We start from the raw sequence: 72,089 nt of genomic DNA, 5'->3' as shown, positions 1-72,089 counted from the left end.
GACAGTCATCTGCTGAAGTAAATAAACTGCAGCTGAGTAAACTGAAGGCCCCAGCACAGCAGTTAGTACAAGCAGAGATATGACCAATCCTGTTACCAGTGCATGGGCCACCATTTGGCACAGAATTGTCCATTTGTGACGGTAGAGCGTTATAACTGCAAGAAGAAGGGTCATCTTGGCAAGGTATGTTGAAATAATGTAACTGGGGAAAACGCTGGCTGGAAAAAAATAGCCATTAATCTATTTGGTTGTCAAACCGCAGCAAATTGATGAGGGGTTGGCTGAGAACCAGACAATCTAAAGCACTAAGGTGTTCAGGGGAAATATGCAGGGATTGTAGTCCAAGTAGTGTTGGATGGAGTTCAAGTAAACATGAAGGTCGGCACAAATGCATAAGTTAGCGTGATTCCTGAATCACTAATCGTGAGAAGTTGAGTAAATGTAAATCACGCATAGAATTATGAAGTTATGGGGGAAAGAAAATTCCCATAATTGGAACTGTATTGGTTCTGGTCACACACAAAGAGCAATGTGCAAAATTGCCCATCATTTTGGTGAAGGGTTTAAAACCAGCCCTGTTAGGAAGGAACTGGTTAGCGGCAGTTAAGTTAAACTGGAATTAGCTTTTCGTGCAGAAGCAAAATCAGCAAACCAATTCAAGGACAGAAGGAAAGTTTTATGTAGGCCTTGTCTAGTGCCCAATTCTCTAAGGGAGAAAGTGGAGCAAGTAAATTAGGTACTAGAATGCTGTTCGGTAATTTGGACATTCTGAATTCTCCCTTTGTTTACCCAAACAGGCGCCGGAATGTGGCAACTGGGGGCTTATCACGGTAACCTCATTGCAGTGTTATGTAAGCCGACTTGTGACAATAAAGATTATTATTATTAATCCACCCAATGCGAAATCTACGTCAAATGGGGAGGATCTGTTCACAATGTTGTCAGGCGATCAGATTTTTTTCAAAGTTAGATCTGAAAAATGACTACCGGCAAATTGATTTAGATGATATGTCTAAGTTATATCTGACTATTAATGCACTCAAGAATCCATATACCAGTTTCATAGGCTGCCATTTGGTGTTTATTAACACCAAATTGTTTACAGGGGTAACGAACCTTCTTTTGCAAGCAATTCAAGGATTAAATGTGTCATCTGAGTGACATAATTACTTCATCTACAAATGCAAGGCTGATAAAGATACTCCAAAAGATGCCATAAAAGCATGGGTTTCAGCAAAGGCATACAAATTAGGAATGTCAATACGCTGTAGATTATTTGGGTCATAAGGTAGACAAAGATGGGTTACATCTTTAAATAGTGCCTCAAACCATAAAAAATGCACCACACCCTTCGAATGTCTTGGAGCTCAAATCTTTTTTGGGCAAAGCGAATGACTACAGCAGATTCACACCACATCCTTATTTTATCCATTGAATGAACTCTTGAAGAATGGAATTCCATTGCAAGGGATTATGACAAAGCATTCCAGTTGTGTGAATGTCAATTAGTAGATGGCACAATGCTTATATGTTATGATGTCTCCAAAAAGATTCAGCAAACATGTCATGCCTCTCCATACAAAGTAGGTGCTGTGATCTCTCATGTTGGATAGTAGCGAGGGAAAACTGAATGGATTTTCCCTCACGCACTCTCAGTGTCAATGAGCGGAAATATGCACAAACAACGTGAAGCAATGGGCAGGATTTACCGCACAACCCACCGCGGGAGGCGCCCAGCCATTGGTCGGATCTTCTGGCCCTGTTGTTGTCAATGGGGTTTCCCGTTGATTGCACCCCTCGCTGACCTGAAACCTACAATGAAGGTGCTCCATTGGCGTAACAGGAAGATCCCACCGGCGTGGACGGCCGGAAGGTTCTGGTCATTGTCTTTGCTTTTTTGAAGCAAGATAATTTCATAACTCCTTGTATGGTTGTAGTTTGATGACCAAAACTGATCATGAGCTACTGACAGCTATTTTGAATCCAAAAGGTAGACTTTTGCACGAGCAGGATTTTACTGTCTCACCAAAGCCAGTGGACATTTTATAATCTTTATTGTCACAGGTCTTTATTAACACTACAATGAAGTTGTAAGTCCAAAGACGTGCAGGTTAGGTGGATTGGCCATGCTAAATTACCCGTAGTGTCCATAAGGGTTGGGAGGGGTTATTGGGTGGAAGTGAGGGATTAATGTGGGTCGGTGCAGACTCGATGGGCCGAATGGCCTCCTTCTGCACTGTATGTTCTATGTAATCTATGTAAAAGTTACTGTGAAAAGCCCCTAGTTGCCACATTCCGGCGCCTGTTCGGGTACACAGAAGGAGAATTCAGAATGACCAAACTATCGAACAGCACGTTTAGCGGAACTTGTGGGAGGCAACCGGAGCACCTGGAGGAAACCCACTCAGAGACAAGGAGAACGTGCAGACTCTTCACAGTCAGTGACCCAAGCTGGGAATCGAACCCGGGACACTGAAGCTGTGAAGCAACAGTGCTAACCACTGTGTTACCGTGCTGCCCATATTTGAATGGCTTGTTGAATTTTCTGGCCCTGTCCCCATTGCAATGAGCAGTAGAATTCAACCAAGATTCTCCAAGATCCAATGTAGCTGCAACCTGGATGCAGAGATGGGCTTTGATTTTGTCTGCCTATCAGTGCGATATTATGTACAGTCAATTGGAAAATTACTGTGATGTTGATGTGATTACCACCCCTATCTGAGGTAAATTCCAACAGGGAGGATGGGTTTATTATTTTCACATTTAGATGAATTGCCAGTCACAAAAGATGACATTAGTAGAAAATTGCTAGGGACGCTGTATTGGCAAAGGTACATAATTATATCACAAATTGGTGGCCAACACAGATACTGGATTTAGGAATCCAGCCATTTTTTATGTGTAAGAACGAGTTGTTCGTTGATAAAGGTTTTATTATGTGAGAACCAGGGTTGTAATTCCTGAAAGTTGCAGATCGTAGTTGCTATGTGATTTACATAATCAACACTAAGGGATGAGCTTGGTAACCTTGAGAAGTTATCTTTGATGGTCAGGATTAGATAAAAACATAGAAGACACAGTGAAAGTAGCTCATGTTAAGCTGTAGAAAAGAAGCCAGCATCCATTGTGATGGATGGTTGTTCGAAGTAGCTTGAAGGCTTTTTGAACAACAACTGGCAAAGTTCTCAATATTTTGTGTAGTTCGTTTGTTGCTTATGCATTTCCAGAATAAATTTTGTCCGACAACGGACCTCTGTTTTATTCAGAAGAATTTGTAAAATTCATAAGAAAGAATGAGGTTAAACACATGAGAGTTCCTTCATATCATAGAAATGAACAGGGTCAAACAGGTCCAATACTATCATCCTGCTTCAAATGGAGCAGCAGAGAGCACAATACAGTTTATTAAGCATGCTCTTATGAAGAAAATGCCAAATACAAATTGGAAGAAATATCATTTGTCACAGAATCATGTTCTGGCAATTTTTTGTTTAGTTCTCGTATCGCACATCACACAATACCAGCAGAATTTGAGTTGAATTGCCTCTTAGAAGACAGCCTAGAACAGGGGTCAGCAACCTTTTAGAAACGACGTACTACATCTTCATTTATTCACTTTAATTTAAGATTTTGTTTGCTAGTAAAGCATTTTAAAGTTTATAAGGTTATTTATACCCACCCCCTAATCCTGCCCCACCCTTCCTTCCATTCCCTCCCCCAAATCCCTCCCAGCCAACATCCCCCCTACCCCTCAAGCTTCCCATCCTTTCACCACCCTTCCCCAATTTACCCTCCAACCTTAAATGACGGTCAGGGGAAAAATCAATACTTTTTTGTGAGAACATTTCCTTCGACTCAGGCCAAAATGGATCAAGGTCCCTCTCCAAATTCTAGACAGTTTTTCAAGAAAGACAGAATCCTATTAGGGAGAGGAAAACAATGGTTAAATTGGGTTTGTAAATAAATTAAAAACAAGAAATGTATAGAAGTTGCCTGAAATTTGAACTTTATTTTTAACAAGCATTTTATTGAGGTATTTTTGGTATTGGAACAACAACAAAATAAGCAATGTACATGAAACTGTAAACATAGTGCAAAAACCGTCTCCCTTCCTTACAGGTCCCACCTTTATTAACCCCCTATTCTAAGCTAAACTAACCCCCCCCCCTTCTGCTGGCGATTAATTTTCCGCGAAGAAGTCGACGATCGGTTGCCACCTCCGGGCGAACCCTAACAGTGACCCTATCAAGGCGAACTTGATTTTCTCCAAACAGAGAAAGCTAGCCATGTCCGATAGCCAGGTCTCTGACTTCGGGGGCTTTGATTCCCTCCAAGCTAATAGTATCCGTTTCCGGGCTACCAGGGAAGCAAAGGCCAGAACTTCTGCCTCTTTCTCCTACTGGATTCCCGGGTCTTCATACACCCCGAAAATCGCCAACTCTGGACTCAGTGCCACCCTTGTTTTGAACACCGTGGACATCTGCAAACCCCTGCCAAAATCCCCCAAGGTTCGGACATGTCCAGAACATTTGGACATGGTTCGCTGGTCCTCCCACACATTTTGCACACCTGTCTTCCACCCCAAAGAATCTGCTCATCTGGGCCACTGTCATGTGAGCCCAATGAACCACCTTGAATTGTATCAGACTGAGCCTGGCACATGTTGCGGACGCGTTGCCTCTACTCAACACGTCCACCCATAGACCATCCTTTATCTCGCCTCCCAGCTCCTCCTCCCACTTGCGTTTCAGCTCCTCGGTCTGCGCCTCCTCTGACCCCATAAGTTCCTTGTAAATGTCAGAGACGCTCCCTTCTCCTACCCACCCTCAGGAAACTACCCTGTCCTGAATCCCCCTTAGCGGTAGGAGCGGGAAGGTTGACACCTGTTTACGTAGGAAGTCCCGCACTTGCAGATACCTGAATTTGTTTCCCCTCGCCAACCCAAACTTCTCCCCCAGCGTCCACATACTCGGAAAGCTTCCCTCTATAAACATATCCCCGATCCTCACAATCTTTGCTCTCCGCCATATCCGGATCCCCCCATCCATACTTCCTGGGGCAAAGCGGTGATTATTACAGATTGGGGACCAGACCGATGCTCCCTCTGCACCCACATGTCTCCTCCATAGTCCCCAGACTCTCAGGGCCACCACCACCATGGGGCTGGTGGAGTACCATGCCGGCAGGAACGGCAGAGGCGCAGTTACCAACGCCCCCAGACTGGTGCTCTTGCATGAAGCCGCCTCCATACGCTCCCATGCCAACCCCTCCCCCACCACCCGCTTCCTGATCATGGCTATATTCGCCGCCCAGTAATAGTTACTAAAATTTGGCAGCGCCAGCCCGCCCTCTACCCGACTCCACTCAAGCATTACCTTCCTTACTCGCGGGGTCTTGCCCGCCCAAACGAAGCCAGTGATCACTTTGTTGACCCGTTTAAAAAAGGACCGCGGAATAAAGATGGGGAGACACTGAAATACAAACAGGAATCTCGGGAGGACCGTCATCTTCACCGTCTGCACCCTCCCAGCCAGTGACAACGGAAGCGCGTCCCATCTCCGAAAATCGTCCTTCTTTTGGCCAGATTTAATTTATGCAGCTGTTCCCATTCCCGCGCCACTTGAATGCCTAGGTACCTAAAGCTTCCCCCTACTAATCGAAATGGCAGCTCCTCCAATCGCCTCTCCTGTCCCCTTGCCTGGATCGCAAACATCTCACTTTTCCCTATATTTAACTAATACCCCGAAAACCGGCCAAATTCCCTAGAATCCTCATCATTTCTTCCATCCCCTCTATTGGGTCCGATACATACAGAAGCAGGTCGTCGGCATAGAGCAAGACTCTGTGCTCCATCCCCCCCTCCCCCCCCCCCCCCTTCCAGCCCCTTGAGGCTCGCAAAGCAATTGCCAATGGCTCTATAGCTAGCACAAACAACAGTGGGGAGAGGGGGCATCCCTGTCTCGTCCCCCGGTGCAGTCTAAAATAGTCCGATGTTGTCCTATTCGTCTGTACGCTTGCCACAGGAGCCTGATACAGCAACCTGACCCAGTCAATAAAGCCCCGCTCAAATCTGAACCATCCCAGTACCTCCCACAGATGATCCCATTCTACTCGATCAAAAGCCTTTTCTGCATCCATTGCGATCACTACCTCCACCTCCCTAACTTCTGGGGGCATAATGATCACATTTAACATTTAACAACCTTCTTACATTGGCCACCAACTGCATACCCTTAACAAATGCCGTCTGGTCCTCCCCAATAACGCCCGGAACACAATCCTCAATCCCGGAGGACAACATTTTGGCCAGTAATTTAGCATCCACATTCAACAGGGATATCGGCCTGTAGGACCCACACAGCTCTGGGTTCTTGTCCCGCTTCAGAATCAGCGAAATCATGGCCTGTGACATCGTCGGGGGTAGCACCCCTCTTTCCCTTGCCTCATTGAACATCCTCATCAACAGCGGTCCCAATATCCCAGAGAACTTTTTATAAAACTCCACTGGGTACCCGTCTGGCCCCGGAGCTTTACTCGACTGCATGGCCTTCAGACCCTCCACCATCTCTTCCAACTCGATCGGGGCCCCGAGCCCTTCTACCAGCTCCCCGTCCACCTTTGGGAAATTTAGCCCCTCCAAGAAGTGCCTCAATCCCTCCGGCCCCGTAGGTGGTTCCGACCTGTACAGACTACTGTAGAAATCTCTAAACGCCGTCTTCACCCCTGCTTGATAGATCTACCATGCAGATCTAGAGGCACTTGCGAACACTAAAACTCAGTAGAAATTTGAGTTAAAACTTCTCAGGTGCAAATAAGAATCTGTTTTATTTGTCTCTATTGATTACAATTGAGAATCATTTAAGTCATATTCTCTACTCTGTCCAGCTAGCAAAGGACTCAACAGAAGCAATCTTACAGAAATGATTTTCTTGCTAACGGCAAACAGCTTGCAATAACGTCAAAAAGTCAAAGTCAGAAAATGAAATATGAAAGACAGAAAGACAGCGAGTAAGTTAAATCAAAGTATAGATGATTCATGAAGTAAGAAATGACCGTACGATCCGACACGGTTATACTAAATCATATCAGACTTTAGCCATCTAGCTATACCCCGATGTAATCCTTATTGGTTTGGGTTAGAATCAAATAAGTTTGATTTGAAACTCAGCCGTCTGTCATTAATAGGCAACATGAACCTAAAATGTATTCTTGTATGAGCTATGGAATGCAATTCGGCTTCCTTATATACAGCTTGAACTCGTTTTTTGCTGACTTGCTTGTTAGGACAATGGTCTCTATGCTGTTGCCATGGAGCTTGCCTTGTCCTTGGGTTACTTTATTTTGTTAGCTGCATAGGAATGTTGTTTTTAATCTATAATGCTGTGTTCTGTTGAAGCTATGTTTTGAAATGCTGAATGTGTGTTTTGAAATAACTTGAGGTTATGAGTGAGTTTTAAAATGATAGACTAGGGGCTTAATGCTAAATAGCTATCTTTTACCTATAGAAAATAGCTGGCTTCTACAGTCGGCCCTTTTGATAAATCGAAAGAATAAGTGAGATATTATCACAATAAGATAAAAGACATTATTAATGCGATAGGATAGATAAAAGCGCAAAGAATAACCTATTCATATTGTCATTGCAGTTTTAAACAATAGGATAAGCATTGAATTACAAGCATTTCAGCAATAATTATTCTCATTTGTAAAGAATCATTATTATAAAATAACAATTAATAAATTAATCAAATTTGATACTACTGATTTAGTATTAATAAATCATACAATATGTTAATAATACAGTCAAATAATTGATTGATCAGTAACATTTCAACAATAATATCTCATTTCGAGTTCATCTAATGGTGATGCAGTTGGGTTAGTATGAATTATTCTGACAGTTGGTACCCTGCGTTTAGCGAATAGTTCTTTGATGCACTTAACACATTGGTATGTTATGTAAATGATAAATCCAGCTACACAGGAGAATAAGATTATTCTTATTGTGGACATTCCAGTGTGTCCCAGCCACCCGCAAATTTTATCCCAGAGAGAGATAACTTGGGGTGGATCAAGTTTCTTGATTTCTTTTTAGATATGTAATGCCAAATCTTTAACTTGTTTTGAGTTAACTGGAATGAAAGTGCAACACTCCACACCAATCAGGGTGCAGGTGAACCCTTTTTCGGCTAGCACATAGTCAAGTGCCATTCGATTTTGCAATGCCACGGTTCGAATTGCTCGCATTTCGTTAGAGATTTTATCTACGTTTTGTATGATGGTTGTTATTTTATTCAATTCATTGTCCATCCTTATTTCCCAATAGAAAGGAATGATTCTAGCATAAATTGCATCTCTTAAGTAATGGAACGTTTATTTCTTCGAGCAGCTGGTCCTGAAACATAAGTGAGATGAGGAAGATGACGGGTAGCAGATGCTAAGTATCCTAAATAGCAAGATCCTGACCAGTATTCTGGGAGCCAGGGATATGCTCTATTAGCACAAATAAAATAAGTTCCATTATAAGCAGAATATAAGTAAATATCTTCTAAGAACCACTGGTCTGAGAATGTTTTATTATTTTTGAGGTTAGGTATGCCTGTCATTCTTGAGGACCGTTTAACTTTTTGTAAATAACCTTCTGTACATTTATAAGCTGTATTAACATCTACATAAATAGTACAAACATTATTATCCATTTGTATCCCTTTAGGGTTCTTACTGATGACACAAATTGATCCTTTTTGTTTAATATTAGTTGGGAGGTTAAGATGTTGAGGTTTATGGTTAGGCTTATATTTATACATCCTGAAAAGGTGTTTAGTGGATAGCCTGCAGATTTCCATAAGTTAATAAATTTTTGTTAATAAATCTTGTACCTTCCTTTTTCACATGAATATGCTCCAGAATGGACCACTACAGAGCGAGGGACACTTTGATAGATGTACCATTCTGCTGTTTCTGAGGCATTAAAGGGAATAGTTAGAAAGGGAATACCCTCTCCTGAATTAGTAGGGGTTGCAATGCATACCCAACAATTGGAAATGTTGAAATTTTTCGCATATACTTTAGATGTGTAAAGGAATGAGTTCTTATTCAGTCCTGGGACAACATTTACAAGGCCAATCAAATAACTGAAAATTAAAATGGCGATAAACATTTTACAGATCTTAATATTTGTATGCGCGCTTCATGTGCGATGCGTGAATCCAACTTTTCTTTCCTTTTAACTTTACAACGGATTGGGTGGTGAGAAGGATTATGAAAGGACCTTCCCACTTCGATCCTAAGGGTTCCTTTTGCAGCTTTTTGACGTACACTTCTTCACTGGGCAACAAGTCGTGCCCACCTTCTCGAGGATCTCCCCACGCAGCTAACACCTGTTGAGAAGCAGAACTAACAGGTTTTGACAATAAGTCAGCAAAGTATCACTCATTAAATGACAGTCTGCTTTCCGCAAATCAATAGTTCCTGGCAGAGACATTGGTCTGCCTGTGATGATTTCAAATGGACTCAGGCCTGTTGTTCTGTTTGGTGTAGCTCTAATACTGCATAATACTATTGGCAAAGCTTGGACCCAGTTCATGCCTTCATGATTGTATTTAGACAGTCTTTCTTTCAAACTTCGATTCATACGTTCCACTTGTCCTGACGATTGTGGATGATAAGGACAGTGTAAATTACAGTCAATGGGAATTTCTCTCCAAATTTCATCATCATACGGTTGAATACCTGGGGCGGGATTCTCCGCAATCGGCACGATATCCGCCGACCGGCGCCAAAAACGGCACGAATCAGTCCGGAATCCTGCCGCCCCAAAGGTGCGGAATTCTCCGCAACTTGAGGGGCCGAGCCCTCACCTTGAGGGGCTAGGCCTGTGCTGGACTGATTTCACCCCGCCAGCTGGCGGGAAAGGCCTTTGGTGCCCCGCCAGCTGGCGCGGAAATGACTTTGCCATGCGGCGCATGCGCGGGGGCGTCAGCGGCCGCTCACGGCATCCCCGCGCATGCGCAGTGGAGGGGGTCTTTTCCGCCTCCACCATAGTGGAGACAATGGCAAAGGCGGAAGGAAAAGAGTGCCCCCACGGCACAGGCCCGCCCGCAGATCGGTGGGCCATGATCGCGGGCCAGGCCACCGTGGGGGCACCCCCCGGGACCAGATCGCCCTGCGCCCCCCCCAGGACCCCAGAGCCCGCCCACACTGCCTTGTCCCGCCGGTAAGAGAGGAGGTTTGATTCTTGCCGGTGGGACAGGCATTCCAGCAGCGGGACTTCGGCCCATAGCGGGCCGGAGAATCGCCAGGGTTGGGGCCCGCCATACGGCGCGGCGCGATTCCCAGCCCCGCCGAATATCCAGTGCCGGAGAATTCGGCAACCGGCTGGGGTGGGATTCACGCCAGCCCCCGGCGATTCTCCGACCCGATGGGGGGTCGGAGAATCCCGCCCCTGATTCTAACCATGTCCAGTTTTCTTCCATTGTGCAATCATTCTGCATTTCACTTAAATCATGTAATAAGGTGGTTACTCGCAATTTGTAAATGTGACTGGATTCCTGGATTCCTGATTGGGAGGCACAATGGGAGGCAGCTTCCCTTGCTGCTTGGTCCGCAAGAGCATTTCCTCTTGCTTCCATAGTGTCCTCATGAGTATGGGCTTTACATTTTAGATCTGATACTTCTTTTGGTAAGACCATAGCTTCTAGAAGGTCTCATACTTTCTTTCCATTTCGGATAGGTGTACCTGCTGTTGTGAAAAATCCTCTTTTTCTCCACAGATGGCCAAAATCATGTGCTACTCCAAAACCATATCTGGAGTCAGTATAGATGTTAGCAGTTTTATCTCTTGCCACATGACATGCTTCTGTTAGTGCCTTTAATTCGGCCTGCTGAGCTGATGTACCTGGGGGCAAACTTCCTTCAGCTAATACTTCGTATGAGCTTGTGACTGCCCACCCAGCGTTTCTGATACCCTTGTCAATAAAAGAGGAACCATCAGTGAAAAGGATTAAATCTGGATTCTGTAGTGGCTCTTCTTCTACTAACCGTACTTCTTTCATTTCCTCTATTATTTTCACACAGTCATGCCCTTCTCCCTCCCCTCCCTTTTGTTCCTCGGGAAGCAGGAGCAAAGATGATGGGTTTACAGGACTGGTTTTGTGAAAATATAGGTTGGGAGCTTCCAAAGCTGCTGTCCATCTAGGCCATCTAGCTGATGTAACTTGTGACACTCTGTTCATGGATAGGAGAGAATGGACTGAGTGTGGACATTTAACAGTTAACTTTTGGTCTAGGACAAGCCCTGATAGTGCCACATTGTCAAGTTTAAGGGAATAATATCCAACCGGTCTTAACAGATCGCCATTTTCCTGAGCTAATACTGCAGTCACGTAACCATCCTTTTTATGAACAAACATGGTGAAAGGTTTCCGTTGTTTGGAATACCTAAGGCTGGTGCTGAACACAGGGCCTTTTTCAAATTTAGAAATGATTGCTTCTGTTCTAAATTTAGATTAACTGGATCCTTTGATTTTCTGTTTCCTTTTCTAAGATCATTCAATGGCTGGGATAACTGAGTGTAAGAATCAAACCAATTTCTGTTAAAATTACAAAGTCACAAAAAGGATCTTACTTCCTGTACAGTTGTGGGTTCTTTCGCTGTTTTGATGGCAGCCGTTTTGTCCTGAGTAAGTTCCTTTTTTCCTTTGGATATTTTCTGACCTAAGTAGACAACTTGTTCTTGGGAAATCTGGGCTTTGGCAAAGCCAGCTATGTGACCATTAGTACTGGGGTGGTTCAGGACCACTCGTAAATCTTTCTCATGATCATCTTTATTGATGGAGGCTATCAGAACATCATCTACATACTGGATAATGGTGGAAGGCAGAACAGGCAGTTGCCTGAGATGATTCTGTACAGCCATGTGGTAAACAGATGGGCTACTGTGAAAACCTTGTGGTAGTCTAGTCCATGTGCACTGTTGTTGATTAACTAAAAGCAAACCATGGTTGTACTTGCTTAGCTAGTGGTACTGACCAGAAACCATTTGAAATGAAATGAAAATTGCTTATTATCACAAGTAGGCTTCAATGAAGTGACTGTGAAAAGCCCCTAGTCGCCACATTCTGGCACCTGTTCGGGGAGGCTGTTACGGGAATTGAACCGTGCTGCTGGCCTGATCTGCTTTCAAAGCCAGCGATTTAGCCCTGTGCTAAACAGCCCCTTCCATTTCAATGACTGAAAACCATTGAAGGTCAGGAGTTAAAGAGTTAAAGATTGTAGATGGATCTGCCACTAAAGGAGCTTTTCTGACAATAAATTGATTTGCTTTTCTATAGTCAATAGTAAGGCGCCATGTGCCATTAGCCTTTTTTACAGGCCATACAGGGCTGTTTGATGAATTGTGAATGCACACTAAAATACCCCTTTCTTCAAGTTGTCCTAATATAGGTAGAATGCCTAGGGGCAGCACGGTAGCATTGTGGATAGCACAATTGCTTCATAGCTCTAGGGTCCCAAGTTCGATTCCCGGCTTGGGTCACTGTCTGTGCGGAGTCTGCACATCCTCCCTGTGTGTGCGTGGGTTTCCTCCGGGTGCTCCGGTTTCCTCCCACAGTCCAAAGATGTGCAGGTTTGGTGGATTGGCCATGATAAATTGCCCTTAGTGTCCAAAATTGCCCTTAGTGTTGGGTGGGGTTGCTGGGTTATGGGGATCGGGTGGAGGTGTTAACCTTGGGTAGGGTGCTCTTTCCAAGAGCCGGTGCAGTCTTGATGGGCCGAATGGCTTCCTTCTGCACTGTAAATTCTACGTCTATGTTAATTGAAGTTCTATTAATAGGGTATTGTTTGGTATAAGGTAGAGCGGTGCCAGGAAATTGTCTGGTTCCATTTTCAAAAGGCCACAATCATTTTTGTCAATTGCCCAAATTAGATGATTTTGTATTTCATTTTTTTGATGCGTCTAATGGACCAGGTGATTTTTCCATTATTGAAATTCAGTGAAGAATTTAGTTGTGATAAGACGTCCATACCTAGAAGTGCTTGTGTTACCGGACCTACCCATATTGATGCCATCAGTTGATGTGGTCCAAATTCTAAAAGTGATTTAGTCTTCCAAAGAGTAATAGAATCTCCTCCTGCAGCAAAAGCTTTAATTTTTCCTGCAGTTCGGGGAAAGAAAGCAGCATTCTGTTCAGTAACACAGGTAAGTTCAGCTCCAGTGTCAAATAAGAAATCGATATGAGTACCTCCCACTCTCAGTGAAATATATAGTCCATCATTTTTTTGTTCCACGAGCGCATGTAGAGAAAAATGGAGAGAATCATCAAGAGTGGGGTCCAGTAATTTTTTGAATTATCGTACAGGCTTTGAATTTGAGGACAGCTGTTTAACATTTCATTCATAGCATTGCCGTCATCGTGTACGTCCCTAGGTGGATATGGCTCGTCCCTACGTGGGTAAGGCTCCACCCTACGTGGAAACGTCTGGGAGGGGCTAGAATCCTTGTGCGCAAGTCTGGGTTTTGTCTTGTTGGAACGTAACCCTAGGTGCGTCTTGTTTGTGTGCGTTACATGATTGACCACGAGGTGGAAACATATTGTAGTGAACATTGTCTACTTCATTATCATCTCTCGAATCCATCCGTTGTTTATGATAGCATGCTGTCATCCAGTGTCCTACTCTACTGCAGAAAAGGCATTGTGGTATTTTCTTACGTGATTTTAATGGAGCAAGGGTACATGTTTGCCCTGATGCTTGTGGTGAAATTGTAGTTACTGCTGATATTCCTGCAGGCACTGCAACAGCCACCGTTGAGCAGCGGGTAACATAGGCTGAAATTGAGCAACGGGTAACATCGGCTGAATTGGAGCAAAAGGTACCATGGGCTGGATTTGACAATAGGCTGGATTTGAGCAGGTACCATAGGCTGCATTTGAGCAGGTACCATAGGCTGCATTTGAGCAACAGCACTGTTAAAGATTGCCTGATTGTGCAGCCCACGAACTATCTGAATGCATTGGTCAACTATGTCACGATATGTACCAGCTGTGGCCCAAGCCGGTAAAACCAAATTCAAGGCAGCAGAAACTTCAGGTTTAACACTGGCTATAAAAGCCATTTTAATTGGACCTAAAGTGCTTGTGTCCCATGTGTCAGATTCATGTTCGAGTGTCATTCCTGAGTATTCCATCCAAGTATGTAAAAATCTTTCCTCGAAATCCTGAATATCTTCAGTATATTTTTGAATGCAAGATGTGATCTTAGACCAATCGGTTTTCGGGAGGCAAAATTTTAATAGCCAATTCTTGACTGCTAGCCAACCAGCTTCTAAATTTTGCAAATCACTTCCAAGGGCAACTTCTACCTCTGTACTAAGAGTTGCACTGACACGAGTGCCCACCATAATAGTCAGAATTTGTACTCCAACATATGGTTGGAGATGGTAAATGGGTTGGAATCTGTGAAGTTCATCCCATGTGGTCATACCACACTTTTTAGGGTGTGGAAGATCTTTGGCCCAACCGTCAATTTTTTCAGGGTCTGCTGGTTCATGAATCCAATGGTGGTCAAATATGTTTTTAGTGACAGTTTCTCCTTCATCTTCTACTTTCTTGCTTCCAACTCTAACCAGTTTGTGCTTTAAAGGGGCTAGTCGAATTAATTTAGTATTTTGCATTGTAGGAACACTTGTTGCATCACTATCTTCATCTGATTCAACTGGCAATTGAATTTTAGATTTTAATTTAGTCCTGACACTTGATCTCGGCTGTGCAATTGCCGATTGTGCCACTGGGGCTGCTTGCTGAATTTGGGCTGTTTGTTCAGCTGCTTGTTGAATCTGAGCTGTGTTTTGGTTTAAATTATGAGCTGCAAGACTGTCTGTCAAGATCTTGCAATGTCCTTTAAAATTGTTTATTTCTCTTTCTAAAACACATCTTTCTTCCATTAACTTGCAATTTTCAATTTCAACTCGCTCAGATTTTGTTTGCAACTGTTGGTATTTTGACTTCATTTCAAGAACTTTATGTTGCAATTCCTCAATTTGAAAAGATAGTTGCTGGACTTTAAAGGATTCCTTTTCCAATCCTGTTCTAATTTCATCATAATGCTCAAGTTTGGATTTTGCATCTCGTAATTCCTCAACAACTGCAGTTAGTTGATCTTTAGTGGACCTCAGCTCATGATCACTTTCATTTTTAATAGTTATTTCTTGCTGTCTGCGTAGCTGTCCCATAATTGCAAGGGACCATTTTGCACGTTCTTCACCGTGCAATTGTGTGGATTTTCCCCATGCCCTCTTGATATTATCGAGGGACCACTGTCCTCTGGGGATATCATATTTTGATTCAATTTTTCTTGAGATTTCACATAGTCTAAATTGTCAACAAATGAAAGATCCAAAATCTCCCAATATCTCTTCAATAGAAACATCTGGTACAGCGCTACCTCCCTTAGATGTTGTGGGGAGTAGTTCTCTGCCGGTTAAAGGTTCTGAATCTATCTTAGGATTTGTTTCAGCCATAAATTCAACCTTTCACCAAATTTCTTTTGGTCGGCGACTGTGTGCAACCTGTGTACAATAGAATTACAGCGCAGTACAGGCCCTTCAGCCCTTGTTGTTGCGCCGACCTGTGAAACCAATCTAAAGCCCATCTACACTATTCCATTATCATCCATATGTTTATCCAATGACAATTTAAATGCCCTTAATGTTGGCTAGTCCACTACTGCTGCAGGCATTCCACTCCCCTACTACTCTCTGAGTAAAGAACCTACCTCTGACATCTGTCCTATATTTATCTTCTCTCAATTTAAAGCTATGTCCCCTCATGCTAGCCATCACCATCCAAGGAAACACTGTCCACCCTATCCAATCCTCTAATCATCTTGTATGCCTCTATTAAATCACCTCTTAACCTTCTTCTCTCTAATGGAAACAGCCTCAAGTCCTCAGTCTTTCCTCCTAAGGTCTTCTCTCCATACCAGGCAAGATCCTGGTAAATCTCCTCTGCACCCTTTCTAATGGTTCCACATCCTTCCTATAATGCGGCGACCAGAACTGCACGCAATACTCCAAATGCGGCCGCACCAGAGTTTTGTACAGCTGCAACATGACCTCATGGTTCCGAAACTCAATCGCTCTACCAATAAAAGCTAACACACCGTACGACTTCTTAACAACCCTCTCAAACTGAGTGGCAACTTTCAGGGATCTATGTACATGGTCACCGAGATCTCTCTGCTCATCCACACTGCCAAGAATCTTACCATTAGCCCAGTACTCTGTATTCCTGTTACTCCTTCCAAAATGAATCACCTCACACTTTTCTGCATTAAACTCCATTTACCACTTCTCAGCCCAGCTCTGCAGCTTATCTATGTCCCTCTGTAACCTGCAACATCCTTCCGCACAACTCCACTGACTTTAGTGTCATCCGCAAATTTAATCACCCATCCTTCTACGCCCTCCTCCAGGTCATTTATAAAAATGACAAACAGCAGTGGCCCCAAAACAGATCCTTGTGATACACCACTAGCAACTGAACTCCAGTCTGAACATTTCCCATCAACCACCACCCTCTGTCTTCTTACAGCTAGCCAATTTCTGACCCAAACCGCTAAATCACACTGAATCCCATGCCTCCGTATTTTCTGCAATAGCCTACCGTGGGGAACCTTATCAAACGCTTTACTGAAATCCATATACACCACATCAACTGCTTTACCCTCGTCCACCTGTTTGGTCACCTTCTCAAAGAATTCACTAAGATTTGTGAGGCACGATCTACCCTTCACAAAATCGTGTTGACTATCCTAATCAAATTATTCCTTTCTAGATGATTATAAATCCTTTCCAAGACATTGGCCACAACAGAAGTAAGGCTCACTGGTCTACAGTTACCTGGGTTGTCTCTACTCCCCTTCTTGAACAAGGGGACAACATTTGCTGTCCTCCAGTCTTCTGGCACTATGCCTGTAGACAATGACGACATAAAGATCAAAGCCAAAGGCTCTGTAATCTCCTCCTTAGCTTCCCAGAGAATCCTAGGATAAATCCCATCCGGCCCAGGGGACTTATCTATTTTCAAAATTTCCAGAATTGCTAACACCTCCTCCTTATGAACCTCAAACCCGTCTTGTCTCGTAGCCTGAATCTCAGTATTCTCCTCGACAACATTGTCTTTTTCCTGTGTGAATATTGACGAAAAATATTCATTTAGCGCCCGTCCTATCTCCTCAGACTCCACGCACAACTTCCCACTACTGTCCTTGACTGGCCCGACTCTTACCCTCGTCATTCTTTTATTACCGACATAACTACGAAAGCTTTAGGGTTTTCCTTGATCCTACCTGCCAAGGACTTCTCATGTCCCCTCCTGGCTCTTCTTAGCTCTCTCTTTAGGTCCTTCCTGGCTAACTTGTAACTCTCAAGCGCCCTAACTGAACCTTCACGTCTCATCTTTACAGAAGCCTCCTTCTTCCCCTTGACAAGTGCTTCAACTACTTTAGTAAACCACGGTTCCCTCACTCGACCACTTCCTCCCTGCCTGACTGGTACATACTTATCAAGGACACACAGTAGCTGTTCTTTGAACAAGCTCCACATTTAAATTGTGCCCATCCCCTGCAGTTTCCTTCCCCATCCTATGCATCCTAAGTCTTGCCTCATCGCATCATAATTGCCTTTTACCCAGCTATAACTCTTGCCCTGCGGTACATATCTATCCCTTTCCATCGCTAAAGTAAACGTAACCGAATTGTAGTCACTGTCACCAAAGTGCTCACCTACCTCCAAATCTAACACCTGGCCTGGTTCATTACCCAGTACCAAATCCAATGTGGCCTTGCCTCTTGTTGGCCTATCTACATACTGTGTCAGGAAACCGTCCTGCACACATTGGACAAAAACTGACCCATCTAAAGTACTCGAACCATAGCGTTTCCAGTCAATATTTGAAAAGTTAAAGACCCCCATAATAACTACCCTGTTACTTTCACTCCTATCCAGAATCATCTTTGCAATCCTTTCCTCTGCATCTCTGGAATTTTTCGGAGGCCTATAGAAAACTCCCAACAGGGTGACCTCTCCTTTCCTGTTTCTAACCTCAGTAGATGAGTCCTCATCAAATGTCCTTTCTGCCACCGTAATAATGTCCTAGACTAACAATGCCACACCTCCCACTCTTTTACCACCTTCCCTGAGCTTACTGAAACATCTAAACCCCGGAACCTGCAACAACCATTCCTGTCCCTGCTCTATCCATGTTTCCGAAATGGCGACAACATCAAAGTCCCAGGAAGCAACCCATGCCGCAAGTTCACCCACCTTATTCCGGATGCTCCTGGCGTTGAAGTAGACACACTTCAAACCACCTTCCTGCCTGTCGGTACACTCCTGCGACCTTGAAACCTAACTCATGACCTCACTACACTCAACCTCCTGTACACTGGAGCTACAAATCAGGGGCGAGATTCTCCAACCCCTTGCCAGGTCGGAGAATCGCCGGGGGCTGGCGTGAATCCCGCCCCCGCCGGTTGCCGAATTCTGTGCATGCGCGGGAATGCCGTCAGCAGCCACTAACGCTCCCGCGCATGCGACGCCTGGATATGTCTTTTCCGCGCCAGTTGGCGGGGCACCAAAGGCCTTTTCCACCAGCTAGCGGTGCGGATATCAGTCCAGCGCGGGCCTAGCCCATTAAGGTTGGGGCTCGGCCCACCAAGATGCGGAGCATTCCGCACCTTTGGGCGGCGCGATGCCCGACTGATTTGCGCCGTTTTGGGCGCCAGTCGGAGGACATCGCGCCGATACCAGAGAATTTCGCCCCTGGTTCCCATCCCACTGCTGAATAAGTTTAAACCCTCCCGAAGAGCATTAGCAAATTTCCCCCCCAGGATATTGGTACCCCTTTGGTTCAGGTGTAGACCATCCCATTTGTAGAAGTCCCACCTACCCCAGAATGAGCCCCAATTATCCAGGGATTTGAATCCCTCCCTCCTGCACCATCCCTGTAGCCACGTGTTCAACTGTTCTCTCTCTCTATTCCTCGTCTCGCTAGCACGTGGCACGGGTAACAACCCAGAGATAATAACTCTGTTAGTTCTAGCTCTATGATTCCACCCTAGCTCCCTGAATACCTGCCTTACATCCCCATCCCTTTTCCTACCTATGTCGTTGGTGCCTATGTGGACCATGACTTGGGGCTGCTCCCTCTCCCCCTTAAGGATCCCGGAAACACGATCCGAGACATCACGGACCCTGGCACCTGGGAGGCAACACACCAACCGCGAGTCTCTCTCGTTCCCACAGAATCTCCTATCTGTCCCCCTAACTATGGAATCCCCAATGATTAATGCTCTACTCCTCTCGCCCCTTCCCTTCTGAGCAACAGGGACAGACTCTGTGCCAGAGACCTGTACCCCATGGTTTCCCCCTGGTAAGTACCCCCCCCACCAGTATCCAAAGTGGTATACTTGTTACTAAGGGGAACGACCACAGGGGATCCCTGAACTGACGGCTTCCTCCCAGCCCCTCTCACTGTCACCCATCTATCTTCATTCTTCGGAATAACTACATGCCTGAAGCTTCTATTTATGACCACCTCTACCTCCCGAATGATCCTAAGTTCATCCAGCTCCAGCTCCAGTTCCCTAACGCAGTTTTTGAGGAGCTGGAGATGGATGCACTTCCCGCAGGTGAAATCAGCAGGGACACTGACAGTGCCCCTCACCTCAAACATTCTGCAGGAGGAACATTGCACTGCCTTCCCTGCCATCCCCTCTAGATAACTTGCGGATGAAACAAGAAATAGAAAGAAAGACCTTACCTGATATTCACTCAACCCCTTAGGTTAGAGGAGGGGGCTCCTCTCCCGTGCTTTTAAATCTCCTGCTCCTCTCCCGTGCTTTTAAATCTCCTGCTCCTCTCCCGCACTTCTACCGTGACTATTCTTTCAGCCCCGTTTTATTTTAGTCTCAACGACCGGCACCTGATTGATTTAACATAGTTTATAAAAATGTCCTTTCCAGGGGTCGAAGCACTGATTGATGCGGTTTTAAGACTTTTAATGGGTGAAAAAGATATTCCTTACCTAGTCTAGCCGTTTGTTCTTGGATCTTCCGTCCTCTTGGGCCTCCTCCGATTCTTCCCCAACCTCTTCGATTTCGTCCGATCTTGTCTCAGAGCTCCTCCCATCCTGCCGACTATGTCAGTTGATAGATCTACCATGCGGATCCAGTGCGAACACTAAAACTCAGTAGAAATTTGAGTTAAAACTTCTCAGGTGCAAATAAGAATCTGTTTTATTTGTCTCTATTGATTACAATTGAGAATCATTTAAGTCATATTCTCTACTAAGTCCAGCTAGCAAAGGACTCAACAGAAGCAATCTTGTAGACAATTCAACATTCAAGTAATACAGAAATGATTTTCTTGCTGACGGCAAAAAGCTTGCAATAACTTCAAAAAGTCAAAGTCAGAAAATGAAATATGAAAGACAGAAAGACAGCGAGTAAGTTAAGTCAAAGTATAGATGATTCATGTAGTAAGAAATGGCCGTACGATCTGACACGGTTATACTAAATCATATCAGACTTTAGCCATCTAGCTATACCCCGATGTAATCCTATTTGGTTTGGGTTAGAATCAAATAAGTTTGATTCGACGCTCAGCCGTCCGTCATTAATAGGCAACATTAACCTAAAATGTATTATTGTATGAGCTAGGGAATGCGATTCGGCTTTCTTATCGCATGCAGCTTTCATAGATAGAATTTACAGTGCAGAAGGAGGCCATTCAGCCCATCGCATCTGCACTGGCTCTTGGAAAGAGCACCCTACCCAAGGTCAACACTGCCACCCTATCCCCATAACCCAGCAACCCCACCCAACACTAAGGGCAATTTTGGATACTAAGGGCAATTTATCATGGTCAATCCACCTAACCCACACATCTTTGGACTGTGGGAGGAAACCGGAGCACCCGGAGGAAACCCACGCACACATGGGGAGGATGTGCAGACTCTGCACAGACAGTGACCCAAGGCAGAATCGAACCTGGGACCCTGGTGCTGTGAAGCAATTGTGCTATCCACAAGGCTACCGTGCTGCCCTAAATACTTGAACCAATTTCTTGCTGACTTGAACCAGCTTGAACCAGTTTCTTGCTGACTTGCTTGTTAGGACAATGGTCTCTATGCTGTTGCCATGGAGCTTGCCTTGTCCTTGGGTTACTTTATCTTTTGAAATAACCTGAGGTTACGAGTGAGTTTTAAAATGGGTATTTGATAGACTAGGGGCTTAATGCTAAATAGCTATCTTTTACCTATAGAAAATAGCTGGCTTCTACACTCCTGAATCTCCAACCAGGTTTCCATCTCCATCATTTACTTTCCCTGTCTCCCTGGCTGCCTCCCTGTTTCAAAGCTGCTGTGCATGCATTCTGCTGGCCTTCTCTCTATGCTCCGAGATCACCCCCTTCGCCTTTCTCAGCTGCTCCACCGCCCTCCCTGTTGTTAACAAGCCAAACTCCGCCCATAGCCTTTGCCGTTCCCTTAAAAGCCCTGCCTCTGGGGTCTCCGCATACCTCCTATCGATCTGTAGTATCTCCTTTACCAGTCGGTCCATCTCTGTCCTGTCCACCTTCTCCCTATGGGCCCGTATCGAGATCAGCTCCCCTCTGACCACTGCCTTCAGTGCTTCCCAGACCACCGCTGCTGAAATTTCCCCCGTGTCGTTGACCTGCAGGTAGATCTGAATATATTTCCTCAGCTGCTCGCACACCCCTTCATCCGCCAAAAGTCCCACATCCAACCTCCAGTGCGGGCGCTAGTTACTGTCTTTACTAACCTGCAGGTCAACCCAGTGTGGAGCATGATCTGAGATTGTAATCGCCGAGTACCCCATGTCCACCACCCCAGCCAGTAAGGCCCTGCTCAAAATAAAGAAATCATTCCGGTAGTACACTTTATGCACGTGTGCGTAGAAGGAGAACTCCTTCACCCTCGGCTGCCCAAATCTTCATAGATCCACCCACCCCCCCCCACCCCCCATCCCCCCCATCTGCTCCATTAACCCTTTTAGTTCCTTTGCCATTGCTGGCACCCTACCCGTTTTCGAGCTTGACCGGTCCAAGCCAGGGTCAATAACCGTGTTGAAGTCCCCTCCCATGACCAACCTGTATGAGTCCAGGTCCGGTATCTTCCCCAGCCTCCTCTTTATGAACGCCACATCATCCCAATTTGGCGCATACACATTTACTAATACCACCTGCACCCCCTCCAGTTTCCCACTGACCATATGTATCGACCTCCCACATCCAAGACTATTCTACCCGCCTCAAACACCACCCGCTTAATGATCACGATCGCGACCCCTCTAGTCTTTGAGTCCAGTCCCGAGTGAAAGACCTGACTGACCAGCCTTTCCTCAATCTGATCTGGTAAGTTACTCTAAGGTGTGTCTCCTCCAACATTACCACGTCCGCCTTCAATCCCCTAAGATGCGCGAACACACGTGCCCTCTTGACTGGTCCATTTAACCCTCGAACATTCCAGGTGATCAGCTTAGTTGGGGGGCTCATTGCCCCCCCTCTTCGCCGATCAGCCATTCCCTTTTTTGGGCCCGCCTGCAGCCCATTCTCCGTGTCTCCACCGGTCCGCCCCCAGGCAGCCTCCATCCCCAACCTCCTCTCTGTCCCTTAGCCCAAGTTCCTCCCTCATCAGCAGAACATTTACCCCCTCTCCCCGCCCTAGTAACAACACTCTGTCACCCAACCCTTTTAATAAACCAAACATATGCACACCCTCCACTGCGCTTCCGTGAGCTAGCTCACCCAGCTAGCTTGGTGGGCCCCATCCCCGGCGCCGGATAGTCTCCCACCTATTGTTCCCCCCCACCCTCCCCCCGCTCATACAAACAAACTCCAACATCAAACAATCACCACACAATTGTTCGACAGAAAAACACCAAGATCTACACACCTCCATCCCCCAACAGTGCAAATGAAAACCTTAACTCACTCAGCTCTACCGCTGGTCCCAAATCAATGCAAAAGGCATTACAATCAGCTTCCACGAAACGGAAAATGAGAAACTTAAAAAAAAAGAACAGCAAAACAAAAAAGAAACAAGAACGTTGCAGCAAAGTTCAAAAGTTCTCAGTCCACCACCAGTCCTTTTCTTTTCACAAAGTACAGCGCGTCCTCAGGCGACTCAAAATAAAAGTGCTTTTCCTCTTGCGTGACCCAGAGATGGGCCGGATACAACAGTCCGAACTTCACCTTTTTCTTAAAAAGGATCGACCTAATCTGGTTGAAGTCTGATCTCCTCCTGGCCACCTCCACACTCAGGTCTTGGTAAACCCGCAGGATACTGTTGTCCCACTTACAGCTCCGTGTCTGCTTGGCCCACTGTAGAATGCCCTCCTTATCCATGTACCTGTGGAATCTCACCACCATTGCCCTCGGGGGGTCTCCCATTCACGGCTTCCTCGTGAGTGCTCTGTGAGCCCTGTCCACCTCCAAGGACAGGGAGAATGCCCCACCTTCCAGCAGCTTCTCAAACATGTCTGCGATGTATGCCACCAGTGTCCGCTCCTTCGGACCCCTCTGGGGGCCCAACGATTCTCAAGTTCTGCCGGCGGGACCTATTCTCTAGGTCCTCCACCTTCTCCAGGAGCTTCTTCGGCTGGTCTCTCAGCATCCCCACCTCCAACTCCACCGCAGTTTGATGTTCCTCCTGCTCAGCCAGCGCCTTCCCTACCTTCTGGATCGCCCGATCTTGGGCATCCAATCTAAGCTCCAGCCGCTCAATTGACTCTTTTATCGGGTTCACGCCATCCCGTTTCTGCTTAGCAAAGCCTTCCTGAATAACTTGCATCGGCTGCTTCGTTGACCGCTGGGTCGACAAACCAGAGGTCCGGTCCTCCGCCATGCTGTCTCCCACTGCAGCTTCAGTCCAAGCCTTCTCTGTCTTTCTGTTTCTGCCTTTACGAGCACTTCTAGTCCTTCTCTCCATGCACCGATGTGGGAATTCAGTACACAATTGCCTCTGTCATCAGTTTTACAATTCAAGTCCGGTACAAAACTGGAGGAAAAGGTCCAAAAGTCCGACCAGAGCGGGAGCCACCAAATGTGTGACTTACTCCTTCATAGCCACCACCGGAAGTCGAAATTTGAACTTTTATATAACTTTTTCATGAAGGAGTAAGGAGTGTATTAGTACCCTTTTGAGGTTTCTTGTGTATGTATTTATCAGCAAACTAGAATAAACAAGTTCAGCTGGGTACTTGAATGCCATCTGTATGCACTAATGTTTCTGACCTGCAAAGGTGTCAATAATAGGACTGGGGGGGGGGGGGGCGTGCGATAAAGTGCCTTTACTCTTCCATATCTTCTTTTTATTGCACAATATCAGACATTTAATTGCAATAACTTTGGCTGTTATTTCCTTTCAGACTGCAAGTTCAGAACTTGCAGTCTATGGGCAGCACGGTAGCACAGTGGTTAGCACAATTACTTCATAGCTCCAGGGTCACAGGTTTGATTCCCGGCTTGGGTCACTGTCTGTGCGTAGTCTGCACGTTCTCCCCGTGCGTGGGTTTCCACCGGGTTTCTCCCAGAGGCCAAAGATGTGCGGGTTAGGTGGATCGGCTATGCCAAAATTGCCCTAAGTGTCCAAAAAAGGTTAGGTGGGGTTACGGGGATAGGGTGGAGGTGTGGGGATAGGGTGGAGGTGTGGGCTTGGGTAGGGTGCTCTTTCCAAGGGCCAGTGCAGACTCAATGGGCCGAATGGCCTCCTTCTGCAATGTAAATTCTATGATAATAAATCTATGATAAGGGCCTTGGCCATCAGAAGCATCAAATCAGATCAATATTTAGATATGGCACTCAGTCACCTCAATTTACTGTTACAGTTATTGAAGTCGTGCAAACTGTTTGCCTGATAGATTTGAACTACAGCTCAAGATTTAAAGGTTATATAAGAGGCATAACTACCTTCTGTGCAAATGAAACAACATTATTAAATCAGGAAAAATTAATTATGAACATTCATTAGTTACAACAGTAAGACAGAAGTGGTACCATCAGAAGCAGTGGCTGGGTTCTTGGCTCGCCCATGCACAGGAACTTGTTCTCCTTCTAAATTAAAAACTTCAAACCTGACAGTCTGTGATAGCAACATAAAAAAATACAAATTGAATGTGCTTCTGAATATAATGAACAATATATGAATATCAGTGATTTATTTTGAAAAATGCATGGTTATTACCTTTTAAACTTTCTGAAGAATTTTTATATAATTATGGATACCTTGAATGAAAGTTTGTCTAAATTGGATGATGCAAAGTTGCTGGAAGGCTTGAATAAACAAAAAATTCTTATTTCCTGCATATCAGGGTAAGAAAGTCATTCTGAGGTTTTAGCCTCACAAAGTGAATGCAGGTCTTCATGGGAATATATGCTTCCTTTTGTTAACAGCTGCTTCATTAATCATTGGAAACAATTATTTTTTAACCAGCAAGGACTGCGATAACTGCAAATTTTATGACCTCAAGACACATTTTATTGCACAAAAGAACAAACCTGAAAGTTGCATTGTACTGTAATGTAACAAAGAGTACCTGCAAAATTCAACCAAATACGCCTACAAATGTAATCAATATTAGGGGCGTGATCGAACGGTCACATAGTGCCCGAAAAACAGTGTGCTGCATTGCAACATGGCCGATAGAAGCCGGGAGACCCCGCTTCCGGGATCTACCCGGCTTACAATGCATCGCAAGATCTAACGCGATCGTGAGAGACGTTGCGATGTAAACCCAGTCCACTGTGGGGCATAACTTTTTGGAAAATCTGCATATGAGAGCGAGACAGCTAGCCTCACTCTAATATGTAGTTTTCCGAGGCACCCGAGGCATTGGGATCTATCCTTTTCACCTCGGAAACCTTGGGTGAGTGCCGTTCAGCAGTGGTGTAACTCTGATGGAAATTTACAGTCAAGACAATTCGAAATGTTCTGTAATGTTTATGATAGATTTTATGAATAAAGTATATTGTTTGAAAAACAAAAGTGGTCTCCGCAAATGGGTCCAGATGGAACAGCATTCATGGGGGTCTCCCAGGGAATCAGAGGCACGAGGTGCATGACCTTTGGGCAGGGTGTTACCCTGGCACTGCTGGTACCATTTGTGAATCCTGGCAGTGCCAGTGTGGCACCCTGATTCAGGGTCAACCAGGTTCCACATGTGGGTCACTTACTCACTGCCGATGTTGTGAGGCCAGATCCAAACAAGACAATGGCTAAACGCCAGATGTCTATTCCTGTGGATAAGCACGCTTTGGTATGACCAATTATTTTTCCAAGTTCATTCCTCACTACAGAGAGTTCACTGGACCCCTTCATCAGCTCCTCTATCAAGATGTCAAATGGAGTTGACAGGAGAACCATACTGTTGTTTTCAACAAGCTCAAACCCCTCTGGTGCGAAAATACTTTGCGTTCAAGCAGCTGTATTCCGGTCAGTAGGTGCCGCCTAGCGCGGACTTGGCGCAGTTTGCATCCAGAATGGCAAACCAGTAGCCTTCGAATCAAGGGCCCTCACTGACACTAAGACCCATTATTCCCAGTTTGAGAAGGAACTTCTTGCCCTAGTTTTTGCTTGTCAGAAATTTAATAACTTCATATATGGTCGTCCTTTAAGTTTTGAAGCTGACCATCAGCCACTTATAACTATTCTTAAAAAGCCACTTCACATTGCATCTGCACAACCACAGCACATGATGCAAGGCTACACCCTCAGTGTCATCCACAAATACAGTTAGGAGCTGTAACCTTTTGGTGTCCTCTCCAGAGCATTCCTATCTACCACTAGCCAGGCAGACCCGGAGGAGGACGTTAACAGCACGACCATACAGTACTTTCATCTCATCGAAACAAGGAACTTAAGGAAGCCCTACAGACGAATCTCACACACAGGCAGCTCCACAATGTCATTCTGAAAGGCTGGCCCAATTCCTCAAAAGAGCTTCTCACAGGCTTCGCACATTCTTCTCTATGAGAGAAAAGCTAACCATACAAGGTGGACTGATATTACGTGGTCTGTGATTTGTTATCCCCACCTCTCTGCAGAGGTACCATGCCCAGCAACTCCACCAAGGGCATCAAGGGCTGGAAGTAATCAGATGCAGGGCAAAGGAATCCCTATCCTGGCCCTCTTTGTATGTGGACATGGAAAGGGAAGTATCCAGTTGTGCACCATGCAATGTGCTCAAGCCATATCAAAGCAAAGAACCACTGCACCTACAGGAGGTCCCGGACTTCCCATGGTCACTCATGCCAGCTGATATCTTCAAATAGAATGGTAAACAGCACTTTGACTTAGTCAACCGATACTCTGGTTGATTCGGAATTGACCACCTGCCAGACATGAAGAGCAACATGGTTAGAGGAAAGCTGAAGAGACACTTCACCACACACGGCATCCCTCAAAGGATAATGGTGGACAGTGCTCACTAGTTCATCTCCAGGGAGTTCAGGAGCTTCACACACATGGGACTTTGAGCACATTACGAGTAGTCCCCTATACCCACAGTCCAATGGCCTGGCATAATGGGTGGTACTCCCAGCCAAGCACTTACTTGAGAAATGTGCCCAACACCACACAGATTATTATGCTGCACTCCTCAGCCTGTAAAACTGTGCTGCGACAGGGTCTGCTCTCATCAGCACAACAAATGTTGTCCAGGTGCACTTGGACCATGATCTCCGATGCCAGGTACCTCTTGCAGTTGAAAGTCAAAACCAAAGTGAGTGGTACCCTCATTAAGCTGAGGGTGCCAAAGGGGGGTTGGGGGGGGGGGGGGGGGCAGAAGGAGATGGGATGGGCCATGCACCAGCTGCAGCAGACCAATCAGTGTTTCACATAATGTAAGTAGTTATGTGTTGTTAGCCCTGTTCAACTTTGCATGTAGTTTACACCTTCTGACTGCTCTCTGACACTGTTACACCTCAGTACTACCAGTTGTCCAAGCCTAAGAAGAGAAGTTATATACCAGATGGTCACATGGATGCTGGGATAATGTGGGTACAAAAGGGGTCACATGTTGTGAGTGCGGGAGGTCTCCCCTGGGCATGGGTAGACTACAACGCATGTAAGAGTTGCTCAGTATAATCCTCTACTGTTGTTAGTTCCTGTCACCAGTTATTGCAACCCAATACTTCTAAATGCTCCATTGCCATGCTTGGAGTCTGGCTTCTGAAGCAATTATGCCAACTAAAACAACACTAATTCCTGAGGGTGCCAATGATTACTTCGGCAGTGTTAACCCCTTGTACGCTGACTTCAAAATCAACTGAGTGTCATGGGGCTGCAGAACCATTGCGTGACTGGGCAAGTTTGAGGAGCCATTTTTAAAAATAAATTTAGAGTAACCAATTATTTTTTTGTCCAATTAAGGGGCAATTTAGCATGGCCAATCCATCTACCCTGCACATGTTTGGGTTGTGGGGGTGAAACCCACGCAGGCATGGGGAGAATGTGCAAATTTCACACGGACAGTGGCCCAGGGCCAGGATTCGAACTCAGGTCTTCAGCGCCGCAGTCCCAGTGCTAACCACTGCACCACATGCCACCCTGAGGATCCATTTGTGATAGGTAGGCATGGATCAGTCACTGAGGGTGGTGCACTGAACACCCAGCCTCATAGTTATACAGGCACTAAACCCTCACGATCCAAGCAAGCCCCTGCCTCTGCGCTTTTTAAACAAAGTGCCACACAATAAGGTGGAAAACTTTGCCATTGGTGTCAAATACCATTTTAGCCTCTCAATATTGAATCTTGCCAACCTCAGGGTCGATTCCGTCTTGATTTTAATTATAGACAGTTATACACAAGGTTCATTAAAAGAAAACCAGTTGTCACATCACACAAACTTGTAAAGAGCAGGGACTCTACAATTTACAGAAACAAATGGGTGAGTGCCTCCTCCTTATCCCAACCACTTTCCGTGTCTAGGTATTTGCGTTAAACCTGTTATGTCGCCAACCTTTTCTCGTTTAGGTGTTTGAACTGTAACGGTAACTTTACATCTCTCTCCAACAATACTGACTGGCCTACTGAGTGTTTTCAGAATGTTGTTTTTATTTTGAATTTTGAAGAAGAGGAAGGACAAAGTGACGGTTTGGAAAGCGGGAGAGATTAAATAACAAAAAGGATGATGGAGCAAGACCAAATGAGATGGTACTGGGACAAAAAACAAGATATGGATTTAGAGGTGATGTAACTGAGAAAAACAAATCCAGCAGCAGCAGCTGTCCAGATTCTAAAACAGGGATGGGAAGCAACGATCCCGATCGGAATTCGGTGAACTGAATGTCTGGAAGGTTGCCGAATCAAAAGATGTGGTGCTGTTGTTTGAGCCGAGGACATGGATATCAGAGTTGGAATGGAGCGGACATTTAAATGACAGACAACCGGAAGCTCGGGATCACGCCTGTGGACTGAATTGAGGTATTCCGCTAAGTGGTCAACCAGTCTGCATTTGGTCTCCTGCATTGTGAGCCGTGAATAAAATATACTGTATTAAAATTAGTACAAGGGGCAAGAGTAGAGATGGTGGAAATGCTGCTGCTCTCGCTTCAACCCCTTCCCTCCTGAACCACAACAGATTCCCCCACCTGCCTTCACAATCCACAGGTTATCCCCCATCATTTTCGCCACCTCCAGCATGATACCCCACAACCAAAGACACCCTCCCCTCCCCTTACAGTATCCCCAAGGGACCATTTTCTCTGCAACACTCTGGTCCACACCTCAATCACTTCAGCATCCACTTCCCTACCGATGGAAACTTTCCATCCAAGCATGAGAGAGGCAACTCCGAGCTTCTTTTCTCCATCCTTCTCACTGTTCAGGGCTCCAAACCCCCCTTCCAGGTGAAACAAATGAGTTATTTGTACTTCTTTCAATTTGGTATACTGTATACAGTGCCACAATGTGGTCCCCTGTAGACTGGGGAGTCCAAGGAAGATTAGATTAGGTGACTGCTTTGAGGAACATTTCCATGCAGTCCGCAAGCATGGCCCCGAACTTCCAGTCGCTTGTCATTTAAATTCTCCACCCCAACTCCCACTCTGACCTCAGCGTTTCTTTACTTGTCGTATTATCATTGCCTTTTGCCTTGTACCATCACCACGGTCATCATTCAATCTCTCCCACCCTCTACCCTATGCAGTCCTTATTCGTTCTCCCTCTCTCCACAGATGCTGCCTGACCTAGGTCTTCTCAGCTTCCATTTCAATGAAACTGCTTGTTTTCAGAGAGTTTTACCCGCACTGTGAGAAAACAATCGTTAGTCCTTCCAATTCTGTTGTATGTTGCATTTTGAATAGACCTTCCTGCAGACCATCAGAGTAAAGTAGCTGGGGAAAAAAATGTCAAAATCACCTGCAGCTTTGAGAAAGCCCAGGGATAGTGAGGTGTTGGGTGGTCTGCCACACCGATGAACCAACACGGTTGTGAATGGTACAACGCAGTTTTATTTCAATTTACACTGGTAAACTGTTTACTGAGGTTCGATCATGACCCTTGATTCTGTGGACCTATTCCTAATTCTATCTTGTAGTGGCACTCAGCACATGGTGGATGTCTGAGTGGCCTGCAATGAGCTCTGAGCCCTGAGCCCTCTCCTGCTCGAGTGCCCAGGAAATGTTGTGTTCCCTGATTTGTACTGTGTATGCTCTTACCTGTGATTGGCTGTCGTGTTGTGTGTGTTGATTGGTCCGTTGATCTGACAATAAGTATGTATGCATGTATGTGCTATGATGTTTACCTGAATATCATGGCAGATAGTTGTTGTATTTCTCTCCCAAATGCTTCACCATCTTTCCACCATGAACAATCTTGGATGGATTATCCCCTGGCTTGCTGACATGTGTAACTGGTGAACAAAATCTGCAAAAATAAATTGAGCATTCAGTGAATTGATCCTAGCTGCAATGCTCACCACTCACTGGACCCATGTAGTCCAGTGATTAAGCCCGTAATAGCCACCCTCTGCCGTATTTCTCATATAGAACACTGAGTTTATTAACTTGGATTTGGAAAACTAGTTTGGAAAATTCACAAGTGGGAACAAATATTGATCAGACATTTTATAAACAGGGAATAATTTTGCAAGAGTCACAACAATAATAAAAGATCATAGAATATAATCTCTCTAGTGTAGAAGGAGGCCATTTGGCCCATCGAGTCTGCACCGATCCTCTGTTGGAGCACCCTACCCAGGCCCAATCCCCAACTCTATGCCCGTAACCTCGCCTAGGTGCAATTTAGCCTGGCTAATCCATCTAACCTGCATATCTTTGGACTATGGGAGGAAACCGGAGCACCCGGAGGAAACCCACGCAGACACGGGGAGAAAGTGCAAACTCCGCACAGGCAGTCACTGGAGGCTGGAATCGAACCCGGGTCTCTGGCGTTTTGAGACAGCAGGGCTAACCACTGTGCCGCCATGCTGCCCTGGATGGCATGCATTTTGTATTATCACGTAAATGGATAGGATTGGTGGATCTTATCAATCATACCTTCCACATCTAATTTAATACAAAACAGTAAGATGCACCTACTGTGTATAACATGTTTACAATCCGATGCCTTCCCATATGCAACAAGGTATTTTAATAAATGCTCCATGTGTAACTTGAAAATTTATTTGAACCGATTTCTGCAGGCAATGAAATCTGAGAGAAGCTTGTGTACATTTAAAGAAAGAATCTGAGTACTTGGTGGAAGAAATATGCCTTGCCTTTGAAGATGCAAGTCCTCAATCTTCATACACCCTGAAATACATGAAGGAAAGAGAAAGAATCTTGCAGGATTCTTGAGCTGCTGACCATATTCCTGAAAAGCTTTTTCATAGTGTCTTCTAGTTTGGCATGGTGGCACAGTGGTTAGCATTGCTGCCTCACAGCGCCAGGGACCTGGGTCCGATTCTGACCTTGGGTGACTGTGTGGAGTTTGGACATTCTCCCCGTGTCTGTGTGGGTTTCCTCCGGGTGCTCCAGTTTCCGCCACTGTCCAAAGATGTGTAGGTTATCCGGATTGGCCATGATCAATTGCCCTTTAGTTGGGCAGGGGGAGTGGGCTCTTTCGGAGGGTCAGTGCAGATTCGATGGATCAATGGCCTCCTTCTGCACTGTCGGGATTCTATGATTCTTCTCACATTTTGTTAGGAAGTTCTAGATGAAGAAAAAACCTACACAAATTAATATGATGCAATACTGGCTGGAGTGCATTTCCTGCTCATCCCCAAGGGACTCTGAGAAGGTGATGGGTCTTTGTGAACTGCTGCAGGTAGTGGAGTCTCAGGCAATAACAATCAATGCCCCCTTAAGTATCACATAAATAGTCCAAACCAGAAATGTCCTATTGTGGTCAGGAAACTCTTATAGGGAAAATGGTTGTTTCATTATGTTACATTATGTATGTTTTTTAAAAGCTGAAGTCAATTGAATGCTCAATGCTGTCTGGGGTAGCTTTTACTCTCATTCATGACATTTTGTTCATGAATTAGCCAGTCAGACCCAGTGATCGAAATAAAAGCAGTGGCATTCAAAAGCTCATTTGCATCCTTAATCAAGAGGAGGGCGCGGGATGTGTCTGCGTGGGTTTCGCCCCCTCAACCCAAAGGATGTGCAGGCCAGGTGGATTGACCACGGTAAATTGCCCCTTAATTGGAAAAAATGAATTGGGTACTCTAAATTTATTTTAAAAAAGGAACAGGGAGTGGGATTCTCCGACCCTCCGCGCCGGAATGGCGCCCGGCGCGGGGGCGGAGAATAGCCGTTCATGCCGGAAATCCAGCGCGACGGCGTTTCCGCTATTCTCCGCGGATCCGCCAGTCCCGCGTGCGCGGTCGAGGCGGTGCTGGTCGGGGGCAGTTGGAAGACGCCCCCACGGCGATTCTCCGTGGATCCGCCAGTCCCGCGTGCGCGGTCGAGGCGGTGCTGGTCGGGGGCAGTTGGAAGACGCCCCCACGGCGATTCTCCGTGGCCGACCGGCCGAACACCCGCCGGCATGGTTTACATCTGGTACCACCTGGCGGGCGCTCGGACTCACAGCCACGGTAGCAGTCCTGGTGGGGGGCGGGTGGCCAGGCCGCGATGGGGGCCACCAATCGGCAGGCCATCGCGATCTGGGACGGACCTACCTTACTCCGCGGGTTCGCTGTGTGGATCCACCATGTCGGAGAGCACTTTATCTAGGCCCACTCCCCCACCCTACCCCTTTAACCCCGCACATCCATCATGGCCAACCCACCTAACCTGCACATCTTTGGACTGTGAGAGGATGCTGGAGCACCCACGCAGACATGGAGAGAACATGCAAGCTACACAGGGTACAGTCCCTTAAGGCCAGAATCAAACTCAGGTCTCTGGTGCTCTGAGACAGCAGTGCTAACCATTGTGCCACCATGCCACTGAGAAGTCTACTGGGTCTGTCTCCCCATGATGGAAGGCATGTACTCACTCACCTGAGACATGCTCAAACTGATGGCCTGGATGGACTCCTCCATTATCCATGCAAGGCTATGCATAGCCTCTCCCAGATCAGAAACTAAAGGCCAATTATCAGCCTGGGTTCTATGTTGTGCAAGGCGGTAATGGAGCTTGTGTGAAATAACATTTTTAGCTGAAACCGTCTGTAATTATGCAGCACTTCAAGTTCAACACAAAAGTTCTTGTTGGCTCATTTATGGTGAACCTGAAACAGCTCATTGAGTGCTGTGAGTCTGGGGTATCTAGAATGATATGCTGTGGGACAGGCTAGTATGTGGGGTGAATGACAACTCCATACAGCGCCGTTTGGTTGCTGAACCGGATATGAATTTTGAATGCGTTCTCGACCTTTCTCTCGCTATGAAGAGTGCAGCAAAAGATTCGCAGGATTTGCAGCACAGAAACATTGGAGCTCTGCACCATGTTAGGCAGAAACCTACCGCTGAGCATAAAGAGTGCCACTGCAGATTTTCAGTGCAATTCCTGTCTACCAAACAACCAGTCAGGAAGCCTACTTACAATGCAGCAACTGACAAGGTACTCTATAGATATGAGGGGAATCATGGAGCAGACACAATGAGATTTCGGGCAGTCAGAGTCCCACTATTGCCACAATAGAGGACACCTGCTTTGGCAGTGCAGTACAACAAATAAACCAAGAACAGAACAGAGAATGAATTTGATTGAGTGAACTGACACTGTGGAAGCTGATTCTGCTGCTGTTTCCTCTCGGTATCATTTAACTGCTGTTAAATCTGCACCCATTGCAGTGATAGTGCAGGTAAATGGTAAGCATCTACAGATGGAGGTGGACACCAGTGCTTCAGCTACGGTTGTTGGGGAGCGCGCATTCAAATACCTCAGTAAAAGGAGTAAGCAGTTGACATTGGAGCACATGTCCGTCAAACTGAGAACTGACACCGGAGAGCCCATTCTTGTCAAAAGAATTGCTGCTGTTCCAGTCTGCTACAGAAAGCGGATAGTCCAGCTCCCTGTGATGATCAATGAGGTGGAAGGGCCCAGCCTTTTGAGCCGAGATTGGCTGCAAAAAATAAAATGATACTGGTCACAAATATTCCATTTGAAGTCTAATGGAATTCCAGAGCTCTTGAAGGAACATGACACTGTTTTTAAAGATGAATTGGAAAACTGAAGGGCATGAAAGCTCAAATACACGTCAACTCCCAGGCAACATCACACTTCTTCAAGGCCAGGCCAGTGCCTTATTGCCTAAGGTAAGAAGTGGAAGCAGAGTTGTGTAGGTTAGAAAACCTGGAAATAATTTACCCTGACCAGTTTTTTGAGCGGGCCGCACCCACCGTTCTGGTTCTCAAGCGAGACTAGACCATGCATCTATTTGGTTGGAATCTGATGCATCAACAGAGCAACAAAGTTAGGCAAATAACCCATTCTCAAAATCAATGACTTGTGCATTAATTTAACAGGATGCAAGTCATTGACCGGCTAGATATAAGTCACGCCTATCAGCAGTTATAATTGGACGGCAAGTCAAGTGAGTATGCGATCATCAATACTCAGAGGTACACCTAGTTGCCTTTTGGAATTTCATCAGCCTGTGCCAATTTCCATCCAATTATAGAGAGTGTCCTGCAGGGACTTCCATGTCATGTCCTAAGATAGCACCCACATAGTTGGACTAACTGAAGCTGGACATTTGGCCAACCTCAATGAAGTGCTGAAAGATTTATGGAATGGATGTGCATTTGAGGCGACAGAAATGCACATTCCAAGCATCTGAGGTTAGTCTTTCCAACTACCTAAAGTGCTGGGGTTTATCCTCACAACCACTGCAGGGACAGGGCCACCTTCGGCTGCACTGAGAGTGCATGCATTGCTCCAAAACAGCACTGTTGTTAGGAAGTCTGAAAGAAGTGATCATGGAAAAAAGAGAAAGAGAGAAGCAGGAAGACACATGGACAACGAATCACGAGGAGGAAAGAGGAGCTGAAAAAGAGATATATACCCGACTCCCATTAGCATTTAGCTGGGTGAACTGTGGGCAGTCAACAAGAGCCCCAGGAATCTTCACCTGGTGTAGATCACTGCAATATTGGACGGCCTTGCTGGTTAGAAAATCTTAAATTGCAGTTACAATGCCGTCATAAACATTATAAAGTATAAGGATAGCGTCCATAATGAAAAAAAAATCTGTGTTGCAGCAACTCTGACATTCTTCAGATGATTGAATTAATAGTTTATCATGATTGTCAGCAAAAAGAAAGTTCTCAGGAAGTGCAAGGCAACATCACCTCCTGGTGGCTGAATAAGGTTATTAACGGTCACAGCATTCGACCATGGCTATTACATTCACTATTTATTTTAGCATGCTCACGAAGCAAACTGAGAACACGGCAGAAGTAATAGCACCAAAATAATATTGCTGCAGTTTAATTGGTTTCAGGAAATCGTCTAACAAGGCTTTCAGTTTGTATAGAATAAACTTTCAACAAGTTGTGATAATTATATCACACACTGTGGGGGCCCCGTTTCTCAGGCCCACATTAATCCTGGCTATGCCAGATACCCTATGGCCTGTCTTTGTATTATTCTTTCATTATGCTACTCTTCTTCCAGTCTCCCTGGGGAAATTTTAATTTAAAATTTTTTTATTAAGGGGGCATTTTAGCGTGGCCAATCCACCTACCCTGCACATCTTTGGGTTGTGGGGGTTAGACCCACACAGACATGGGGAGAATGTGCAAACTCCACACGGACAGTGAGCTGGGGCCGGGATCAAACCCGAATTCCTGGCACCGTGAGACAGGAGTGCTAACTGCGCCACTGTGCCATCCCTAATGGTATAGGTGGGGTGTGGGGGGTTGTAAAAAGATTTGTTAGTCTGGGAGTGCAACCCCTTTCTAATATGCCCACATCCAAACTTAACAGAGTCCCGTTTGAATACAGCCAAATAAAACTCCACATTGACATTGAGAGTTAATAACTGGTTGTGGGATGGATACTTACTGGCACAGTTAGCGTCCTTCGGAGACGTTAATGAGGTATTTTTAACTAGCTTTTAACTCGGTTCTCAATTTTACTATAGTAATTTCCCAGGCTAAAAGCAAAAAATGCTGGAAATGCTCAGCAGGTCTGGCAACATCCGTTGAGAGAGAAACAGAATGAATGTTTCAAGTTGAATATGGCCTGAAGAGCCATATACGACTCGAAACGTGCTTTAACCTCCTGGCTGCCCAGGGGAATCCCTCTCGGAGGTGAGGATTTGTATGGCTATTGCCCAGAAACGCAACCTTCCCCAGGACAATTGCGCTGGGCTGAGACTAGTCGAACAACGTGAGTTAAATCACTAACTTCGGATGGTTCTGCTGGTGTTATGCTCATAGTTACTCTGAAAAAGTTAAAGAAATAAAAGTACTCCCATCATCAGTTTGAACACCCAAACTGAACCCTGCACGGGACATCCCCATATTCTGCAGCTCCCATCCCCTCAGGGTATTCCCAGCAAACCCCCATGCCTTCGGATTTCTCCAATCCCTGAGCTCCAGTCGCACAGGGACTCCCCTCCCACCCTACCTCCTCCCACCCCAACCTGTGGGTCCGGCTCTGCACCTTGGACATGTTTCACAGTACATTGGAATAAAATAACCTTATGACCATCCAGGGCAGCAATGTACTCAGGAGAGAGATGAGTATGAGAGGGGCTGAGGTTGCAGGCTTCACATAGGTGAATTATGAAGGTCACTGTTAGATTGTTTGACCAGAGCAGGCATGGTGGCACAGGGTCCCAGGTTCGATTCCCGACTTGGGTCACTGTCTGTGCGGAATCTGCACATTCTCCCCGTGTCTGCATGGGTTTCCTCTGGGTGCTCCGGTTTCCTCCCATAAGTCCCAAAAGACGTGCTGTTAGGTAATTTGAATTCTCCCTCAGTGAACCCGAACAGGTGGCGGTGTGTGGTCACAGTAACTGCATTGCAGGGTTAATGTAAGCCTACTTGTGACACCAATAAAGATGATTATTATTAATGATGTAAATTTTCCTATGGGGGTAGCACAAGTGATTAGCACTGTGGCTTCACAGCAGCAGGGTTGTAGCCACCTGGGATGGCCACGTCCCGATTACAAAATGGACATTTGCAAAGAATGCAGGGAAAATTGGACAATACCAAAAAAGCAAGCAGGTGCAAGGTCTGTCTGTTGATTAGAGCTGTTGCTCTCAGACCGGACTGGTACTGCAGAATCATCTACATACTAATGCGCCATCCCCGGGAACAAAAGGCAACATTTAGGTAAACAATACTAAGACAGACACCCCGGCGCCAGAGGAGACTAAAACAAAGCAGACCAACGGCCACCTAGGACACGCCCAGCAACCAGGGAACCCACCCCTTTATTGGAGGAAAATCGATAAGGATAATTGGGAAACGGCCCAATTAAATGGGGCCAAGTTCAAGGCCCGCCCAAAAGCGCGCAATGCCCTTTTGGGGTATAAAAAGGATTCCCCATGAGAGATTCCTCAGCGAGGAAAGACCCGCCAAAGCTGCTCCAGACCAAGTAAGTCCCAAGTCAATGCACGCTACGAGATAGATGCTCCTAGTTGCTACCCTGTAAACAGCTCAACCCAGCAGCCTCAGAACCGAGCAACGGCCATTGTTCCTCTGACTGAGTGGGCACCCGAAGCTAAGTATAGGCTTTTAGTAATAGTGATAGTTTAGGTTGTAGAGTTTTATGCATGAGTAGATTTGACTGTGTGTAAATAAATGAGCGTTGCTTTTGAACTTACTAACTGGTGTATCGAGTCTTTGATCAGTATTCGGTTTTGAACCTTTTGGCGGTAACGAAAGATACCTGGCGACTCTTGAGCAAACGTAATTAAACAGAGCCAAATTAAGAGACGACAGCAAGTTAGCAACAGGGTCCCAGGTTCGATTCCCTGCTGGGTCATTGTCTGTGCGGAGTCTGCACGTTCTCCTTGTGTCTTTGTGGGTTTCCTTCGGGTGCTCCGGTTTCCTCCCACAGCCCAAAGACGTGCAGGTTAGGTGGATTGGCCATGATAAATTACCCTTAGTGACCAAAAAGGTTAGGAGGGGTTATTGGGTTATGGGAATAGGGTGGAAGTGAGGGCTGAAGTGGGTTGGTGCAGACTCAATGGGCCGAATGGCCTCCTTGTGCACTGTATGTTCTATGTTCTATGACAATAAGAGAATGAACGGATTGCCTCTTCTCCGGATGACTACTCAAAGCTACAAGGGCCACTGAGTGCAGGCATGTAGCATTCCGAGCACCAACACAGAAACACGCACTTTTTATAAATCAGTGATACTTACCGATCAATGCACAGCTGGTGTGTTATCACAAGCAAAGCTTCATGCAGGTCTGCTCTGGATTCTGTGCAAGCTGTCGGGGTGCCATTATACTGCACAAGTCCAACGTTCCAGGCATTTTAATGTCAGGGAGCAGATTTAAGAGCTGACTTGTAGGAGGCACCAGGTACACCCTTCAAACATGGCTTGCAATACTTTGAAGGAACCCCTCCAATGAGAAACAAAGCCACATGAGAATCAGATGTGTCACTGAGAGTTATTGGATTATTTAAGATATGTGACAGCTTCGGTACTCACCAGTCAGAGCATCCACAATGAAAGTAGTGCGCTGTGACCTGCACAAGGATTACATGGAGGAAGATGAAGAGGCTGATTTGTAAGCCATGCTTGAAGCTCCATGGGGATGGCCATTCTCACCAGGATCCAAATTTTCCCAAATCCCTACCCCACCAATACATTGGCGATTGGGTTCATTCCTGCATCCTCTCAGATGTTCTGGAGACTGCTTGGCACACCTACCAATACCTGGCTAAGTTGCTGATGTATACATGTCATTCTTCTTCTACTCAACGATTGTCCCGAAGGTTCAGCGTCGGTGTCGAGCTGAACAGAGCTCGGAGAGCATTGTGCGCTCCAGACATAGACTCCCCAAGGCTGGCCCTGTTACCAGTGCTGGCTCCTGCTCTCTTAGGAGGAATGAATCACCAGTTGAAAATCCCCCCAAATTAATTCAATTTATCAAAGTGCGAGGACCTGCACCACTGTGTGGCTACACATCCTGTGATGATGCACCGCTGCATGGTTGTACATCCTGTGATGCTACACCACTGTGTGTCTGTACATCCTGTGATGCTGCACCACTGTGTGTCTGTACATCCTGTGATGGTGCACCGTTGCATGGCTGTATATCCTATGATGGTACACCTCTGTGTAGCTATACAGCGTGTGATGGTGCACCGTTGCTTAGCTGTATATCCTGTGATGGTGCACCTCTGTGTGGCTATACATCCTGTGACGGTGCACCATTGCATGGCTGTACATCGTGTGACGGTGCACCATTGCATGGCTGGATATCCTGTGATGGTGCACCTCTGTGTAGCTATACATCCTGTGATGATGCACCGTTGCACGACCGTACATCATGTAATGGTGCACTGTTGTGTGGCTGTACATTCTGTGATGGTGCACCATTGCATGGCTGCATATCCTGTGATGGTGCACCGCTGCATGGCTGTGATTTGTTATGTTGTAGGTGTAACATAAGCGGTTTCCTTGTGGTGCACTTGACAAAGGAAGGTTCAGACGTGGAGATAACTTCAACACGTTTATTAAACTATTTACACTTCTATTGCTCGGGTTCGACACGACTGCTAATCCTACTATAGCTACCCAGACTGACTAACCAGTTGCTGCAATCCACGTGGTGGGTGTAATATTGAATCAACCCTGTGTCTATACTCACTGACTGTCTCCACTGGAAAGAGGCAGATCATGTGTGTGGTGTCCTTTATATATGGGTTGGTGTAATGCCCCCCTGTGATCGTGTCACCTCCTTGTGTATCGTGAATGTCTATTGGTCACGTCCTATCTACTTGATCTATTGGTTGAGTGTGCGTGTGTGATGTCTCTTGTGCTCCCTCTAGTGTCTAGCTAGCCTACATGCATTTCCATTGATGCACATCACCACAGGCTGTACATCCCATGATGGTGCACTGCTACATGGCTGTGCATCCCATGATGGTGCACCGCTGCATGGCTGTACATTCTGTGTTGTTGCACCATTGCATTGCTGTATGTCACGAGATGGTGCACTGTTGCATGGCTGTTCACCCTGTGATTGGTGCATTGCTATGTGGCTGTACATCCCATGATGGTGCACTGTGGTATTGCTGTACGTCGTGTGATGGTGCACTGCTGCAAAATGTGGGTGTTTCTTTGCTCTCAGCACCTGGAAAATAATCGGGAGCCTGCAGCAACATTCTGAGATCAGGGCTATTCTATACTAGGCTATTTACTGGGCCACAGTCGAAACCAAAGAATAGAACTCGTGAATTGCTGTAACTCAACAGGTAAGGTTGTCATTTATTTCACGCTGTGCACTCCCACAGGCTTAAATACAAAGACAGGAGGCTGGATTCTCTGATTCTGGGCTATGTTCCCCCGGCGTGGGAAAGGTGGCGTTTTATGCGAGGAAAGCTGGTGCAAAACGGCCACCGATTTCCCATTTTGCTGGGGGCCAGCAGAATGGTAGTGTAGAGCACCCGGCTCTAGCTGCCGACACGCCCCAGAGTTTGCCGGGTCTGTGGCCGTGCATGCCTACGGCGGCGGCTGCAGCGGCCACGGAGTGCAACATGGCGGTGGCCGCCCGTGGACCCGGCCCGCAAAATTGCACCCCCCTTCGGCCGGCTTGCGCGCCTCAGACCACCCCCACTGTGCCCCCAGCCCCGAATAATGTCCCCCCCGCCCGCGAATCGGCCCTCTGCTGACTGTGGCGGCGCTGGACTGAGTTCGCAGCCACCACGCTGAGTTCCCGACAGGTGAGACTACACGTGTCCCATGCCGATGGGAAATCGACCGGTCGGGGGGGGGGGGGGGGGCGGGCTTCAGGCAATGTCATGAGGCCGTCAATACGTGGCGCGGCATACTTCTAGAGTGCGCCGCTGTGGAGGGGGCAGACCATCGCGAAGGCGGCACCGCCCCTGATTTGGTCGTGTACTCGGATTTTCTGGCCGTTCGCCAAACGTGATTGCGGCGTTGGCAACCGGAGAATCCAGCCCTGGACCTACAGCCTGTGTACCTGACCGATGATGTCACCAGTGCTCATGTGACTCCCCTCTTAAAAGTGACATGCATGCCTGTGACTTCAGGGTAGTGGCACGGGCTGTGTTTCGGTACATGGCCAGGAAGCTTTGGATGAGTGTTGAAATCCTTCCGCAACACCATTGGTTTACCATAAGACGCCGACTTAATGTGCTGAATGTAGCCCATGAATTCCTGCATGAGAAACTGAGAATTAATGTCGCTAACAATCCGAACCTCTGGAACATTTCATCTAGTTTCTCGATGGTTTAGTCAGCTGAAGTGGACTTCACTATCGCCACCTTTGATCACTTGGAATGGACATCAACCACCATCACCAGCATTTGACTCTCCAGGAGGCCAGCAAAATCAATGTGGGCATCATCATATGTAACGGAAACATTGGCGGTGCGTTCCTGACTTTGGCGCCAGCTTGGCACAAACTGGCCTTTTCCTCAATCTGAGCGTCCAAACGCGGCCACCAAAAGTAGCTCCTGGTGAGTTCCTTCATCCCCACCGCCCCTGGATGGCCCTGGTGCAATTGCTCCATAACCTTGTAACTTAGGTTCGGAGGAATGATCACCCACATCCCCCATAATCAATTCTGAACCAACAACTTCTACCGCCGGGACATATATGGCTTTAATTCCGAATGCTTCCGCTCGGCCCTCCATTTCAGGCCCAGGTCCATCACCTGGCTCAGAACTGGTCATTTCTGGTATCATTCTTCACTTGTGCTGCCATTGCCGGCACATTTTCAGACTGGAGGAAGTAGAGAATCTTCAGCTCATGATTGGATTTCCCTCCACTCGAGGGCAGAGGCAGCCTGGATATTACATCTGCATTTGCATGTCACTCTGACTGCCTGTATTTGATATCGTACGAGTGCGCTGAGAGGAACAGGATCCATCTCTGAAGCCTACCAGCTGCCATTGTGGGTATCCCAGGATATGAGCCGAAGATGGATGTGAGTGGACGATGATGGTCTGTCAGCTGCACAGAGTGGCGACCATAGAGGTTGTGGTAAAATTTCCTGAGGGCTACCTTCTCTAGTTGTGCATATCTCTTCTCTGCACTGGTTAGAGAGCACGAAGTACAGACTATTGGCCTCTCCTCTCCATTCGGTAGGGTGTGCAACAGCACTGTGGTACTTACTTGGGGTGTCTTGCAAACTAGCTTTAGAGTTAACCAATTGGTTCACAGCCCCCCTAATTCAATTTTAGTTTCTGTAGCCATGAATGTCCAAATGGGGCTGGGCAATTTCCTTTGGCAATCTGGAGGGGTAGCTCCACGGCCTGGTCCCTCAGTTGAACCCTTACCATGACAAACCCTTTTAAGGGCACCGCCTGCTGTGTGTATGTCCTGAGGGTGATGTTGGAGAGCTTGAGTGACAGAGGTCTCAGCTTCCAGTTGTAAATTGTTTTGGGAATAAGTCAAACCATCGCCCCGGGGCCCACGTCCATTTTAATGAGTTACCCATCCAAATTAGGCAAACCCAAAATCTGTGCACTTCACCATGGACTGCCAGGATGTTTAATTTAAATTCCTCATCGGAGGGGTTTGATTCACTGGCTGCATCCACAGCATGATTTTTTTTCCTCGGGCTTAATTGATTTTTTTTTTGGAAGAGATTTTTCTGGACTGCTCTGTTTCCCCCAGCAGGCCCTGGCAATGTGGCCTACTCGCCTACAGTTTTTGCAGTGGGCCTCCGCGTACCAGCAGTCAGACTGTCCAGGTCTGCCACACCTGTGGCACCCCTGCTGTTGCATGGGTTTCTTTTGCGCGGCCACCATTTTATGCACACAGGTGCTGGCCCATAGCTGTGCAGCTTCTTTGGCTGCTAATTCCATTAACATAGCAATGCCCAATGCAGTTTGAAAATTTAGATGTCTTTCAGTCAGTAGCCTTCATTGAATGGCCTCATTTCATAGACCGCATAGAAGCCTGTCTCTTAGACCATCATCTAAAACATTTCCAAACTCGCAGTGTTCTGTGAGATGCTTAAGGGTTATGATGAATTGAGCCACAGATTCCCCTTCCAGTTCATTCCACTCATGGAATCTGAATATCTCTGCGATTGGTAAGGTTTGTGGCATCATGGTCCTCCAAAATAGCAACTAATTCCTGGTACATTTTCTCTCCAGATTTGCCTGACAGGAAGGACCAGGCTTCTGATCAAATTAAAGGCTTTACTGCCTATAGTGCTGGTACTACCAATTCATCGCAATTTTAGTTGTCATGATATAACAGCTGAATCATTCAATGTTGACCTTCCAGTTTTCTGATTCTTCTTCAAAAGCTCTAATGGCACCCAAGTGACCTGCCATTTTCTTTGCTTGTTATTCGAGAGCAACCGGGACCCGTAGCCGGGTGCCACTCCTCTCCTGTTGGCCCGATGTCTGGGGACGCCAGCAAGTAAATTTTATTTTTTTATTCCTCTCTCTCACACTGTTGTTCCCATCAAAAATCCCCCTTGTTGCCGGTTATTCTGTACAGGACCATTTTCTAGGCCGCAGTTAAAACCAAAGAATATACAACTCATGGACTGCAGTAACTCAGCCGGTAGGGTTTTTATTTATCTCATGCTGTGCATCCTCACAGGCTTAAATACAAAGACTGGGGCTAAAGCCGGTGTACATGACTAACAATGTCACCAGTGCTCACATGACTCACCTCTTAAAGGGACACTGTCCCAACATGATATACAATACATAACAGAGGGGCCCAGCCTTTGAGGAGCAGGACCTGTCAGAAGGATCAGGCCCCCCCCCCCCCACCCCCACCCCCTCTCAGCTCCAGTGAGAACCCTGGTGTGCTACTGAATGGCACTGCAAACCTGATTGAGGTTAAATATTTTTCAAAATGCCACGGAATGGCATGCCGGGGTTGCTCCTGGGGGCAGAGGGAATCACTCTGGTTTTCCCGCTGGCAGGAGCACTTAATCTCTGATATGGACAATTGTGTCCAGTATTGTTGACCTGCTTTCCTCAATGCCTGTATATTTATTAGGACATTTAAAGGTATGAAGTTGGATAAAGCTTTGGTTACTGAATCTATGAACGGTTTTGCCTGATTTACACCTTTTATAAGGTTGTAAGGGCAGCAGTTCCTTTTTCAAGCCAGATTTCTGAATGGGTTATTTTTTCATGAGCATGTCAAGAATTACCATTGTTACTATGTGGCTCATTGGTTCCATTCATAGTGCATACTGGATGAGGGGGCATAGGGGCAAGGAAGGTACTCCCACTACTGATGGAGAATTTATTGCCCATCTAATCATAGTCAGAGTTTCAAGTACAATGGCTTCTCTTCCTAATCCTGCAGTTACCTTTGATGCCCCTGTCGTGGGAGTGTCCCTTTAAGAAATGTTTTTGTCTTATCACATAGCTTCAGTGATATCATTGTGTGGGTGGAGCTTGGCTGTGGCCCTGGGAGTTGGTTTTACTTTCACTTTGAGTTTAAACTGGTTTTGTTCTGCACAGGTTGAAAGAAGGTTTTTCTCTATCTGCATTTTAAAAGCTGTTTCCAGACTACTTGGTAACTTGAAAAGAGATAACTGTTTTCTGGAAGAAATTCAAGCCTGCTGGTTTGGAAAGGAAACAGGAGCATCCAGACCAGGTCTTGACTGCTGTGTGCTGAGCCACAGCTTTGAAAAGGGGTTCCTGGTTTATGGGATCTTGTTACTAAATTGGAACAGTTAAAGGGGGAATTTATTAAGGTTGATACATAGAGCACTGTAGCTGTGTGGGGTATTTATGTTGGTAGTTGATAAAAATGCTTCCTGCGTGTGTGTTAATAAAAATGTTAACTAAATTCGGAGAATAGACTTGTTTTTTGATTAAAAGTGCTTAAGGCCTCTGTTGAATAACACCTGAAAGGCAGGCCCTTGTGCTCATCGTAACCAAAATAAATAAACAGTTGTAGGTCAGGTGAACTCCATGATATACTTTGGAGTTTTCTAAACCCTGGCCCATAACAGTTCCCCAACAATCTATCCATCTAATCAGAGTTGACCTCACAACTACAAAAATAATGACCTGGAAGGTTAGCAACACAAAGGTACTGGATGTACTTAGCACAGCAGTTAATCAATAACTCACAGACCATAATGAACCAAGGAAGACAAGAATACAGGCCTGCTCAGTGAGGATTTGAAAGTTAGTCTTCTTGCGCACACACTTCATGTATACCTGTTTCTTGTCATTATGTGAAATTATATAGTATTAATTGAACTAAGCTAATCTATTCATAATGGTTGCTCTGTATGCTCATCTATGAAGCAGTTGAAGAAATACAAACATGAAAGACATGGTCAGTCCACAGGAAAGTTTTGTGGTTACATATTTAGGTTCCACTACAAGTAGGCATGGAGTAATGTGAGCTAGTTTCCATGAGAAGTAGGATGTTTAAGCTGCTTACAGCAACACCAAATGATTTGAGACCAAAATTTGTAATAACTGATTATTTGTCACAAAGGTAAGCCGCGGTTTAATTTTGAGACATAAATCCAGTGTTTTAATGAATCATTGCTGTCAAGTTTGCTAAGGTGTCAGCACATCTACAAATGTAATTTTCAGGAAATTATGTTTTCTAACTATGTATAAATATACCAAACCGTTTTTACAATTGAAATGTAGGTCGTCATGGCCAGATTAACGTATTTTTTCTCATGACTTATTTTAAAACCCTGCGGATTATCAGAGAATGAAAGCAGACATCTTCTTGAAGGACAACAGATTCCGATGGGGAAATCCTTTCAGTACAACAGGCTTTGAGTCTCGTTCATTAGTCTCTCACTAAAATACATGTTTAGTCTTTGCAATGTAAGAAAAGCCAAAGTTCAGATTCAGAACTCTATTTTTCTACTCACTTAATTCCTTATATTCACACAGGAATTTACAGAACCAGGAAAGCTCATCCAATTGATTCCAAAGTCTGAAAGTATCAAGTTATTTCTCATACACTCAGTTGGTCCCCTTGCTCATATCCAGCCAACTGCCACTGAATCTACTTCAACTGTCACCATATTTGCATCATGAAAGGTTTTCTTTTAAACTTTTATACTCCAGGGGTAAAAATTCTCACCCACCGAGGACGCACATTGGAAATTTATATGGACACGGAGATGGATTTTACGGTTGCCCGCATTATTTTTTTTTTTGGTAAAATGTGACAGGTGGCTAACCTCCCTGCCCACCCCCGACCCCGTCCACAGAAAATGGTAGGTGAGCAATCTGCAGCCCACCTGTCATTTTGAGAAAAATAATTAAAATTTGTGACTGAGATTGTTAAGAAGCCAATTGACCTGAACATTATGCTGACCACACCATAATGGGGTGCCAACGCAGGGTGGAAGGTGGCGCAGAGGGAACCTTGGAGGGTGCACTATGCACATTAGAAGCACCCCCTCAAGATGCTACATACCCTCCTCCTTGTGCCTCCCCTCCAAAACCTGTTCCTCGATCCTCTTCGTTGGGATGCCCAATCACTTCCCACCTTAAAAGCCCAAGATTTACCTTAGCCTGAGATCCCATTGCTCATCTTCCCGGGCGGGGTCTGCTTGCAGTGCCAGCAACATCCACTATTGAGTTCCGGCACCGCTGGGATGGCGAGACACGAGGATGAGACTTTGTCTCACTGATGGCGCAAGTCTCCCGTTCTCTGTATCGTAGGATGGCCTTAATACAGGGATGGTGCAGGAGGGAAGGTTTCAGATTTCTGGATAATTGGGGCTCATTCTGGGGTCGGTGGGACCTCTACAAATGGGATGGTCTACACCTGGACCAGAGGGGTACCAATATCCTGCGGGGGAAATTTGCTAATGCTCTTTGGGAGGGTTTAAACTAGTTCATCAGGGGCTTGGGAACCGGAATTGTAGCTCCAGTATACAGGAGGTTGAGAGTAGTGAGGTCATGAGTAAGGTTTCAAAGTTGCAGGAGTGTACCGGCAGGCAGGAAGGTGGTTTAAAGTGTGCCTTCTTCAATGCCAGGAGCATCCGGAATAAGGTGGGTGAACTTGTGGCATGGGTTGGTACCTGGGACTTCGATGTTGTGGCCATTTCGGAGACATGGATAGAGCAGGGACAGGAATGGTTGTTGCATGTGCCGGGGTTTAGATATTTCAGTAATCTCAGGGAAGGTGGTAAAAGAGGGGGAGGGGGTGGCATTGTTAGTCAAGGACAGTATTGCGGTGGCAGAAAGGACGTTTGATGAGGGCTCATCTACTGAGGTAGTATGGGCTGAGGTTAGAAACAGGAAAGGCGAGGTCACCCTGTTAGGGGTTTTCTATAGGCCTCTGAAAAGTTCCAGAGATGTAGAGGAAAGGATTGCAAAGATGATTCTGGATAGGTGCGAAAGCAACAGGGTAGTTGTTATGGGGGACTTTAACTTTCCAAATATTGACTGGAAACACTATAGTTCGAGTACTTTAGACGGGTCCGTTTTTGTCCAATGTGTGCATGAGGGTTTCCTGACACAGTATGTAGATAGGCCAACGAGAGGCGAGGCCATATTGGATTTGGTACTGGGTAATGAACCAGGACAGGTGTTAGATTTGGAGGTAGGTGAGCACTTTGGTGATAGTGACCACAATTCGATTTCGTTTACTTTAGTGATGGAAAGGGATAGGGTATATACCGCAGGGCAAGAGTTATATCTGGGGGAAAGGCAATTATGATGCGATGAGGCAAGACTTAGGATGCATCGGATGGAGAGGAAAACTGCAGGGGATGGGCACAATGGAAATGTGGAGCTTGTTCAAGGAACAGCTACTGCCTGTCCTTGATAAGTATATACCTGTCAGGCAGGGAGAAAGTGGTCGAGCGAGAGAAGCGTGGTTTACTAAAGCAGTTGAAACACTTGTCAAGAGGAAGAAGAAGGCTTATGTAAAGATGAGACATGAAGGTTCAGTTAGGGCGCTCGAGAGTTACAAGTTAGCCAGGAAGGACTTAAAGAGAGAGCTAAGAAGAGCCAGGAGGGGACATGAGAAGTCTTTGGCAGGTAGGATCAAGGATAACCCTAAAGCTTTCAATAGACGTGTCAGGAATAAAAGAATAACTAGGGTAAGAGTAGGGCCAGTCAAGGACAGTACTGGGAAGTTGTGGAGTCCGAGGAGATAGGAGCGGTGCTAAATGAATATTTTTCGTCAGTATTCACACAGGAAAAAGACAATGTTGTCGCGGAGAATACTGAGATACAGGCTACGAGACAAGACGGGTTTGAGGTTCATAAGGAGGAGGTGTTAGCAATTCTGGAAATTTTGAAAATAGATAAGTCCCCTGGGCCGGATGGGATTTATCCTAGGATTCTCTGGGAAGCTAGGGAGGAGATTGCTGAGCCTTTGGCTTTGATCTTTAAGTCATCTTTGTCTACAGGAATAGTGCCAGAAGACTGGAGGATAGCAAATGTTGTCCCCTTGTTCAAGAAGGGGAGTAGAGACAACCCCGGTAACTATAGACCAGTGAGCCTTACTTCTGTTGTGGGCAAAGTCTTGGAAAGGTTTCTTGGAGATAGGATGTATAATCATCTGGAAAGGAACCTTACTGAGTTCTTTGAGAAGGTGACCAAACAGGTGGATGAGGGTAAAGCAGTTGATGTGGTGTATATGGATTTCAGTAAAGCATTTGATAAGGTTCCCCATGGTAGGCTACTGCAGAAAATACAGAGGCATGGGATTCAGGGTGATTTAGCAGTTTGGATCAGAAATTGGCTTACTGGAAGAAGACAAAGGGTGGTGGTTGAGGGGAAATGTTCAGACTGGAGTCCAGTTACTAGTGGTGTACCACAAGGATCTGTTTTGGGGCCACTGCTGTTTGTCATTTTTATAAATGACCTGGAGGAGGGTGTAGAAGGATGGGTGAGTAAATTTGCAGATGACACTAAAGTTGGTGGAGTTGTGGACAGTGCGGTAGGATGTTACAAGTTGCAGAGGGACATAGATAGCTGCAGCGCTGGGCTGAGATGTGGCAAATGGAGTTTCATGCAGAAAAGTGTGAGGTGATTCATTTTGGAAGGAATAACAGGAAGAAAAGGTACTAGGCTAATGGTAAGATTCTTGGCAGTGTGGATGAGCAAAGAGATCTCGGTATCCATGTACATAGATCCCTGAAAGTTGCCACCCAGTTTGAGAAGGTTGTTAAGAAGGCGTACGGTGTGTTAGCTTTTATTGGTAGAGGGATTGAGTTTCGGAACCATGAGGTCATGTTGCAGCTGTACAAAACTCTGCTGCGGCCGCATTTGGAGTATTGCGTGCAATTCTGGTCGCCGTATTATAGGAAGGATGTGGAAGCATTGGAAAGGGTACAGAGGGGATTTACCAGAATGTTGCCTGGTATGGAGGGAAGGTTTTATGAGGAAAGGCTGAGGGACTTGAGGCTGTTTTCGTTCGAGAGAAGAAGGTTAAGAGGTGACTTACTTGAGGCATACAAGATGATCAGAGGATTGGATAGGGTGGACAATGAGAGTCTTTTTCCTCGGATGGTGATGTCTAGCACGAGGGGACATAGCTTTAAATTGAGGGGAGATAGATATAGGACAGATGTCAGAGGTAGGCTCTTTACTCAGAGAGAAGTAAGGGCGTGGAATGCCCTGCCTGCAACAGTAGTGGACTCGCCAACACTAAGGGCATTCAAATGGTCATTGGATAGACATATGGACGATAAGGGAATAGTGTAGATGGGCTTTAGAGTGGTTTCACAGGTCGGCGCAACATCGGGGGCCGAAGGGCCTGTACTGCGCTGTAATGTTCTATGTTCTAATAGATTGGGGGAGGTGAGCAATATGTTCCTGCACAACTCCACCCACCCCACCACCTGTACCCCACAGTAAGATTCAGTGCACAGTGTCCAAATCGGTAGAAAATACAAGATACTCCCATTTCAGTTCTCAATTGGGCTCCAGGTTGGGAGCAGAGTTGCAGAAATTGTCTCTTTAGTTTAAAGGGGCAGATTATCATGACAAGCATTTCTGATCATCTTGCAGCAAAGGGATTATGAGGGACCAGGAGAACGCCACGGACATTATACCTTAAATTGCCTGTTAACTTTTCATGTTACGAGCTTGTTACAAGCTTGAGTTTATGGTGTAGAAATGGCGTGAATGGCATGCGTCCTGAAAAATTATTTATTGGGTAATTTTGGAGACTGGGGTGCTAATCACATGGGTTGGGTCTTGCCACTTTTGCATCGATCATCAAATTCCACCAATGCAGATCTTTCTTCCTTTTATATCCTGAAGCAGTTCTGGAGTTTTGCCTGGGGTCCGCCCAGAGCTACGCTAGGAATCCCAGCAGATACAACCCTGGTTGACCAAGCAGCAGCTACTCTGTTGAAGGAGATGTAGGGCTGGATTCTCTGATCCTGAGGCTAAGTGTTGTCGCTGTCGTAAACGCCGTCATGTTTTACAACGGCGTCAACAGGCCCCGAGGAGCAGCGATCCTGAGCCCTACAGGGGGCCAGCACGGCACTGGTATGACCCACTCAGCTCCAGCTGCCAATACCGGCGTCAAACGGGCACCGCCGGTCTGCGGTTGCACGCTGCGGCCGGCGCGAATTTGCGGATACGTGTTGCGACCGGCACAAACTTGCGCATGCGCGCTAGTTTCCTTCTCCACGTCGGCCCCGAAGCAACATGTCGTAGAGCTACAGGGGCCTGGTGTGGAGTAAAAGAGGGCCCCACCAGGAGAAGCTGGCCGCCGATCAGTAGGCCCTGATCGCGGGCCAGACCATGGTGGAGGCCCCCCACCCAGGGTCGGACCTCCCCTCCCCCACCAGGCCACCCCTGGATTTGGGACAGAGCCACGGTTGGATGAAAGCAACAGATTGACGTGTTGCCCTGGCCCACATTTGGTGGCACAGCAACTAAAATTTCTAGTCTTATATTCTTTTCATCTCGAGGTTATTAGGCTTCATTTTGATCATACCGCTTGTGGACTTCCATGATCATTCTCCTGAACATTCTCTTCTCAAGTCAGTTTTGACTCTCACCTCCAAGTCAGTGGTTGTGGATTTAAGTGGACTGTAGACGTGGGCTGCAGTGGTTCAAGAAAGCTGCTCACCACCACCTTCTCAAGGGCAATTAAGGATGTGCAATAAATGCTGGCCTAGCCAGCGACATCCACATCATTATTATCTCATACTTAAATGTTGTGTTTTGATGCTTCAGTAAGACATTTGTAGAAGTTTGTAAAGTTTAATGGAAAACATTTATTCACAAAAATAATGTTATAAACACAAAATTTTGATACCATGTTAACATTTTATGTAACGTTTGCCAGCCGCTGGATTACATTTCCTTTGATAATTACCGCAAATTGTACAAACACTTTGCAATAAATATACCGTTACATTTTAACATGCCGGTCAATAAAATATATTTTTTACTTGGATAAAACAACTCCCAGGGGAGGAGGGAGGAAGGGGGGAAGAAGAGAGGGTTCATTAGAACATATAACATAGAACAGCACAGCACAGTACTTGCCCTTCGGCCCACGATGTTGTGCCGACTATTTTTCCTAATCTAAGATCAACCTTGTCATGATATGCAAACATGCAGTTAATGAACACATAGAATAGGACACACCCAATGAGCAGTCAGGACACTCAGGGGTGGTATCTCACTATAGAAGGGATGAGGCACTCACACCCCACCTCTTTCAACAGACCAACATCTACAGAGTGAGACAGGGTGTATCCTTAGCATCACACCCCAGCACGTGGCTTAGAGCAAGGCTGGTTCAGTTAGACTGAGTTACAACATTTAGATTAGCAGAGAGTTAAACTCATTGAGAACTAATAGTTCAATAAAACACATTGAACTCACTTCAAAGTCTGGAGCATCTTTTACCCAAAACTGCATCAAGTGGCAGCTCGTGTTATTCCAAATTACATAACTCAACAAACCTAACCTACACCCCTTCAATTTACTGCTGTCCATGTGCCTGTCCAAGAGTCGCTTAAAGGTACACCACCTCTGCTGGCAGTGCATTCCATGCACCCACCACTCTCTGTGTAAAGAACCTACCTCTCCCCTATACCTTCCTCCAATCACCATAAAATTATGTCCCCTCGTGACAGCCATTTCCGCCCTGGCTATCCACTCTCTCCATGCCTCTCATCACCTTGTACACCTCTATCAAGTCACCTCTCTTCCTTCTTCGCTCCAGTGAGAAAAGCCCTAGCTCCCTCAACTTTTCTTCATAAGACATGCCCTCCTGTCCAGGCAGCATCCTGGTAAATCTCCTCTGTCCCCTCTCCAAAGCATCCACATCCTTCCTAAATGAGGCGACCACAACTGGACACAATATTCCAAGTGTGGTCTAACTAGGGGTTTTATAAAGCTGCAGCAAAACCTCGCGACTCTTAAACTCAATCCCCCTGTTAATGAAAGCCAACACACCATACGCCTTCTTAACAACCCTATCAACCTGGGTGGCAACTTTGAGGGATCTATGTACGTGGACCCCAAGATCCCTCTATTCCTCCACACTTCCAAGAATCTTGCCTTTAACCCTGTATTCAGCATTCAAATTCAACCTTCCAAAATGAATCACTTCACATTTATCCAGGTTGAACTCCACCTGCCACTTCTCAGCCCAGCTCTGCATCCTGTCAATGTCCTGTTGTAACCTGCAACAGTCCTCAACACTATCTACAACTCCCTCAACCTTCGTGTCATGGCAAACTTACTAACCAAATCTTCCACTTCCTCATCCAAGTCATTTATAAAAACCACAAAGAGCAGAGGTCCCAGAACAGATCCCTGCGGGACACCACTGGTCACCGACCTCCAGCCGGAATACTTTCCAACCAGTACCACTCGCTGTCTTCTTTCGGCCAGCCAATTCTGTATCCAGACAGCCACATTTCCCTGTATCCCATGTCCCCTAACTTTCTGAATGAGCCTACCATGGGGAACGTTCTCAAATGCCTTACTGAAATCCATATACACCACATCCGCTGCCTGACCTTCATCAATGTGTCTTGTCACATCCTCAAAGAATTCAACGAGGCTTGTGAGGCATGACCTGCTCCTCACAAAGCCATGTTGACTATCTTTAATCAACTATGTTTTTCTAAATAATCAGAAATCCAACCTCTCAGAATCCTGCCAGACCCAGGGGACTTATCTATCCCGATGCTTTACAAAATTTCCAGCACATCCTCCTTCTTAATATCAACCTGTTTGAGTCTATTAACCTGGTTCACACTGTTCTCATGAGCAACAAGGCCACTCTCTCTAGTGAATACTGAAGCAAAATATTCATTTAGGGCAACCCCCATCTCCTCAGACTCTAGGCACAAGTTCCCTCCACTATCCTTGATCGGCCCTACTCTCACTCTGATCATCCTCTTATTTCTCACATAAGTGTAGAACGCCTTGGGGTTGTCCCTAATCCTTTCCATCAGGGCTTTTTCATGCCCTCTTCCAGCTTTTCTCAGTCCATTTTTGAGTTTCTTCCTGGCTACCTTGTAACCCTCTAGAGCAGTGCCTAATCCTTCCTCAACCTTACGTAAGCTTCCTTCTTCCTCTTGACAAGAAGCTCCACTTCTCTCGTCATCCAAGGCTCCTTCACCTTACCATTTCTCCCTCGTCTCAGTGGGACAAAACTATCCAGCATTCGCAGCAAGTGCTCCTTAAACAACCCCCACGTTATTGTTGTGCATTTCCCCAAGAACAACTGTTTCCACTTTATGCTTCTCAGCTCCTGTCTAATAGCAGTATCATTTTCCTCCCCCAATTAAATACCTTCCCATATTGTCTGTTCCTATCCCTCTCCATGACTGCGGTAAAGGTCAAGGAGTTATGGTTACTGTCACCAAAATGCTCTCCCACCGAGACATCTGACACCTGGCCTGGTTCATTGCCGAGCACCAAGTCCAATATGGCCTCCCCCCTAGTTGGCCTATCTACATATTGAGTCAGGAATCCTTCCTGTACACACCTGACAAAATCTGCTCCATCCAAACCATTTGCAGTAAGGAGGTTCCAGTCAATATTAAGAAAGTTGGAGTCACCCATGACAACAACTCTGTTACTTCTGCACCTTTCCAAGATCTGCCATCCAATCTATTCCTCTATCTCTCTGCTGCTATTGGGGGGGGGGGGGGGGGTCTATAGAAAACTCCCAATAAAGTGACTGTTTTTTCTTGTTTCTGACTTCCACCCATACTGACTCAGTAGACAAACCCTCCTCAACTATCTCCTTTTCTGCAGCTGTGATGCACTCCCTAATTAACAGTGTCACTCCCCCTCCTCTTTTACCTCCCTCCCTATTCTTCTGAAAACATCTAAACCCCTGAACATCGAACAACCATTCCTGCCCCTGTGAAATCCATGTCTCCGTAATGGTCACAACATTGTAGTTCCAAGTACTGATCCATTCTCTAAGTTTATCTCCCTTATTCCTGACACTCTTTGCACTGAAACAGACACACGTTAACCCATTGTCCAAAGGTAGCAGCTGTCAGGTGAACTGAAGCTGTTGTAGGATTCAGAAATCAAATTTAACTTATACTCAGGATCTGACTAAGTACGAGACCACTCTGGGTACAAGTGCGTTCAAACAAGATTCACCAATTCTTGAGTTCTTAAAATGACAGCAGAAATTACACTTAACCAGAGATTATATGCAGCCACTTCACATTGGAATATTGAATCTCATTCTGAGGGGTGCTCCCTCTCATCGAAGTTCATCTTTCTTCCAACTTCTAAATTCTTTCTGCTTATGATATTGAAAATCAGGTGTTATTAACCCTTTGCAAATCACAGCCACAGCTTGACCAGTGGTATCCCTCAGCTATGATTGGTCCATGTGGTACATGCTGAGTTTCTGGTTGACTAGGTGATCATGGTCATCTCCTGATGACAATTCTTCTAGGATGAGAAGCATGATTAGCTCATTGTCTCCGACTTTGCACATTTAGTGTGAATGCCCAATTAAATCAGACACTTATATTGTTGTTGTTTAGATCAGTTTTTAAATATCTGTGTATTTAGACAGTCTCCTGCTGGGTGATATATTTTGCTGAGGCTATTATTTTTAAAGTAGCTATTTTACATTTAGGACAGATTGCAAAGCTATTTATAATTGTAAACAAAGCAATATCAACATAATACACATAGAACATAGAACATACAGTGCAGAAGGAGGCCATTCGGCCCATCGAGTCTGCACCGACCCACTTAAGCCCTCACTTCTATATCCCCGTAACCCAATAACCCCTCCTAACCTTTTTTGGTCACTAAGGGCAATTTATCATGCCCAATCCACCTAACCTGCACGTCTTTGGACTGTGTGAGGAAACTGGAGCACTCAGAGGAAAGCCACGCACACACGAGGAGAATGTGCAGACTCCGCACAGACAGTGACCTAGCAGGGAATTGAACCTGGAACCCTGGTGCTGTGAAGCCACAGTGCTCTCCACTTGTGCTACCGTGCTACACAGGATTACGCAGTGGGCAACACTTAAACATCTGTACAAAGTGTGTGTAACGTAAGTGGATTACATTCATGAACATTTCAAAGGTGGGCTGGGTAAAATATCTTACAATTTCAGTAAGGTTTGGTCCAGTCACAGTGATTAAAGTCAAATGGATTGGATAGCTCTGAAATTAATGATATACTAACAGAAGTTAAACCTCATATGAAGATGCATGTGCATCCTTTGCTTCTGTACTTGTGTATCATAACTAAGTCAAACTGCTAACTCCTACACTGCCCTTGCATCACCTGTGGCAGATTTAGGATTTCACCGATCTAAGTTTCTGACTAAGCCACCGAAGGAGGGAAAGATATTTCCCTGTAAAGAACAGAATCGCTCTCACTAGAGGGAGATTACCTTTCCAGGTCTTAAACAATTAAACAGATTTCAGTTACCCTCTAGCGGGAGATTTTGCAGGTAGGCCGCTCAAAACTAAATCACTTACTTTTTCAGTGTGGATCCTTGCCAGTTAAGACTTCCTAAAAGAGCGTCTAGGATTTTAAACGTATTAAAGTAAAAATACACAATTTATATTTTAGTGGGGTTTTATTATAAACATTTCAAAGTATAAATCAGCGTTAGAGTCTTCAAAATAAAAATCTACGAACAGTTCGGTATTATCTCTAACAGATTATATTAATTAAGAGAAAGATACATTTAAACAAGGACATTTGAAAGTGTCTCAAAGTATCTCTACCCAATACATCTCTAAAAGAGTAATAGACACATACATAAGTCTCGAGAGACTTGTTCAACGAGTAGATTGGGAACAGGAATTTGACTCCTAACTCCTCTTCTGGAGAACAACAGGAAAGAAATGTCAGACCGTTCTCAATTCATTTTTCTTTCTATTTCTTTAATAGCCGATGGTCCCTTTTCTCTATAATAAGCAGTTACCTCATTGTTAATTAGTGATGTTTGCAGTTTCACTGAATCGTATTGGCAGTCTCTCTTTTCAAAGCCAACTAATTTTTCTTTAAATATTGGTTTGAGTGTCAAATATTTCAACATATGTTCTGTCAACAGGTCATTCTGAGAGTGACATCATTTAGTTATCTCTGATGTGTCAAGAGTTTTAAATATATAATTGGACAGAACGTTACTTTTGAGAGTGGCTCTATTTTGTTTATCTCTTATGTGTTCAGAAAATATATAGTTGGGTAGAAAGTCACTCAATTGGTTCCATTCTGTTATCTCTTATATGGCCTCTTTCATTCAGCTGTATTTACAGCTGTGGTTACTTAATTCAAAGGGATTTATGTTCTTTCAAAGCAGAACCTTTTAAGTTAGATATATTATTTTGTTTGTTTGAGGCAACTTAATTGGTCTGAGGATGAGGTACGTGTCCTTTTTAATGTATCTAATGGATTCTAAAAAAAATACTTGTGCTGTAGTGATTTTACTCTACCTGGGCTAAACACTCTGTGCATCAGTTTTAATTCTTGATTCTTTATTTTAATCTGAATCCTGTGATCAGTGTGATATTCATCACACCCCTGGAGCCTGGGCTTGCGCATCTGTACCAAGAGGGATATCTACATCAGGCACCATATTGCCCTCCTCCGCTTCAGGTGGCAAGTCATCTTCTGAGTGAATGTTTAGTCCATTTTTAATGGAAAAGTTGTGCCCTGCACAACACACTACAACTGTTATGAGTTTCATCTTCACTGTTAAGGCAGTGCAACAGTTAGAGTTCATCCCAGTGCTTTTTTGCTGGAGCACAGTCTTCTGGCAGACATCCCCTCTCTATAATGAGAAGTTACCTGACATAATTTCATATGATGTCCTTTGCCTGCATGGTCTAAGGTGTTGGTAATTGATTCACTTCCTCACCAGTCAGACATAGCTTGACTCCAGATTTTGAGTGTTCACTGGATTATGCATTACCTGTCAGACAGATAGTTCACATTAGCTTCCAGCGGGCTTCTATGTATTAACTAAGGTGTTAACCTTTGCTAAAGCATTTGAAGTAATCACTGAGGCTTGTAAGGATGAACATCACATCGGGGAACTCTGAAATACCACAGCTTAAAATACATTGCAAAATCCAAATTTACTTTAGCTCTGTACCAGCTGGGAGGACAGAAGTACTCCCATCACTGTCCCTGAAGGAGCAAGAGCGGCAGTGTCAAGGTCATGATAATCCGAAACCAACTCCGCTGGGTCTGCCAAGTGCTTTGGCCATCAGACTCCTGACTGCCAAAGCAAATCTTCTTCTCCCAACTCAATGTGGCATGTTCCCAACACGCATCTACGTGCGTCGGGACATCCGCATCATCCCCACGCACATGTATGGAGGTGAATCTCCGCAAACAAAAAAAAGGAAACGGAAGTTACAGGCCATTTTTCCTCTCAGAGGATCGTGAGTATCTGGAATACTTTTCCTCAAAATGCAGTGGAAGCAGCATCTTTGAATATTTTTAAGGCTGAGCTGGATATATTCTTGATTAACAAGAGGGTGAAAGATTATTAGGGTAGGCAGGAATGTGAGGTTGAAGTTACAATCAGATCAGCTATGATCTTATTTAAGGTGAAGTGGGCTTGAGGGGCCAAGGGGCCAAGTGGCCTACTCCTACTCCCAATTTGCATATTCGTCTCTAGAGCATAACCAATTTATAAAACCTTGCATACATAATACTGGAAACATCATTGTAAATCTAATCTGCACCCTCACAAAAGCCTTCAGCTCAGAACTGGACACAATACCACAGTTGAAATTGCACAAGTGTTTTATAAAGAGAAAAGAGTAATTACACTTCAAGGTTACTTAATTTGCTTCATTTGTCCTGAGGTTGTGAAAGGTTCGACACAAATACAAATCTTTTCACTTCTCAAGCATAAATAATTCAATTTCCATAACTTCAGATATTTTCTTTGTTCCAGGTATCAGTTGCACCCTACTGCAAAGTTAAGGGGCTGGATTCTCCGCAGCCGCGCGCCGAAATCGCGGCCGGCACGGGGGCGGAGAATTCACTTTCACGCTGTAATCGAGCCTGGCGCGGGTCCGGCAATTCTCCGGGCCCCGAAAATCGGCATGACCGCAGAGTACGCCGCGCGGCCAGGGGCCCATTACCAGAGGCCTGTCCAGGAATCCTCTGCTCCCGACCGGCCGGGCTCCCGACGGCGTGGAACTAACCACCTTTTGCCGGTCGGGATGCTGGCGTGCCTTGGTCGGGGGAGGGGGGATCGGAGGCCAGGGGGGCCTTATAGGCGGCCAGGGATTAGATCTGCGTGGTTTCAGGCTCGGTCGTGTGGCCGATCGGGGAGGTCTCCTTTCTCTGTGTGGCTCTGCGGTCCGAGTCCACCATGGAACTCGGCGCGACCGCCGCTGCCGTGCACCTGCGCGGACTCCAAACTGGAAGTGGGGGAGTCCGTATCCACAGCTAAAGCTGTGAGATTTTCTCCAGGTCCCTGCTAGCCCCCTGCAGCGCATTGAATTAGTTCAACTTTTTAAAAGGAATGTCGGGAGTAAAACCCCACCGTTTTTACGCCAGCATGGGGGGCATAGTCTCATTTTGGGAGAATCCAGCCCAACATGTACTTGTGATATTTGAGATGAGATACTTTCAGGTATGTTGACTTTGAAACGTGTGAAGTGATGAACACAACTTGAAATATTTTTATTCGATAGATGATGTCATATGGGAACAATTTGTATTATTGTTGGATTCTTGCAATCCCGCCTTGTCAAATGTTTTATTTGTATTTATATTAAATTAACAGTTCAGTAATACCGCAGCATCAAACATCCCATCTTGTACGTAATGATTTAGGATAAGGATTACCCTGCATTGGCCAACAATCTGCTTAATCACAATCTTCTTGAATACACCACTGACATTTCCACTTCCCACACCAGTCATTCTTGTTGACTGTCTGAATGTGTCTGTCAATTTAATGCCAATTAGTGCTGAATTATAGCCAATTTTGTTCTGTGGAGCTTCATCCACTGGGAACTGGTTAGAGACTGTCCAAATTCATGTAATTTATGATCCTTGCAGCTAACAGAACTGGTATCTAAGAAACTCTAACGTAATCAAATGGAGCTTTGATCTTTTTCAATCCTCATGCAGACGGTGAACTCTATCAGAATGATTTGCTGAATTACATTGATCTATCATCCATGTTAAGTATAATTTTGGAAGGGTGGCTGAGTTATAACCTTTGACAAGCTGTGATAATCTAGTATACCAAAATTATAGAAACAGAATGGAGATCTAGCTGAAGAAAATGTTATCCATATGTTGTGTCCTGAATTATCAAGATACAATAAAAGGAGTTATTTGTACTAAACGTCAACTAAGATACATACTGATGCACTATTGTGAATAATATATATTTTTAGTGAAGAAATACAGTCATAAAAGAAAAATAGTCATTGAGTATTTTTTTTGGTCAAAACAAAAAAACTGTCAATAATTTCACACTCTGCCTGAGTTTTCCTTCATAAATTGCCCAAATTATCATTTGTTTATGGCTGATTGTTGAAAGTGACTGCTGGCTTGGGAAGTGGGGGGAGGGATGGTAGGGTATTAGGTATTTTATTGAGTTTGTTATTTGCAGCCCTGTTGGCTTGTTTTGTTTTGTGATTATATTTGTTGCGTGAATACCTCATTAAAATATTTTTTTAAAAAAGAAAGCGACTGCTGATCCATCTTAGGGGGCATCACAGAAAAAAAATCCTAAGACAGTATGTACAGTCTGCAGTAGGACCTTTAGCAGATGTATTTCCTCTTTAGTTGGGAATCCCGATGGCAATTGTATTGCTTCTCTCTGCCTCAGATGAGTGGACACAAAATGGACCAAAGATCAAATGTCGACATTTACTGGTCTACAAAACTACATCATGATGCATTCACCCAATCCATTACTAATGCAGTTCTAAGGAATAAAGCCCTCAAATTCCGTAGGGGCTTCCTTTTTGTGCTCCAGTTATAACTTTGGCATGGGATTTATGTTCTCTAATTCTGAATAACGACTGTAGACTTACAGTTAAGACAAACACTTTATTCAAAGGGTTTGTTCTGCTTCCAGAGCTCAACTAGATGTAAAACAGTCAAGAGGTATCTCTAGTGAAACTAAGGTAATCTGCCTATGCTAAGCTCTCTCTGTGTGCTGCTGCTCCCTAGCTCTGTGCTTCTAAAAGAGGCGGATCCTGCCTTGGGCTCGACCCTTTATACCTGTCTCTGATGCTCCCTCTAGTGATGCTGTGACTGTTACATCTGTGCTGCAGTCCCTGGTGTATGTGCAGATGTATGTACAGATGTACAGATCACTACAGAATTGGCCATTTGATGTATTTCTCCAGGGTTGTTATGATGTCCCACCAAACTTACAGTGGGAAATCCGAGGAACTGGCAGAGAAATTCAGGAGTGAGTTTTTGTGCGGTGGCAACCTAAATGACGCACAGGGTAAACTTTCATCTTCAGCACCTGGGTGGTAATCTGATGGGCCAGATTTTCCAACCATTGTCGAGCCCACCTCAAAATCAGTGGAGTGATATCTGAGTGGGTTCTGGAAACGGCTCTACCAGATTACTGATTAGGCAGTGATGAGAAAAAGTTACCCCACCAGGTCTACTGCCACTCATATAAACATAGCCCACTGAAAAAGACTTCCGTAGCTTTTCAGCAGCTATTAACACCCATACCGTCAAGGGTTTCACAAGTTAGCCTTTGGGTTTCTGCCTGCCTAGAGGACTCTCGCTAACATTTCTATCGGCAGTGCTCCTTGTTGTATTTTTCTTTATTGGGTGTTGTAATTCCTGAAAACCATTGATAATAAACATAAGTATTTTAAGATCAAGTTTGCACTGTCAGCTTAAAACAGCCGCTTTTGTTAACGTGACTGTTTATTGCTAGTAGTAAGACTGTTCCAACAGAGCCACTTTTCTACTGCATCTTAAAATATAAATGGGTGCTAATTTTATTGGTTACATTCAAGAGGCCGTTTGGAGAGCCCAAGTGCACAAACTTGCGCGTTTATTCTTATCTGTGCTTCTATAGCATATTAAAGTAATAAAAGGCATGGAAAATAAAGTTTTTTTGTCACAGAGGATACATCAAAGTAGAAAAGCAGAAAAATGAAATGTCTGTGTGCTGTTAATGGCCAGCAAAAGCCAAACTGAAATGTTTCAGCAGATGAACAGTAATTTAGATGGATTGTTCGAAGTATTTGTTAAAACTCCATCTAATAATGTGATTTATGAATTTACTACATTCTACGTACTTAATTTCATGTTTAATGGAACATATTAGGACTGGTTTTAAATTAATGCATTTAAGTGTGTCACAGACGATAAGATGCTGCCATTTATTCAGAATGAAGTAACTTCATGTTCTTTCATGTTAGGTGTTATGTTGCACTCATCTGCTGGTAGTTTGTCATTTCTGATTTGTGTTCTCTGTTTATGAATCCCCCAATTCAAGGCATTCGTGGAAAGGAACATATGGACTGGAAACACTCCAGCAGACTGAAATGTACCAGACATCGAATGTGTGGAAATGTGCGTCAAATAATGGTTGATTGATTGACCGATGTAGTTACTGATCACTGTAACCAGGGGGTCAGATTTGTCTTGTTCTGATGGAAGGTCAGCAATCCAAAACTTTAACAGCAGTTTCTGTCTCCACAGATGCTGTCAGACTTGCTGTGTATTGCCAGCATTTTCTGATGCTATGTCTGATTTGCCATGTGTGCTTTCTAACTACCGAAAGCACTTTGACAGAAAAAGTGCAACTAATATTGATTCACTATATCGATCTTATCTTTCTGTATCCAAACCGTTTTTCTACATTTTACAGTTAGTTTTCTTCACTTGCATTTTGTGCTCAATATACATAAGATATGAAGATGATTGGCAGATGTAAGTGAAGGAGCACCCAGCTTCATCCACTCAGGTCATTGGGATCTTTGTGCCATCGTGAGTAATAGATTTCTAAGACAGTTATTAGCTTGGAGCTACTTCTTTATATGATTGTTGTCCCATTACTTACTCTGGCTAAATATTTGTTGATTATCATGGTTACTATTTCCACTTCATCTTTTAAGATAGGGGAACAGTTGGAGGATGAGGAGCTGCAGTAAGTAAGATCCAAGACAGTGGTGCAACAGGTATAGGCCTGTCAGAACACAATGGGACTGCTCAGAGAAGGTCTGACCCAGCTCCTGGCGCCCCTCGGCCAAGAGTCCCATTTCTTGTATATCTGTTACTGCTTCACCAGGCATACTGAGAATCACAGGTGGAGAGACAGTTAGAGACTTGTGCCAAAATCTCCCGTCCTCGTGGCTGGGGTTTCCTGGTGTCACTGGAGGTGAATGGAGCTTTGGCTAGAATGCTAGCAATGGATCCTGCCATGGACAATACCAGAGAAACGCGCAGATTTCCATCATCTTCCATCCTCGTTCCCGCCTGGGATTTTCTGGTGCCGCTGAAAATGAACGGAGCTTTGCTGGAAAGTCAAATTTTCTCTTCTCGCTCACAACGGACCCCGCCATGGATGGGATGACAAAATCCCACAAATACTCTATTCCTTTACCTGAAAAGTGATTTTTAAAAATCTCCTCAGCATTAACCCTTATTAACCCTTCACCGCTCTCTTGATTCTGCATGAAAGAACACTGAAGCCATTTATGTAACCTCTACAGATAGGAAATCAGAGACGCATGTGATAAAGGAACGTCTGCAATTATGGGTGACTTTAATCTACATATAGATTGGATGAGTCAAATTAGTCACAGTACAATAATGGAGGAATATCTGGAGTGTATACAGGATGGTTTTCTGGACCAATGTGTTGAGGGACCAAAAAGGGAACAGGCCATCTTAGCCTGGGTAGTTGTGCAATGAGAAAGGATTAGATGGCAATCTGGTTGTAAGAGTACCCTTGGGGTTGAGTGACCATAATATGATAGAATCATTTATAATGATGGATAGTGATGTGGTTGATTCTGAGACTCGGGTCCTGAATCTCAATTAAGGTAACTATGATGGTATGAGGCATGAGTTGGCTACGATGGAATGGAAAACATTACTGAAAGGAAAGACAGTGGACAAGCAATGGCAGGCATTCAAAAAATGAATAGGTGAACTCTAAAAGTTGTTTATTTCTTTTTTGGCGCAAGAGTAGAAAGATAACTGGGGCCAAACCATGGCTTACAAGGGAAATTAGAGATGGTATTAGATTCAATGAAGAGGCATAATAATTAGCAATAAACCTGAGGATTAGTAGTGGTAGTAATCTTTACTGTGAAGTTACTGTGAAAAGCCCCTGGTTGCCACATTCTGGCACCTGTTCAGGTACACGGAGGGAGAATTCTTCAGAATGTCCAAATTACCTAACAGCGCGTCTTTTGAGGCTTGTGGGAGGAAACCGGAGTACCCGGAGGAAACCCATGCAGACACGGGGAGAACTTGCCGACTCCGCACAGACAGTGACCCAAGCCGAGAATCGAACCTGGGACCCTGGCGCTGTGAACCATAGTGCTAACAAATTTAAAATTCAGCAAAGGCGGACCAGGGGATTGATTAAAAAAGGGAAAATACAATATGAAAGTAAGCTAGCAGGAAACATAAAAACTGACTATAAAAGTTTCTATAAGTACGTCAAGAGAAAAAGATTGACAAAAACGAACTTAGGCACCTTACAGTCAGAAAAGGGGAATTTATAACGGGGAACAAAGAAATGGCTGAGCAACTAAATTCATAATTTGCTTCTGTCTTCACAAAGGAAGACATGAATAATGTACCGGAAGTTCTGAGAAACACAAGTTTTAGCGAGGTGTTGAAGGAATTAGCATTAGTAGTAAAATGGTTTGGGGAAATTAATGGCATTGAAGGCGAATGTAGCTCCAGGGCCTGATAATCTTCATCCCAGAGTACTTAAGGAAGTAGCCCTAAAAATAGTAGATATTTGGCAGTCATTTTCCAAATTGTTTGGACTTTGGAATGGTTCCTACAGGTTGGTTGGTAACTAATGTAAGACCCCTGTTCCAAAATGGAGGGAGAGAGAAAACAGAGAACTATAAACCAGTGAGCCTAATGTCAGTAGTAGAGAAGTTGCTGGAGTCCATTATCAAGGATTTCATAGCACAGCATTTGGAAAGCATGGTACAAACAGACAAAGTCAGCATGGATTTACAAAAGGGTAAATCATTTTTGACAAATCTACTGGAAATCTTTGAAGATGTAACTAGTAGGGTTGACCAGGGAGACCCAGTTGATGTGGTTTACTTAGCTTTCAGAACACTTTCGGGCAGGTCTCACATAGCAGATTACCATGTAAAGTTAAGTGCATGGTATTGCAGGTAGTTTCTTGAGATGGCTAGAAAGCTGGTTACAGACAGGAAGCAAAATATTTGGGATAAATGGCCCATTTTCCTATTGGCAGGTAGTGACTTGTGGGGTACCGGAGGGATCTATGCTAGGTAGAATGCCAACAGTTCACATTTCTATTAATGATTTAGAAAAGGGAACTAAATATAGTATCTGCAGATTTGCAGATGATACAAAGATGGGTGGATGGGTGAACTCTGAGGAGGATGCCCGAACACTGTCGGGACCAAGCCCATTGGCTGAGGGCCGCTGTAACCAGGCAGGACACCTCCCTAGAGTCGATGGAGGATAATCCGCAGAGGTGCAGCACTTGTGGCTAACGAAGCTAGGAAACCACAGGTCAGCCAGCAAACCCATCATTCTAACCAAGGGAGACGCCAGCCCAGAGCCAGGATCCTCTCCACCTGGAACAGACTGCTGATGATGAATGCATGAAATTAGGTTGCATTGCCGCATGTTTCCCCCATCCGCATAATTGGCCAGGTAAACGGCCACCCATTGAATATTGAGTCTGGCACAGGAGCCACGGTTTCAGTAAAAGGGAGACAGACAGTCAAGAAAATTAGGACGGGGATTCAACAGCTGAGTTTGTCACACACTGAGGTAAGGCTAGCAACCTACATGGGGAACACCCAGCCATAGCAGGCATGACTGTGATCCCAATCACCTATGGACAGCAGTCCATTCGGCGACCATTAATAATAGTGCAGGGCTCTGGACCGAGTCTCCTGGGCCGCAATTGGCTACAATGCCTCCTGCTCTGGACTGGCAACGGATCTTGCAGGTGGGCACCGGAGGACTTTATGAATTCTTGATGAAGTACCCGGACGTCTTCCAGGATGTTCTGGCAACATTAAGGGGGCCGTGGACAAGATATACATAGACCCTGAGGCCCAGCTAAATTTCTTCTGGGCCCGCCTGGTACCCTATGCAATGCTGTCGAAAGTTGAGGATGAGCTCAGCCAATTGGATGGCCTTGGTATCACCCGGCCGGTTTTGCCGATTGGGCAGTGATGGTAGCCCCGGTACTAAAGCTTGACAAAACCGTATCCCTGTGTGGGGATAATAAGTTGACCGTAAACAAGGCCTTTCTCCTTACAGGTACCCAATGCCAACGATAGAAGACCTTTACGCGAAGCTATCTGGGGTTCATTCATTTTCCAAGCTTGATATGAGTCACGCCTATCTCCAGTTGGATTTGGACGCCGATTCCAGACATAACGTGACCGTCAATACCCAAGGGGCCTCTATGAACATATCAGGTTCCTATTTAGAGTGTTATCGGCTTGTGCAATTTTCCAACATGTCATGGAGAACACCCTGAGAGGGCTACCACATGTGGCGGTTTATTTGGATGACGTCCTAGTCACTGGAGCCACAGAAAGGGAGCAGCTGAGTGGAGGAAGTCATCCACTGGTTTTCCGTGTTTGGGTGCATGCCTCAATAGGGGAACGTGTGTTTTCCAAGCCAGGGAAGTCACGAACTTGGGGTATTGAGTTGATCGTGTCGGCCTACACCCGGTTGAGGAGAACATGTGAGCGATAAGACAAGCCCCCATTCTGTAAAACGTGAAAAGTTGCAGTCGTTCTGAGGTCTCATGAACTACTACAGGAAATTTATTCCTAACCTGGCAACCACCCGCTCCATGCATTGCTAAAGAAGCATTAAGGTGAGTGTGGAGAGCGCCTCAGGAGGAAGCCTTCTCCAGGGTAAATATTTGAGCATGGCCTAGAAACGCAGATTGCGAATGCGGATGCGCTGTGCAGGCTCCCATTACCAACATGCGCCCGCACCGCCCCCCCCCCCCTTCCCCCACCCACCTCCTGCTGGTCACGGTCACTCAGATATGCAACTGGACGCAAAGGATTCAGTATGGGCAAAAATACGCCACATCACCTTGCACGGGGTCAGCAAAGAAAGCTGCCTAAAGAACGACAGGCCTTTGAAACCAAGACGCAAGAGCTCAGTGTGGAAGACGGAAGCCTCCTGAGGGGTGCTCGCGTCCTGATCCCAAACCAAGGCAGACGGGCTATAGCCCAGGACCTGCACAACGGACACCCAGTGATGTCGAAAATGTATATGTTGGCCAGAAACTATGTGTGGTGGTCAGGCCTGGATGGCGAGATTGAACAACTGGCCCAAAAGTGGACCACGTGCCAAGAGCATCAGAAGCTTCTGCCAGTTGCAGCACTGCACCCATGGAAATGGCCGGGTTGGCCTTGGACGCGCCTGCATGCCGATTTCGATGGGCGATTGAAGGTTCCGTATTTTTACTTGCGGTAGGCACCGACTCCAAGTGACTGGACATCCATCGGATGTCATCCACCACATCGAAGGCCACCATGGAGAAACTACGACTCTCCTTCAGCACCCATGGCATTCCGGAGATGCTAGTTATGGACAATGGTACCTTGCTCACCAGTGACGAGTTTGTGCACTTTATGAAGACAAACGGGGTGAGGCACAACCAGACAGCCCCATATCCCCTTCCTCGAACAGACAGGCTGAGCGAGCGTTGCAAACCTTCAAGGGAGGTATGAAGAAACAGACCACGGGATCCGTGGAAACGCGATTAGTACGATTTGTATTTAGTTACCGGACCACGCCACATGCCATGATCGGTGTAGCACCAACTGAACTATTTATGAGCGATGGCTCAGGACCCGTCTTAGCTTCATGTTCCCTGATATTGGTGAGAGAGTGCAATGTAGTCAGGACCTGTAGAGGCATGGCCGAGACAGGCGGACACTGACCAGGAGTTTCCAATCGGGGGACACATTGTACGTCCAAAACCACAGGAACAGAGCCCGTTGGATTATAGGGACTGTGCTACAACAGATCGGACGAGTCTTGTACTACGTATAGACTCACAAATGGACAGTGTGGAAGCACCTTGACCACCTTGTAATGATATGTAGAATATAATTTAATAACTGAACTGTAAGAAATGATAGGTGCTGTATGCATAGACTGAGATGACTGAGATTCTAGCATCCGACTGCAGGTGGCGTGGTGACAGGAGTAGGTCACTGGAAGACAGGCCTCATGGAGATAGAAGGTAATCTCCTGGACAGCACAGAGAGACAGAATTTGGACAACAAGCACAGAGTACAGTCGCATATCGAGCAGCTCCTTAGTCAACAGTTATTAATAAGAGTTAACCATAGTTGTTTGTATTTAGCTGTAATATCCACCTGTGATCTTACATCATGGAAACTTTTTAGTGATTTAGTAAAGTAATAAACAGTTTTGTTCATTTACAAAGCCGTATGTTCTCTGATCACTTCAACTGCAAACACTCCGCCATCCGTGCATAGAGAGAACATTACACACCTCAAGAGCAGCGAGCCAGTGTTAGGACACATCCCACCAGAGGAACCATCTTCCAGCCATGTCACCCGGCACATACAGGCCTGGAGATGCCGTTCACTGGGGGCCCTGGCACCGAGATGTGAGAGGTGGTGGACTCCGGTTCCAAGATGGAGATCCAGGCATCTGAGGATTCCAACGGTGACTTTGTCAGGGCTCAGTCACCAGCAAATAGTACCCCCCAAATGGCCATTGCGGAGACCATGATCCCTGACATGCTACACTCCCCCCTCCACTTACTTTGTGCTCCTCATGGTGTATGAGCTCCCTCGCTGAGGGACGGAGGCCCCTCAGTGGACCTATTAATTCCACAGGATAAAACCTGACCCAGGTAGGAGCTGGGGTTCCAGAATAGTCCCAACTGGGACTTGTACTGTTGCTTCTGTACACATTTCCTATATCAAGGGTTAGAAATGAACCTTTTTTGACTCTCCTTTCCGGACTCCTCCTTGACTACCATACTATGTATGATACCTGGGCAGGTTATATGCGAGCAAAGGGTTTGGTTTCTAAGCAGTTAACAGTGCTCATCTTTTTAATGAACCAAGTTAGGAACAAACAAGGAAGGAGAGAGTTAAGCGCATGTATTCGACAATCAAACTTGAAATGTTGTAAATACTTCAGAATACTGCTCATCGAAGGAGAGCAAGATTAAATAAGGGAAATATCTGCAACCTCAGCCAGGGAGCCATTTCTGTTGAAAAAAAGATCCTGATTTGTCTGTGAAAGAACCAAACATGCACCACTTGTTAGGAGCTGGATGAAGTATTCATCTAGAATCCTCCCGTTGTTTGACAGTAGAACACATTTCTTTGCATGAAATGATGTTTTGATAAGGGGAATTCAGTGTACCACTGTCTTTTAAGTTTCCTTGATGGCACAGATGTAAAAGGTCTTAACCTACCCAGTGGAAAAAAGACCTCTTTTAAAACCCTGCCCAATTTAAATTTCCCTTGACTTAATGGGAAGTAAAGTATGTTGGAGTGTAGAACGGATAGCTAATCCGCTTTCAGCGGTTACCTGCCTTGTGTATTGTTTAAATTTACCAACAAAGTCACTGTTGTAGAATTTCCAGGGAGGTTCAACCAATTATTTCCTTCAACAGAGTATCTGTTGGGGACGCAGTGGCGTAGTGGTATTGTCACAGGACCAGTGATCCAGAAACCCAGCATAATGCTAACAACGTCTGATGGTGACCATGGATCCATTGTCAATTGTCCTAAAACCCACCCATCTGGTTCACTAATGTCCTATAGGGGAGGGAATCTGTCATCCTTACCTGACCTGGTCTGGCCTACATGTGACTCCAGATCAACTGCAATGTGGTTGATTCTTAAATGCCTTCTGGGATAGCAATAAATGCTGGCCCAGCCAGAGATGCCCACATCCCAAGAACAAATAAAAAAACATCTATACACACCTGATTACTGGCAAGTACACCATTTCCCTGTGGTTTCTGTGGTTTCTCCAAAGTTACAGCGTACGAGTTAGAGAACTCCAGTTGAAAAAAATATGACGTTTTTCTGAGTCATTCAGACCAGAAAGATCACAGGTTCAATCCCCAATCTGTACTGAATTTAACAAGCGTAACAGTAAAGATGTTACATGTAGCCTCGGTGCTTCTGCAGATCGGGGAAGAGATAATCAGCTTCTTTTTCCTGTTCAGACAGTGGCAGAATTGAGTTCAGCTGTCAGATTGTCTGCTGCTTCTTCCTGTCATAGTTCACACATAAATAATTGTCACCAGTGCAGTGGGCTGACCAGTGCCCATTCTGTAGGTCACGCTGAACAAGTCAATGGCCTCAACAAAGGAGAGCAGAAAAAGAAGGAATGTGTTTCAAAATGAACTTTGTGTAGCACACAAGGAAGTGTGTACTTCATGCTGGAATGACAATATTACTACCTTCATTCGAAAAGTTTGCAGATTTAAATAAATTCAGTCCTTCATTCAATTTTAATTTTAAAGTGCCTTGCAAGATCAAGTCGAATTAGGATAGCCTCATTGTATTATAAAGGTGCCCACTATTCGACACTTCTTAAATGTAAAATCAGATATAAAAATAAAATGCCTCATGTCCGCTCCATCAGATATAATATTTGCTGCAGGCACTAAATGTTGGTGAGGCAATGGAATTTCCTGAGCAGGCTGTCCCCAGCTATCTTGCAGTTACTTTAGGTAAAGAAATACAGTTCTCTTGCACATGCAAAGCTACTTAGTTACGTTGTTTTGTTTAGTAATTCTTGTCATATGCTAGTTGAGGTACACCTAAAGACATACCCATCTTGTTACGTACAAGGCATGCTCCAATTATTCAAGATACTTGGCATGCCTTTCTTCCTTGTCCATGTTCCACAATGTGGGAAGTTGGTACCAGCCTAAAGTAATGTGGTTCTGCTACTCTCAATGTGAAGTCAGCACAACTATCTTCATTGGTCCTTCTTGAATAAATAATAAGAAAGGCCCTGACTTAAGCCTCGTCGATGGTAGTTTATAATCCTAGCTGAAGTTAATACTGGGACCAATCAGATCCCAGAGTGGAACTGTCGTGTTGGGTGTTCCGCTATACAAATGAACCAACACGGTTGTAGATGGTACAACTCTGTTTTATTATTCTTGATAACATCTACTGTATACTTCTGGCTGTGGTTCAAACTTTACTAGTTAACCTGTGGACCCAGCCCTTGCACTATCTTAGAGAGGCACTCAGCACATGGTGTATGTCTGAGTGGCTCGCTGTGAGCTCTGTGCTCTGAGCTATCTCCTGCTGGAATGAGCGGGAACTGTGGTGTTCCCCGTTTTATAGTGCGTGCTCTTACTGGTGATTGGCTGTGAAATTGCATGTGTGTTGATTGGTCCGTTGATCTGTCCATCAGTGTGTGTGTGTGTTTGCACCATGATATGTTTATATGAATATCATGAATATCATGGCTTTAACATCCTTCCATAACTAAGGTGCCCAGAACTGAATTCAATGTTCCAAATGTGGTCTGACCAATGATTTGTAGAGGCGTAGCACCATTTCCTTGCTTCCTAGAGACTCTATGTCTCTATGTATAAGCCTAAGGATCCTATAAGCCTTCTTAACAACTGTTTTAACTTGCTTGGCCACCTTCAGAGAATTATGCGCTTGAATCTCAAGGTCCCTCTGCTCCTATACTCTTGCCAATGTCGTACCACTGAGCCTCTATTGTCTCACCATGTTTCTTCTATCAAAATGCATTACCTTACATTTCTCTGCATTGAAATTCATCTGCC

The sequence above is a fragment of the Scyliorhinus torazame genome, chromosome 14 (genome assembly GCF_047496885.1).
Source record: "Scyliorhinus torazame isolate Kashiwa2021f chromosome 14, sScyTor2.1, whole genome shotgun sequence".
Lineage (NCBI taxonomy): Eukaryota > Metazoa > Chordata > Chondrichthyes > Carcharhiniformes > Scyliorhinidae > Scyliorhinus > Scyliorhinus torazame.
Note: the sequence above shows the minus strand (reverse complement) of the source record.